The 69071-nt window shown below is 35.8% G+C and overlaps 4 protein-coding genes across 4 annotated transcripts; all 4 read left to right on the top strand.

The window, feature by feature from the left end:
- Positions 1–8714: 8714 nt before the first annotated feature.
- On the top strand, positions 8715–28573 carry LOC131975105 (target of Myb1 membrane trafficking protein-like). The gene is made up of 15 exons (XM_059337646.1): positions 8715–8882; positions 12694–12778; positions 14715–14793; positions 15054–15203; positions 18571–18705; positions 18803–18952; positions 20103–20219; positions 21769–21902; positions 23189–23231; positions 23319–23451; positions 25718–25784; positions 26467–26542; positions 26658–26717; positions 26806–26848; positions 28009–28573. Exons 1-15 carry the CDS (start codon positions 8810–8812, stop codon positions 28149–28151), a joined length of 1488 nt encoding a protein of 495 aa, XP_059193629.1. The 5' UTR covers positions 8715–8809; the 3' UTR covers positions 28152–28573.
- A 138-nt stretch (positions 28574–28711) lies between these two features.
- Positions 28712–30022, top strand: LOC131975114 (noggin-like). The gene has a single exon (XM_059337658.1). It carries the CDS (start codon positions 29135–29137, stop codon positions 29957–29959), a length of 825 nt encoding a protein of 274 aa, XP_059193641.1. The 5' UTR covers positions 28712–29134; the 3' UTR covers positions 29960–30022.
- A 1952-nt stretch (positions 30023–31974) lies between these two features.
- On the top strand, positions 31975–41456 carry get3 (guided entry of tail-anchored proteins factor 3, ATPase). The gene is made up of 7 exons (XM_059341032.1): positions 31975–32139; positions 34427–34574; positions 35463–35611; positions 36473–36623; positions 37767–37874; positions 39722–39919; positions 41006–41456. The coding sequence occupies exons 1-7, from the start codon at positions 31997–31999 to the stop codon at positions 41132–41134; spliced, it is 1026 nt and encodes a 341-aa protein (XP_059197015.1). The 5' UTR covers positions 31975–31996; the 3' UTR covers positions 41135–41456.
- A 6298-nt stretch (positions 41457–47754) lies between these two features.
- LOC131971088 (bestrophin-2-like) lies at positions 47755–62143 on the top strand. Its single transcript, XM_059332391.1, has 9 exons — positions 47755–47906; positions 49565–49659; positions 51036–51269; positions 54647–54801; positions 54953–55030; positions 56397–56549; positions 56649–56729; positions 59626–59780; positions 61321–62143. The coding sequence occupies exons 1-9, from the start codon at positions 47755–47757 to the stop codon at positions 62141–62143; spliced, it is 1926 nt and encodes a 641-aa protein (XP_059188374.1).
- The last annotated feature ends 6928 nt before the right edge of the window (positions 62144–69071 follow it).

The following is a 69071-nucleotide window of genomic DNA, read 5'->3' as shown; positions in this document are numbered from 1 at the left end:
TCACAGTAAGTGGTTATTTTTTACTTGCTTCAAACCTTTTGTATTCCTATTTATACTATTAAATGTGCATTTTAGCATGAAATATGTTAAGTTACTGCACTGTAAACATATTTAAAATTGCAGTTTCATCATATCTGGTTAAGTGCACGGTCCTATATGAGGCCCTGTGGTAGTGTCCATGAAAAATGTGGCCCCCTCTAGCATTGAAGTTGCCCATCCCTGTATTAGACTTTGTGTATCCTTCTTTCCTCAATGTATAAATCTGTAATCTTGTTTCTTTTGTCAGAGATATGAACAGTTGAGATTTAAAATCTTCTCAAATCTTCTCAACCCTAAAACTTCTTTTCTTTTGTTAACATTTATTCAGCAATAGTCTGGTAACATCAATCTATACCTAAAGGTAAATTGAGGAAAATGGTTCAATTGAATGAAAGTAAAGTATCATCATGTAGTAAACACATCCAAAAATCCAAAGAATCCATACTGGTTTTTAATAAAGCTTTAAGTTGCTTCCAAACTTTTGGCCTGTAGTGTAAGTGTGTGATTTAAACAAGTTCCCCTCAGTAATAATACTTGTCTCCTCTACTACAGGAGCCTAATACATCCCTGAATTGCTTTTCATGCAAACATGAATACAATTTAAACTTTTCCTGCTGCACAGCCGTTTCATGTGCTTCTGGCTAATGTATTGTCAGGAAACATGAATGCCTTCGTCCTGAATGAGCCCTCTTATTGTGTGAACAATGGTGCCAGGGTTTTTAAGTTGTTACATTAAACCGGGTCCTACAGCCTGGAGAAAAGAGATAACACACCTCCTCCTCATGGCCACACTGTGACCTATCCCTCTGGGCTTTCTAATCTGACTTTTGGATCTACTGAGCTCCCACAAAGCTTTGAGAAGAGCCGCTTGACTACAAAAAGAGAGGAGAGAAGTCGTGTGCCTCTTAAGACAATGTGGGAGTTGTAAAGTGATGCATGACGTTTGCTTTTGAAAAGATTTAGAGGGCCAATAAATGTGGTAATTGACAATAAACAATAATTAGTAGTTTCACTTTTCATGTTACTACTGAGGTCATAAAGTAATTACAGGGAGGCCAGAGGGTTATCTGTGAAACAGAGCATTTAGGATCCAAAAGGTCAAAGGTCACAGTTTTTAGCTAAACATCTTCACTGGTTTTATCAACACAGACTGTGTCGAGTTACTGGATCAATCCAAACATGTTCTATCTCTTTTCATGTTTGGCTGTTGGGCGTGTGTTTTTAAAGCAGAAAGAATTCAATTAAAATGACAAAGAGCCTTTGTTGAACATGTGTATTGCTTAAATATGTAATCAATGATTGCTGGTAATTTATTCTCACACCACACAATATCACCATTCCCAGTCCCCAGAGAAACAGAGTGCTGGCTATTGAACACATACAATTTAGGTTCCCATTGACAAAATTAGTTATTATTACATGGGAGAGGAAAGAAGATCTAATCTCAGATTATTTACTATTTAACTGAGAGCCACGGAGGCCATTATACCACGTGATTAAATTAGTGGGATCTCCTGAAGAAACATACTGTGTATCAATTTTATATAAATAAACTCTTTTTATTGATTTTCCTCATTTTGAACTTAAAACATATCAGACACTATACAATATATATATATATATAAATATATATATATATATATATATATATATATATATATATATATTCATATATATGTGTATACATATATAGGAATATATAAGTGTATATATATATATATATATATATATATATACACACGTTATCATTTTGAACATAAAACATATCAGACACTACAGACACCATACACATTTACAAGTACACATTAACATAAAAAGGTCATTTAAATTGTATTAATTTATATATATCAAAATAAAAAGTAAAAGTAGTTAAAAGTAGACAGATGTAGGAGATTAATAATAATAATAATAATAATAATAATATATATTATATATATATATATATATATAATATATATATATATATATATATATATATATATATATATATATATATATATATATATATATATATATATATATATATATATATATATATATACATAATAAAAATAAACAGAGACAGGAATAAAAATAAATAAATAAAAGTTCTTTCCTTCTATTAAGAGCACTTCTATAACTTGCCCTCAGACTATGTGTTCTGGTTAAAATAATCAATAAATGGTTGCCAAATTCTATAGAACTTTGTTTCCTGATTTTTCAGTAAGAATCTGATTTTCTCCAGCTCTAAATGTCTCATAACATCTTTCATAAGATTTGAATAAGTTGGGACTGCCTTTTGTTTCCAATTAAGTAATATCAATCTTAGCGCAAGTAGGCTGACAAACGAAACAGTCTGTTTATCAACTTAACTGCAATTATTGACCCATAACAAACCAACCTGTCCATGGTTTACCAATGCTGGGTTGCTTGCCTGGTACAACATAAACAACACCAGAGACAGATAGTATCACAGATGGTTCATGTAGATTAAATGCTGCCACCTAGTGGTGAGAATGCAGAAATACAAAAAAGGACATGAACTAGCCATGTAGAATTAAAATAAAAAGTCTTACAGTATGTTACATAGACTCCAATTTGCACGATATTTTTTTTTAAAAGTCAAATTTTTATTGTATTTTTCTTGGAGATTCTTTTATAAAAGACATATGCCAAGAGAAGCAGAACAATTGAAAACGATATGTATATAATACTGCCCTACAAAGCCTGACTGCAGTAACTACACAAAGTGTAGAACTGAGAAAACTGCTTTAACCCTTAATAGGGCACTCATTGAAATACTTGCAAATTCCAAATTTCAACCCTTGAGAATATTGGAGGATATTACATACTGCCAGAATGTGTAAAAAAAAACCATACGAAAATAATATTTTGAGTAAAAAGTTTACAAGATTTAAGTGGCAAATCTACGCGAAAAAAATGCGTAGATTTATGAGATTTAAAGTGGTGAATCTGGGAGAAAAAAGTTGCTTTTTTCCCACTTTTTTCTCGTGAATCTGCAACTTTTTTTGCACAGATTTGCCACTTTAAATCTCTTAAATCTGCAACTTTTTTTCTTGTAGATTTGCCACTTTAATCTAGTAAATTTGAAACTTTTTTCTCTAAATATTACCTGAAGTTACCAAATATAGTTCTTTGCCTGATAAAGGTTTAAAGATTTTTTTTTACTTTTTTTACTGGCCAGCCAAATTATAGGTAGGTAAGTGATATGACACTTATTTACAGAGTGAAGTAACTACAATCTTGTTGTCTTCTTTCAGCTTGGTTAACAACTCTATTCAAAGATTGGTGTATTTTAGACTTAATATTATAAAGAAATGTTATATTTTAGTCTTAATATAATTTTATCTCACTTTTTACTTAATGACTATAAACGTAATAATAATTATAATATTAATTTATATTATTCTACTCTTCACTTTTCAACACAATGAAGAAATACAAGGCTACACTGTATCACAGTCAAAGCAGACCGCCCGCTTTGGTTTTATGCTTTAATTAGTAACGCTTTATAATAAGGTCCTTAATAACCATTAAGTAACAAGTAATAAGGCATTGGCCTCGCTTTAGATCCGGTAGTTGCAAAAAGCATAGTTAATTTATAGTTAACTTATAATAGATGAGCAATAAAGTATATTTTAATATCAATAAGCAAACAAAATAAGATGAATAAAGGCATGGCAAAGACATAATGGGTGGGTCATGGGTGTTTGTAATGCCATTATTAACACTTATATAATCTTATAAACACAATAATGTTAATAAGCATCTTGTAAGGACTTACAAGGGCCTTATTAGTTGTTAATTAATGGTTATTACAAGGACCTTAATATAAAGCGTTACCCTTTAATTTGTATATATATCTAAAGCAGACTGTGATAAGTGCAATTACTGCGGTCTGCTTTGGTTTTGAGTTGGATTTTGTAGTTACTGCAATTTTTACATCAAGATAAAACAGACATCATGGGTTCATTTTTAGTTATAACTCAATTTCGACCAAAAATGTAGTTACTGCAGTTAGACTTTGTAGGAATAGTATGGATAAAACATTTATTACCGCAGCTAACTGTGTGTTAATCATTTATTTACATTTATTCTCATGTCAGTCATGTGGTGTTAACATAAAACTATAATGTGTCTGCATTAATAAACATGGTCAACCTGGGTGCAGTGGTGGCATGTAACTAAGATTTACTGAAGTACACTGTAAAAAAAAAATCTGTTGCTTTTACAGAAAAAAATGTCAGCTGTGGTTACCAGAATAATTCTGCAAACTTGTAAATTTTACTGGTATTCAGTGTACAATAAATAATAACTGAATGTTAATTTACTGGTATTCAATGCACAATAAGCAAAATCTGCATGTAAATTTTGCATAAGTGCAACTCAATTTCAACCAAAAATGTAGTTACTGCAGTTAGTCTTTGATATGGCAGAGTAAATGGCTCCTTTTTTCTTTCTCATCTCTCATACGCCCGAAATATGATGTTATTCTGATTTTCACCTTAAATAATGCTAGAGGAGACTGTTTTCTCTTGACATGTTCTGTAAGAATCTGATAAAAATAGACTAGAACAGGGGCCTCAAACTCAAAATACCTGGGGCCGCTGGAGGCAGTATCAAAATGACCAAAAAAAGACACAAAATTACTAAAAAAAGACACAAAATTATTTTAAAAAGACACAAAATTACACAAAAACACCCCAAAATGACAGAAAAAAATTAATTACCAAAAAAAAACACAAAATGACCAAAAAAGATACAAAATAACTAAAAAAGACACAAAGTTATAAAAAAGACACATTATTAAAAAAGACACCAAATTATTTAAAAAAAGACACAAAATGACCAAAAAACACACAAATTGACAGAAAAAAACTAAAATACTTAAAAAAGACACAAAATTATAAAAAAAAAGACACAAAATTATTTTTAAAAAGACAAAAAATGACCTAGAATGACCTTAAAAGACACAAAATGATTATAAAAAGACCAATAGTTATTTAAAAAAGACAACACTATTTAAAAAAGAAACAAAATGACCAAAGAAAAGTAATTAAAGGGACCTTCCACAAACAACACGGTAAAGTGCCATTCATATAAAACTCACATTAAACTTTCATATCAAGGTGGGGGCTACAAAATATCGCCATATGTAAGTATAAGTATATGAAACAATCAGCAGATAAGAGCCCTAAACCACGAGTCAGTAGCTTGTAACATATGATTGCTATTTTCAGTAAACAACTGTTCTTTTGATACAACAACAACAACAACTCAACAACAGGTTTACTCTCTTTCACTAAGAGTTGTGTTTCACAGCTTCTATCCTGCTGAAATGCAGAACACCTTAAGGACACTAGATGGTACTGTTGACATAAAAGTGTCTAACTACACCTACAAATCACTTATAAGTTTGTTTGTTTTTTACCACTACAAACTACTACACTGCAAAAAAAGCAGTGTTCAATAGAATTTTAAGTTGGACAATTAAACTAAATATTTTAAATTTTGTTTTTGACTCTGAATTCAGATTTTTGTCAACTCAACTGTAAGTTGTACTAACTTATAATTTTACATTGTCAGCTAATGTTGCAACCACAATTTTGAGTTAGCATTGACATTAGCATTACGCTAATGGCTGCTCTTGTAGCTGTAACCATAGACATATATATATATATATATGTCTATGGCTGTAACAAGCAGCGTCGCTAGCATCAGTTAGCTGCTAGCATCAGCGATTAAGAGATTAAATTATATAAATCAAATGAAACAATAGAAAAGAATAAATATTTAATCAGATTATTAATTTAAAAAAAATATATATATATAATTATTATAATTAGTAGTAGTAGTAGTAGTAATAAAAACAATATAATACCAATAAATATGAGTATTATTTTATAGTATTATTATTCTTATTCTTATTATTAATAAGAATAATAATCATAATAATCATAATAATAATTATAAAAACAATATAATAACAATAAATATTATTATTATTATGAAATCCAATTAAAAACTACACAAAAAAGTAGAATACAGTAAATTATTACACAGATATACAAATAAATAATGCTCTATTAAAAGCCAGACAGTAAAAGAGATAAAACAGGACAGAATTAATCTTTTCATGAATTATACACCGCAATATACTGTATTAAAAAAAATCTTCACATATGTATCGGGTTGCTGCATGTTGGTGTCCGTCCTGGATTCTAAAGTTCTAGCTTTGTTCACAAAAACAGGACCTGCACAGATTATCTGTGACAAGGTGTTCGATTTCACATTAGTCAAAGAAATGTAATATACCAGCTCTCCAGGATGCGGGCTAGTTGTGACCTTTGAAAATAATCATTTCAAACTGAAAGAGCAAATCGGCACATTAACGTTTTCATTACAATTTTTCAAAACTGGTTTTCTTGTTGGTGGTTGCTCAGTTGCTTTGTCTCATTTGTGCTGCAGGGAATTAAATCCCTCATACAGGTAAATCAATAAACTCAATAAATTAGAATATCATAGAAAAGTTTATTTATGTCAGTAATTCAATTCAAAAAGTGGAAATAACACATTATATAGATCCATTACACACAGAATGAAACATTTGATGTCTTTAAATGTATTTAAAATGTATTTATTTATTTAAAACTAAAAAAATATATATTATAAAAGACCAATTTTTAAAAAATAAGATCCCTTACTTAAGTAAAAGTACTAATACCACTCTATGAAATTACTCTACTACAAATAAAAATCCTGCATTCAAAACTTACTGAAGTAAAAGTACAAAAGTATCAGCATCAAAATGTACTTAAAGTATCAAAAGTAAAAGTACTCTTTATGCAGAATGGCCCCACTCAGATTGTTTTATATATTCTAAATATATTATTGTATTATTATTATAGATATTGATTATGTTAGCAGCATTTTAGTATTGTCAAGGTACAGTTTATTGAAACTTAGTATACTTTTGTGTGGTTTTATTTATAAACCGTCCACCTATGGTAAAATCCCCTACATCCTCAGTCATAAACATGACATGGGTTGTGTCATGAACATTAATGACACTTTGAAGTAACATTAATGCTCATGATACTTGTCATGTCATGTTTCTGACAGGCTTGTGTGACTCTTATGCAGACACCTTCAAAATAAAGTCTTACCATATCTTGCTTAACAAAGGCATGTTAAAAAAATTGCCTAAGTCATTAAGTTTAGTTGTAGTTTAGCTTTTTTATTTAGAACATGTGCGAGTAACACAACAAAGTAAACTGAAAAACAAACAAATCCAATGAGAATAATCAAAACAAAAATAGCGATAGTCAAAACAAAAGCTATAATGTTAACGCAACATGTCCGAAAAGGAGTAGGATGAAGCATATGATTATTTAAATCTACCCCTTCTCCACTACTCAATTAACATTTTTTTCCCTAAACATACATATTTACATAATACATATTTACAAAAAAATAGAAAATAAATAGATTAAAAAAACAAATACATAAATCATGTCATCTTGTCATGTCATGTTTGTGACAGGCTTGTGTGACTCTTGTGTAGACACCTTCAAAATAAAGTGTTACCATATCTTGCTTAAGTCACAAAATTAATATATTTCAATGTTAAATCTCGACCTGAAATGTAACTAGTAACTAAAGCTGTAAATGTAGTTGAGTAAAAAGTACCTCTAAATGTAGTGAAGTAGAAGTATAAAGTTACATACATTGAAATACTCAAGTAAAGTACAAGTACACAGTGGTGGTTCTACACAGGGGCCTACAGGGGCCACTTCCCCTGTGAATAAGCCCTTGGCCCCTGCTGTGGCCCCTGTGTCAAATTAATAATAAAATTATCAATTCATAACGATGAACGACGGAACAATTCTCACCTATTTTTTGTTCAAACAATATCTCATTGTACACAAAAGGAACCCAGAATGTGTACATTGTATAAAAGTTTAATTGTGCAATAAAAGCTAAATATAAAGATAATTCTCACTGTGCTGCACTTTCAAAATCAAAAAAAGTAATTGTTCACAAAAATGAGAAATGTCATTGTCGTACAAAAATAACTGTTAATGTTGCTTAGTCTCATTGCTTCAATCAATGTCGTTCTTCCAAATATGAGACTTTTAGCAAAAATAAAGGTTTTGAATAAATATCATTTTTGACGATTTTATTGTGCCCCTCTGATTAAACACTGACCCCTCCTTGGCCCCCACAGTAAAATGGGTCTAGAACCGCCACTGCAAGTACGTCAAAATTATACTTAAGTACAGTACTTGAGTAAATGTACTGTAAAAAGGCATGTTCCAAAAAAATTGCGTAAGTCATTTATTTCTCTTAAGTTACATAATTTACACACAGTGTTATTACTATGCCAATAGCCATCCTTTGTTACATCCTTTTTGAGTGAAATGATCAATAAATGTCATATGTTACACTTTAAGTGAAGTTTTTTTGTGTTTCCTGCAAAACTTGAAAAAAAAATGAGCTAGGTGATTATTTCAACAGGGTGACGATATGATCAGATTTTCTGCCGAGGACAGTGTAAATGTGGTGAAAGCAGCGGCTGTGTTGATGTTGCTGTTTCCTGCTCTCTGGGTGTTTTCACGTGACCTCTCGGAGCCGTGCGCCTCTCTGCAGCTCTGATCAGCCGCAGACAGAAAGCGAAGAGAAACATTGAAGGGAAACATCGCACTTTTCAGCTCAGTAGTCGGCAAGTTACTTTCAGTCCAGTTAGAGTTTCCGTTTGTCAGTTTCCAGGATGTTTTCATTCGGGGAGAAGATGGAGTTTTTCATTGCAAACCCCTTTTCAACGCCCGTCGGTCAGAGAATCGGTAAGTCGTAGTTGATTTTGAAAGTCTACCTTTAGGCTATGCTACGAGTTCACCGTTTGATTACAATTAATTTAGTTTAATTAATATAATCAATAACACGTGTTGGAATGTTATAACCACGTTGACAGGAATATGAAACTACTTCATAACTCAATTACCGTTTTACTGTTATAAAAGTGCTTAAAAATTAACTCAAAAAACTGACAGAAACATGAAAAGAAGTCTAGAGCCAATGACGCGACGGAGGCGGGACTTATTTACCTCTATCTTTCGTGTGATTGGCCGCTGCAGGTTGAGTGACAACTGATTCGGCGAATCAAGGAGGCACCTTGTGTGTCCTCTTACTTCCTCAATCACAGATGTTTTGTCAAGATACAGTTTCACACCTTGTTCACAAGTGTTACTGATGCTGTCATTTAATAAAAATATCTCATGTTAGACAACTTTTAAAGCTGCAGTATTTTCTCATCACGGCAACAGGTTACTTCTTTATGTAAGAGCAATAATAATAATACTAATAATAATAATAAAGACCTGTAAGCATCCACATACAGACTTCAGATCAACAGCTGACGCCTGGAAAAGAAAGATGTGTAATGATGAGGACAGCCATGAGTAGTGACCTTATGTTACACACTCATCTCAAGCCTTCCTTCCTCTTACCTCATCCACTCACTTTCTCACACATAAATGTCAGAGAGGCTTCAGCAGCTACTTCTGAGAGGAATGAGAACAGAAGCAGCTGACAGTCACATGAAGTGGAGGGAGTCGGAGAAGGAGAGAGGAGGGAGGGAGGGAGGGAGGGAGGGAGTGGATGCAAGGAGGAGAATGAGTAAAATGGGATTGAGAAAGAGCAAGGGTGAGGGTTCTGAGTGTGTGTGTGTGTGTGTGTGGGGGTGCTGGTGGAAAGGAATGAAGGAGATTTAGAGACTTATGAGGAGCCTGTGAAAGGCGGAGTGCAAAAAAAAAGCTGGCTTTGATTGCTTAATAGTTTAAAGGGAACTACATGTTTGAGCTGGAAACCCATTTTCTCAATCAGCTTATTATTATTATATTCAATGAGTCCCTATAAAAACGATATTTTCCTACTTTGAGGCCTGTTATGATAATTACTATATCGACTTATCGTTCAATATATATAAAATGGACATGATTTTTTTTTTCTAGACTCAATATATCGTCGTTTACATACTTTTTTGTGTTGTGTTTAAAGTACTAGTATTCATATAATGGGAGATTAAGTAGATTTTTCAATTCTGGACGAATGAGGTTGTGTGTGAAAGTGAGATGTACAATGAGGTGTAATACTCTTAATGCGTAGTGTTAATATACAAGTGTATATTGGGTAATAAATGGATGTACATTGAGATATAAAGAGACACAAATAGTTATTTTAAGAAAAAGAAACTTAATCATTCAACATGGTTAGACATATATACAGACACAGATATAGGAGGGAAGAAGTTTACATGCAGCACAAACAGATGGATGTGAATAATGTGAGTAAGGGTTATTAGGTGTCATTAATGTGGAATGTGTAGATTGATAACTATTGTGTTTCATATATTGTGGCTATGCAGACCACTACAACGTCTGCAACTCCATAAAACCCTTACTTTTCATAAGGTACCACACCATCCAGCACATACACATTGAACATTGATATTAACTGGAAACTATTAGAATATTATTGGAAAATCGAACCTTGTAGTGCACTTTAAAACTCCGAAAGAGTTTAGTTTTTTTCTGTCATTTTTTTTGTCTTTTTCTGATCATTTTTGTCTTTTTTGGGTCATTTTGTGTCTTTTTTGGGTCATTTTGTGCCTTTTTTTTAGTAATTTTGTGTCTTTTTTTGATCATTTTGTGTCTTTTTTAAGTAATTAATTTTATTCCCGTCATTTTGTGTCTTTTTTTTTTAGTAATTTTATGTCTTTTTTTGGTCATTTTGATACTGTCTCCAGCGGCCCCCAGGTAATTTGAGTTTGAGACACCTGCCCTAGACACACATACAAACGCACGCACGCACGCACGCACGCACACACACACACACACACACACACACACACACAAACGACGCGTCTTGCTTTTATAGATAGATAATGTGCAAATGTTTGACAGGCAGTGCAAATTACCAAAAAAAACCTAAATTTCCCAAGCAGCAATTCAAGCTGTTTATATGTTATTTGTAGTCTATTTGAGTCTATTTTATTTGTTTTGATTGTAGTTTAATTATTTATGTTTTACTTAGCCAGGATATTTTAATGTTTCTTTTCGTCAATTCATTTCCAATGTTTGATATGTTCCTGAGATTTAAAAATAATTGCTGTTGAAAAGGATGTACTTGGATTTTTATGCTCTGATTTCATTATATCAGTGGCATAAAATGGTCCTAAAACGACGTTTATCGTGATGGTTTCTGGGAAAATATATCGTCTTAAAAAATGTGTTATTGTGACAGGCCTACATACTTTACAATAGAGATTTCAGTACTTGTTTTTTTTTTTTTTACTGTGATCTTTTTGCTGGTTTAAAGTGGATGGGGCCTTGTTGGATAAAGGAGATGGCTGTCCGGCTTTTTTCAGGCAAATGTGATTCAAGTGCATCCACACAGTCATCAAGAAACAGACTTGATTGTTAGAGGGGCTCTCAATGCAATTTAACATATGCAGATTCTGGTTTAAAAGTATCACTCAGCCTGTTAAAAACTGTTGTATAATGTATTCTGTGGCTCTGGAGGAAGCTCTCTAAAGTCTAAGAACACGATTTAATCAGACTTGCACACGAACCAACTGTCTGCTTTAAGCCGTATGAATAATGGATTAAATGACTAAAGGTGTGATATGGAAACTGTCTCTGTCTGTAGTGAACCCACGCAGAATTATCACCAAGACTCTTCTCAGGTCTAAGCAGCATTTTAGCGTCTTTCAGCTCATTGTTTTGGTTTTCCATCCCACGGCTTTACCGTTTTGGTTCACCCACGGCTTTCATGGCTTTGTTTTTCGGTCGGGCAGGCTGCTGTTTTCTGCAAAAAAACCTTTAAAAACTGACACTGTTTGCTACTTTGTTACATTATCACATTTAGCGATTAGCTGCTAAGTGGAGCATTTAGTACATGCGTTTCAAACTTGCGGCCTGCGGGCCAATTGCGGCCCTCGTGGCAATATTTTGTGGCCCCCACCTTGATATGAAAGTTTAATGTGAGTTTTATATCAATGGCACTTTACCGTGTTGTGTAAGGAAGGTCCCTTTAAAAACTTTTTTTGGTAATTTTATGTCTTTTTTAAATAATTTTGTGTCTTTTTTTAGTAATTTTGTGCCTTTTGTGGTCATTTTGTCTTTTTTGGGTAATTTTGTGTCTTTAATTAATTCTGTGTCTTTTTTGGTAATTCTGTGTCTTTTTTGGTCACTTTGTTTCTTTGTTAAGTAATATAGTTTTTTTAATGTAATTTTGTTTCTTTTTTGGTCATTTTGTGTCTTTTTTAAAATAATTTTGTGTCTTTTTTGGTAATTCTGTGTATTTTTTGGTCATTTTGTGTATTATTTCTGTGGTCATTTTGCGTCTTTTTAAAGTAATTTAGTTTTTTTCTGTCATTTTGTGTCTTTTTTAGTAATTTTGTGTCTTTTTTTGGTAATTTTGATACTGCCTCCAGCGGCCCCCAGGTAATTTGAGTTTGAGACCCCTGATTTAGTAGCTAAAGCGCCATAAACTAGCCATTAACTGAGGATCTCAATTTTTTTATATATATATGCACCTGCCTATATTGCTACTGCTTATAACTGTAACTTCACCTGATTTGATCTCTGCTGACAGAGCGAGCGACCAGCGGCTCTCTGCAGTCGGAGGACTGGGGACTCAACATGGAGATCTGTGACATCATCAACGAAACAGACGAGGGGTAATGGCGTCACACAGTAGACACAAACTGTCACTATCTCACGCTTTATGCCAAGTCTCAAGGGTGATTCTCATGAAGATGGTACAGCTCATAGCAATCAATCAATCAATCAGACTTTATTTGTACAGCACTTTTTATACAAGAGAGATGCAACACAAAGCTCTTTACATAAAAAAGGAGAAAATAATAATAATAAAAAGATAACGACACATAGAAACAAGCGAACACACTCCGCCCGTCCCACCTCCACCCCACAGGCAGGTTAGAAATAAATTAGATAAAAAATAAAGTAAGATAAGATAAAATAAAATAAGATAAAAAGATATATATAATAATAAAAAATAAATAAAATAAAAAGCTAGGTAAAAAGATAAAACAATAAATAAATAATTAAGAAATAGAGCATGATAATATATATATATATATATATATATATAGAGAGAGAGAGAGAGAGAGAGAGAGATAGTAGCAAATAAATACATAAATAAAAGAGAAGATTTAATAACACTAAGATGCATGAGCAGAAAAATCTCTAAAAATGGTTCAGGTAGTCTTCAGTTTGCTCTTAAAAATATGAACAGTAACAGCAAAAATCCAAGATCATTGGATACATATTTTCTTTGACCCTTTATAACATATACAATCTAAAGTCACTGTTTAATATGAGTTTATAATGTATTTGAAAAATGTTCATGTATTTTCTGACATTTTTAGAGACACTGTGAGCAACAAAATTCATTACTGTAGCACATTTTTAAATAGAAATAAAAAAAAAAACAACAAAAGTTTTTTTTTTTCTTTGGCAAGCATTTGGTATCACCAAAATGTATTTTATTAAAATTGACACATATTTTAATGCAAACAATTCTATCATTATCGTAGCATTCAACCATTTTTTATCATCAATTTTCATTCAGATTTTGTTCTTTATACATTGTTAAAAACATTATGTTTGATTATATTATATATTCTCTCTATAACTATACATTTTTAAACAAATGTATATTTATTTTTATAAAGTTTATTAAATATTTATTGTATATAAGTGTGGGGAAACCATAACATTTTATATCTGGACGCATTACGGTAATGAATTTGTGAATCAAAAATATGTTTAAAAATATAGAACATTTTATTTTAGCACAAAACAATGAACTGTGCCCCATATGGCTATAGTGTTAATTCATATAAAAGTGAAATATATTTAGTTTAATAAAGTACGTCCTTGTAATCTTCACAGACAGAACTTAGACTGGCTTCATGAGAATCCCTCTACTGTACGAATGAGCACACTGTACTGTTTGTCGGTCTCCCTGTTTTATTTTTGCATGACTTTTTACTGTGTCACTTCCTTTATGATATGGTCCAGTTTCTATGCAGCTGCTCGTGGCTTAATGACCTACTTGTTGTACTTGTTGTTTCAGGCCAATCTCACAGTTTGTCATGCAGAGTGATTTTTGATACCGTAAAAAGATCAGAAGTTTAGATTGTATTACTTTATTTCTTGTTATTATAGAGATCTTCTTTGTAGGGTTGTCACAATACAAAAATGTTCAAATATTTAATACTCGATACCATTTTCGATACCACAAGGATAAAAACAAAGACCCCAAAATTAAACAGAAATATTTTTATTAACAAGAAAAATGCAACATGTAAAAATTAACAGAACCACAGGTTAAATATTTATAATAAAAAACAGTTGTGCAAAAAGGAACTGCAACTATGATAACAAGCTTCAGGTCTGAAGTAGTGCAAAAAATAAATAAATACAATAAACAATAACAATTAGAACAATATTTTGAGGTTGTATGCTGTGCATGGGGGGGTATCGATACTTTTGAAAATGAGTATCGATACTTTTGACAACCCTACTTCTTTGTGAATACATTTTACGTATTTTCATTCATAAATCTGTTGGTTTTTTTCCTCTCAGGCCCAGAGATGCAGTCAAAGCTATAAAGAAGAGAATTATTGGAAACAAGAACTTCAGAGAGATCATGTTAGGCCTCACTGTGAGTAACTTAAAGTTGTATTCATTCTTTCACCAGTTGAGGTTTGAATTGTGCAAGAGTGTAATTTGAAGGCCAGAATGACCCTTGTCCTGATTGGCTGGTGGCCTGGAGGCGATGATGTCACTGAGTATGCTTACACAAGAGGCTAAATCAACATTCAAGTCTTAGTGTATGTGAGAATGTTTTATTTTGGAGCAACTTGATTCAATCGACTTCATTACATTTATTGATTTATTTTTACATTTCTCGCTGTCACACAGGTTCTTGAGGCCTGTGTGAAGAACTGTGGCCATCGTTTCCACCTTCTTGTGGCATCGCAGGATTTTATTGAAGGAGTTTTGGTTCGTTCCATTCTGCCCAAATATAATCCTCCCACTGCCCTCCATGACAGGGTGCTCAGCCTCATCCAGGTATGTGGAGGCTCCCACAGACGAATATGATGGAAACTGCAAGAGGGATGCACATAATGACTATTTCTAGTTTTGATTAATCAAGATGGTTATTTTCAATCAATCAATCAATCAATCAATCAATCAATCAATCAATCAATCAATCAATCAATCAATCAATCAATCAATCAATCAATATTTGTGTAGCACTTTACATAAAAGAGAAATGTAACACAAAGTGCTTCACATAAAAAAGGAGAAATTAATAATAATAATAATAAAACATAGAAACAAGCAAACACCCTCCATCCAACCATCCTATTAAAAAACAAAGCACAAACTGAGGAAACTCCATCTCAACATGGAGCAGTGAGGAAACACTGGAGGCAGGTTAGAAATTAATTAGATAAAATAAATAAAAATAAAGTAAGGTAGGATAAAATAATATAAAAACAGAAGTAAATAATAACAATAAAAAGTAAAAAAAAGCTAGATAGAAAGATGAAAACAATAAATAAACAATTAATTTGGTAACTTCAGGTAATATTTCCAGAAAAAAGTTGCAAATTTACTAGATTTAAGTGGCAAATCTACAAGAAAAAAAGTTGCAGATTTAAGAGATTTAAAGTGGCAAATCTGCGCGAAAAAAGTCGCAGATTTACGAGAAAAAAAATGGGATTTTTTCTCCCAGATTCACCACTTTAATAACCCTTAATAGGGCACTCACTGAAATATCTACAAATTCCAAATTTCAACCCTAGAGAATATTGGAGGATATTACCAGAATGTGTAAAAAAAAACAACATATGAAAATAATATTTTGAGAAAAAAGTTTACGAGATTAAAGTGGCAAATCTACGAGAAAAAAATGTGAAGATTTATAAGATTTAAAATGGTGAATCTGCGAGAAAAAAGTAGCTTTTTTCCCACTTTTTTCTCGTAAATCTGCAACTTTTTTCACGCAGATTTGCCACTTTAAATCTGCGACTTTTTTTCTTGTAGATTTGCCACTTTAATCTAGTAAATTTGCAGCTGTTCTCTCAAAATATTACCTGAAGTTACCAAATATAGTTCTTTGCCTGATAAAGGGTTAAAGGTCTGACTGTCTGTGTTTAGGCTACACAGTTTATTATGTACTTATTTTAGGAGCCAAGGTTATTCTTCCAAAAGTAAAAAAACAAACAAAATGTAGGCCACAGAGATATGTTTAAAACACAGAAAGAAAGAAAAAAAGCATAAAATGTCCCCAGTGAGGCCCAAGGATCAGGTGGTTTGTCTTCACCTGTATTGTGAGACATTTCAGTGGTTTGTTGACATCCCGCAGCTTCTACAGTTTACTTAAATTAGACTCTATTATGGCTACACACATGTTCAATAGTGTTATCTTTATGCTCTTTGTTATTTAAATAACTTCACACATTCCTGTGCCACACGGTCAAAGCCTGAAACCAGCAGGAATGATAAATTAAATATAGCTGGACTTCAGTGGTGGAATGTAACTAAGTACATTTACTCAAGTACTGTACTTAAGTACAATTTTGAGGTATGTGTACTTTATTTAATGAGTATTTCCATTTTATGTAACTTTATACTTCTACTTCACTACATTTTGAGTCAGATGTTGTACTTTTTACTCCACTACATTTAGCTGACAGCTTTAGTTACTTTACAGGTCCAGATTTAACATGAAAAACATCATACATTTTAAATTGTCATCCATATTAACACAAACAATTTCGTTTATTTTTCATTTTGTTAGTTTTATGTTATTTAATTCTGTTGACTTTTATTTGTTTTTAAAAAAAAATGTTTTACTGTATTTTTAGAGTTTATATGTATATATATATATATATATATATATATATATATATATATATATAATTAAAATGAGCCCTACCTTGACAACAGTGAAATGCATCAATAATAATAATAATAAAATAATATATTAAGAATATATAAATATGAATATTGAACTTTTTACTTCACTAAATTTAACTGACAGTTTTCGTTACTTTTCAGGTTGAGATTTAACATAAAACCAGAAGTGATCAGACATTTTATTAAGTTAAGCCACATAACAGTATATTTAGTGGTTAAAATGAGCTCTGGCTTGAGAAAATAAACATTTGATTACATTAATGCATCAATGATAATAATATACAATAATCTATTAGGAATATATAAGAAATTACTCCACAACAAGTAAAAGCCCTGCTTTTAAAACATTACGTAAATTAAAGTACAAAAGTATCAGGATTAAAATGGACCCACTCGGATTTATATTCCAAATATTATTATTATTGATTCATTTATGCAAGCAACATTTTTACTGTTGTAAAGGTAGGGCTCATTTTTAAATAGTTAATATACTGTTATGTGGTTTAACTTATAAAAAATACATAATTTTACATTGATCATATGTTTTTTTTAATGTTAAATCACCAATGATAATAATACAATAATATGTACTGTACAACATCAGCACAATCTGAACATTTTTGCATATAATTTGCACTCTGCACATTCTCCACTTATTTTGCACTAAGTTGTATATAGTATATTATTATTGTATATTTTGTATATTGTTAAATGTCTTTTCTTAGATTGATTTTTTTATTATTATTTTTTTTTATCTTATCTTAAAAATTGTGCGAAATTTTGCGGCTGTAACAGAAATTTCCCCGCTGTGGGATTAATAAAGTCAAATCTAAATCTAAATCTATATTTAGAATACAAAAACAATCTGAGTGGGTTCATTCTGCATAACAAGTACTTTTACTTTTGATACTTTAAGTACATTTTGATGCTGATACTTTTGTACTTTTACTTCAGTAAGTTTTGAATGCAGGACTTTTACTTGTAGTGGAGTAATTTCACAGTGTGGTATTAGTACTTTTACTGTAGTAATGGATCTGAATACTTCTTCCATCACTGTTGGACTTGTAAATACTGTTGGACTTTTTTATTTTTTCTGTCACTTCTCTTGTCTTCACCCAGTAAACAGTTTTATTTATTTTTTTAAACTTTATTTTTTTCAAGTTTTCACATACATACCATACATTGAACTCAAAAGTAGGTGACTAAAATGGCATTACAAAAGTTACACCCGTTGCCAATAGCAGTATGCAAAACAGATCTTAAAAATAACAAAAAAAATAAATAAAAGAAAGAACAAGAACAGGGGGGTACGAATAGATTAATACAGGCTATGATAGCGTTGTTGCTACAATCATTTAACAAAGTGTTTCAAATAAAAGACAGGTTGTTTCCTCTTTGCATGTAATTGTCCCACTTTCTCCAGAAAGCATCTCCAGTTTTATTGAACACTGATGTAGCAGTCAGTCATTCTCATTATATTTTCTCATATCTTCCCCCGTCACATCACCAGTCGTGGGCCGATGCGTTCCGTAGCTCTCCCTCCCTGTCGGGGGTGGTGTACGTATATGACGACCTGAGGAGACGCGGTCTGGAGTTCCCCATGACGGATCTGGATGCCCTGTCCCCCATCCACACTCCCAATAGGGTGAGGCTGTCTACAAAGTGAAACAATAAAACACCAAATCAACTGCAGGTAGAGGTATGGACAGTATCTCTACATTGTGCCTCTTGTGGTCCTGCAGAGTATCCCAGAGAACGGGACTCCTGAAGCGACTCCTGCTGCTCCACCGACCACTGAGTCACAGCCACAAGCTCCTCCCACTGCTCCCACTCACAGTACTTCACCAGCCGTTCAGACCGGAGAGGAACCAGCCTCCCTCTCTGCACAACAGGTACAGCTGCTTAACCCATTTAAGCCGGGAAAACATTACTGTGTTTCTACCATTAAAACTGGGGGCGCTGTTGCGATGGATGCATGGACAGATAGATAGATGTGTGTATGTGTGTGTGTGTATATATATATATATATATATTTATATTTTAGGGCCGGGACTCGATTAAAAAAAAATCTAATTAATTAGAGGCTTTGTAATTAATTAATCAAAATGTATCGCATTTTAATCGCATATAAATATTTGACCTGAGAACAGTGAGAAGTAATTTTTTTCACATGGATTTTTAGTATACCATTGAAAAATGACTGAATACATAAGCTTAAGTAACAAAAATATTGTTTATTTTTGTTCAAGCCCAACAGACCAGTGCAATTTTTGCCATTAAGTGCAGCAATAGCATATTTAGAAATATAGTACATTTCATAAATCCAGGTAGCCTATAGGTAGGTAGACCTTCTGTAAACTAGAATACTTTGTTTTTTTAAGTAAAACACAATCCACGCTAGCTACCACACCAGCCGCTAGCTGCTATATGTTTAGCATTGAGGTGATACTTGAGGCTGGATGTGCTGCGGTGATATGTGAATTCCTTGTTGCATAGCAACACAACCATGCTCTTATCGACGCTTCCATCCGTTGGTTTTTAGTAACTAAATGTCCCATCATCCACGGGGCCAACCAAAGGTCTCATCAGCTTCTTCCTTCATGTTCACTGTGGTTTGTTGTTGTCTGAACTCATGAACGCTAGTTGGTGCTCCAGTATAATCGGTCCGCCTGAAACTCATCCAGTGAGAAACGTTCCGCCGTGCAAAAATAAGTGCGATTAAAATGCGTACATTTTTTAACGCGTTAATTTTTGTGTAATTAATTAATCTTCATTAACGCGTTAAAGTCCTGGCTCTAATATATTTATATATATATTATATATGTATACACAAATACACACACATAAGTGAAAAATAGCTTACAAGTATATAAATATACGTATATATATACACACACACACACATACAAATATATACTTTTAAGCTACTTTTTGCTTGTCTGTGTGTGTATTTATCTATAATACAGACGAAATTATTAAAAATTATCAAATAAAGTAGGGAAAACTAGTCATAAGGGGTAAAAATATGTGTTTGTTATTCAGGAACAGAAGTTGAGGACTGAGCTGTCACTGGTGAAGGGAAATCTCACTGTGATGTCAGAAATGCTGAATGAACTAACACCTGGACAGTGTAAACAAGATGACACAGAGCTGCTACAGGTGAGTGTGTTTGTGTATCATCAATGATCTGTGTGCATTTTAAGTGCTACAAAGCTCCTGAAACTTATCTTTAAAATCTTGAAATCTGACCATATAATCGGCTAAAAAAAGGCTAAATTTCTGTATCGGTACAGATTGTTAAGTGATTTTAAAAGTATTAAATTAGATTAGATTCGACTTTATTAATCCTACAGCGGGGAAATTACAGCCGACCACAAAAATAGCACACAAAATTATTCCCCTTTTAGATAAAGATAAAAAATAAACAATCTAATAGAAAAAGACATTTAACAATATACAATATACTATATACAACCTGGTGCAAATTAAGTGAAGAATGTGCAAAATATCTGCAAAATGTGCAAAAAAGAAAGAAACTACAACACGTTCAGGTTGTGCTGGTGTACAGTCTTATGGCATTATGCCTTGTGTATCTATGTAAATTGATGGGAAAATAAACAGACAGATACTAGTTTTCACTTTATTACACTTTCTCTCTTTGGTCTCTGTTTTTCCATGCTGCCTGTACAACTGACACTCTACTCCATGTGCTCAATGCAAGTTGAGGTAGCAAAATTCTGGGAAATGTACTAAACCAGTGATGGGTGTAAAAGCAATCTCAGAACCTTTTAGTTATCGGTTTGATTATGATTTAGCCTCTAGGGGCAACAGCCAACATGTCTGGGTGTAGTGTAGCCAACAGACAAGAAAATTGTATATAGAGACTTTGCAGTGCCGCACTTTCCAATGTTTGCAAAGTCATTCTGATCATGAGTCATTTAGTTTATGTACATGGAGATAGGGCTGCACGATTATGGCCAAAATGATAATTACGATTATTTTGATCAATATTGTAATCACGATTATTAATCATGATTATTCATCATGTTAGGGAAAACATCTGTATTTTTATTGCACTACTTTTAAACAAACAATAGGCACAGTTTTTAGTGTCTGGTGCTTGTTGTAAACAAACAGAGATCGCAAAGTGAACACCTCCTGCAGCAGCAGCACATACACACTGTACTGCTACAGAGCTAACTGTTAGCCTGTTAGCAATTTGCAGACTGGACGCTAAGGGGTTAACATCCCTTCTGGCTGTGTTGTTTATTTGGCTTACCCAGAAACATCCAATTTCCCCCGAAAAACTCAGCAGCCCCCATTGTTTTACAGCGAGGAGATCCAAGTGTCTGATTTGGGATACAGTTAGCTCATCGGCGTTAGCGTCCTTTAGCCGACTCTGGTAAACCCGAGGCTAATGTACACGGTTAAAACAATATATGGTTTGAAAGATAAGAAGCTAGACTTTAGTTTCACACCATTTTAAATCATCGAAGCATAACATGATCATTTATAATGGTAGTTAATGTGAAATTTTGATAGAATTTTAGCCGAATGGTGTCCGATTTGGGATACAGTTACGTTGCACCAAAAGAGTAAATTTCTTCTAACCTTAATATAACTTGTAAACTAGATCTACATTAAAGATTCATGATTTTACTGTACTTTATGTAATTAGTGATGTGAATCTTGTCCTCTGTCCAAGCAGCAGCTGTACTCAGTGTGTAAAAAGATGCAGAGTCGAGTGGTGGAGCTCATCCCCCAGCTGATGGATGAAGGATTTATTGAAGAGCTGCTCGTGGTCAACGATGACCTCAACAACGCCTTCATCCGATATGAGAGGTACGCTGCCGCCCAGCTTTGTGTTTTGAGTTATGTTTGTAGGTAGGCCTGTCATGATAATCAATATATCGACTTATCGTTCGATAAATAAAAATGGACACGATAGTTTTTCTGGACTCTGGGTCTGGTATGTGTTGTGTGTGTTGTCTCCTCTATTTGTATCTTATGTATTATGTACTTGCTGTCTTTTATACTTGTATTTATTTTTATTTTTTTAGGGACTACAGATGCAAACTAGCAGCTTTGCTATAATCCGGTATATTTACAAAGATGTTTATCGATTTTCATTAATGTGCACTGTCCCTATCCAAAAATAAAGTATTCATTATTCATTCATTATTCGATAAATTGTCGTTTACGTTCGTGTTTGTTTACATCAGTCATCAACATTCAGTCGCGCTGTTCTTTCCCTCTCCTGTCAGTCAACCTGCGGGGAGGTGGGACTCACACACACACACACACACACACACACACACAAGCACAGACAGACGGTGTGGACAGCATTGAAGCAGGTGAAGCAGAGAGAAAGAAAGCATTAGCGTACTCGAAGCGAAGTTTTCTGGCGGCCATAGCTGAACAATTACAGAAAGTGTTATAAATGGCTGTTATAAATGGAATAAATTCCAGCTTAATGCCACAGTGACTATGTGGGAACATTTTGGATTCAAGCCAGATGAACAAAGAGAGTCCGCTAACATCAACCAGCTGGTATGTCTAATATGTATGAAGATAGTCGCAACAAAAAGTAGCAACACAACAAACCTCAAAGTCCATTTAAAACATAAATCCTTTAAGCTGGGAACAGAAAACATGGCGGAGCCCTCCACTAACCGACAACTTGGAATCAAGGATATCTTTGCCAAAAAATGCAAATATAAACGTGACAGCAGAAGATGGCGCACGCTCACAGATAGCGTTACTCACTTTATAGTGAAAGAGATGCAGCCATTCAACCCTGTGGAGAAACCAGCATTTAGAGAAATGCTGCAGATTTTTGATAGGCAGGACGAATTACCTCAAAAAAAAGCATTTCAATGCCGATGTTCAATATTCTTGAGAATTAAAGTTAATTGCTCTTAAAAAAGGATGTACTTGAATTATTATGCTCTAATATTATATCCGCGGCATAAAAAACCCCAAACATCAACAATACTATTGTTTATCGTCGTAGTTTCTGGGAAAATATATCGTCCTAAAAATGTATTATCGTGACAGGCCTATTTGTAGGTTTTATAAGTGCAGTATATATCTCTTTATATGCTCATTGTATTGTAATTCGGTTTTAGGTTCGACAGACTGAACAAGGCACAAATTCCGAATACTCATCAGGTAAGAAAATCACTTGCTGTGTTTCTGCTGTAAGGATAAACTCACACACTAGGTGGCGCTCACTGCGTTGTGTCCTCACTCTAACAGAGCTCTGCCACAAGCCCGAGCCTCATCGACCTCAGCGCCGAGCCTTCAGCTGTCAGCCAACCTGCTGTCATCACAACAACCAGCGAACCAGCAGTCAGCACCCAGACCAGTCAGCAGCAACCAGCCAAGCACAGTGAGTCCACTTTGAGGAACCTCTGCTTCATACAGTAGTGTTCAAAAATAATAGCAGTCCAGTGTGACTAACCAGATTAATCTGCTTGAACACACCCCTTTCAACTAATTGCCCAATAGCACAGCCTTAAGAGCATGCATATCACAAATGCTGGGTCTTGTTGGTTTTCTGAGAATCTACTGCACCTACTGGTACCTTGTTTGCCATGTAGCAATAAAAACTAGAAAATTTCCTCTGAGGAAATTCTGAAAGGGCCACGGGGGCTACTGCCGGTGTGTGTACACTATGATGAGATTCTTCAGAGATTTCAAACTATGCCCTTTAACCTCAAAATGTGTGTGTGTGTGTGTGTGTGTGTGTGTGTGTGTGTGTGTGTGTGTGTGTGTGTGTGTGTGTGTGTGTGTGTGTGTGTGTGAGAGTGTGTGTGAGAGAGTGTGTGTGAGAGAGTGTGTGTGAGAGAGTGTGTGAAACGTGTATCTGGAGGAGTGTGCACGCTTATGCGCGCATTTGTGTGTGTGTGTGTGTAGCGAAAATCGCATAAAGTTACCTGTGTGTGTGTGTGTGTGTGTGTGTGTGTGTGTGTGTGTGTGTGTGTGTGTGTGTGTGTGTGTGTGTGTGTGTGTGTGTGTGTAATTAAAATCACATAAAGTTACCTGTGTGTGTGTGTACGCGCGCGTGTTTGAAGCATGTGTATGCATGTGTGAGCGCTTACGCGCATGTGTGTGTGTGTGTATCTGTAACTGTAATCACATCAAAGATCAAAGGCAATCAGATCAAAGCAATCAACAGAATTAACTGACACCTGAATGTTCTGGCTCAGTGACAGCAGAGGTAGACAGACTGGAATTTCTGGCCTCGAACAGAAAGCATTTTTGGCAAAACCATAATACCTATCATTGATCCGACTTCACTTTGAGCGTCCTGAGTTCTTCCTGAACGTCTACATATGTTGTTTTTTGTCAGAAAAATGAAAAAAATAGCTTTGTTAGAGCAATCTAAAAAAACTGTTGCATCTCCCTTTTTCAGAAATCTTCCTGCGTTTTTAATATGGGAGCCAATGAGGCTGTTGGTGGTGTTGGTGGCACACCTGTGCGTCGTACGCCCAAACTATAACTCTGACAGCTTTACCAGAGGATTGTGAGGGAGAAGACAAATTTTCCTACATTTCTATGTATAAATTATTTCTGTAGAGTGGAACTTGCGGCCTGGAGCGCAGTTTTATTTTTTGACAATTTTTTCTCTCCCTCTACACTCTGGCGATGATGTCACACACTGTGACACGAACATTCGAGCATTTCTGGTAGAAAACAGGAAGTTGTGGCTTGACGTCACATGGGTACGGGTTGCTACAACAATAAACATCACCATGGCAACAAACATGACAACTTAGGAATAGGGAGGAAATAAGGAAATGCACTGCTGCAGCATAAGACGTGCAGAGTTGCAGGTTGCTATGTCTGTGGGTTATATTCAGAATTACAAAAAATATGCTATTCATATACAGGTGCTTCTCAATAAATTAGAATATGATGGAAAAGTCCATTTCCAGTAGTTCAAGTCAGATAGCCCCAACCAAGTATTGACAATTCCATATTAAACATACTTTTTTGGTCTTTTGTAATATTACATTTTATTGAGACACTGAATTTTAATCACTATCATTAGAAAAATAAAATAAAATAAAGACTTGAAATGTTTCATTCTTTGTGTAATGGATCTATATACTGTGTTATTTCCACTTTTTTAATTGTATTACTGACATAAATCAACTTTTTTATAATATTCAAATTTATTGAGATGCACCTGTATTACATTTTTGCATAACAGTGATGAAAAGAAGTATTTTAATCATGTTTGTGTAATTTAAAATTAAAGGTATATTATGTAACATGTCTGCATTAGAGTGGGTAAGAAAGACTAGACTTATGTCTATATATCTATATATATATATCGTATATATTAACATTATCTCAAATGTTTCTAGCAATGTTAAAATAAAAAATGGTGCATCTTATTTAGTCGCCTATCAGTGGTGTCATACTGTATAACCTTTAACCCGTCTTGTTAAGGGGAAGCACGGTAAACACCAGATGATAAGTCAGTGAGTAATTATAAATCATACAGTATCCCAGAATTACACTCAGCAACAGTCAGTCCGGGAAGTTGGCACTTGGTTGCTACAGAAATATAGATACTAACATGGCTGACGTAGTTTATCATTCAGTTTTGACTCATAACTTTGAACCGTCTTTGAACTGTCTTGCAGAAGAGGAGGAGGAGTTCGACATGTTTGCCCAGACGAGAGGCAGCTCTCTGGCTGAGCAGAGGAAAAGGTGAGTCGGCCTCACTGGTGACATCATAACATGACGTACGTGCTCTCACTATATGTGTTGTGTTTATATTTTTCATAACTTTCAAATGAAAGATATCTACAGTTTAGTTTTGGCCTACAGTAAATGGCACCACATAAGGAACACAAAGTCATTGCAATTACATATTTTTGTCAGACTTTTATTATATATTCTCAGGTTTCAACATATATTCTCAGGTTTGAATATATATTGTCAGACTTTTAATATATATTCTCAGGTTTCAATTTATATTCTCAGGTTTCAACATATATTTTAAGACTTTTAATATATATTCTCAGGTTTTTTATTTATATATATATATATATATATATATATATATACATACATATATGTATATATATGGTATATATACCATATATTCTATATATATATGCACCGTATATATATATATATGCACCGTATATATATGCACCTTATATATATATATATATTTTTTTTTTAAATTTTATTTTTTATATTATATATTTTATTTTTTTATTTTTAACTGCATTACAAACAAAAATGTCCTTTCTCAATAAGAAATGCCACAAGATTGCAACATCCAATATTCAACCACAGATCTGTTGAAATAAACATGTTGAAAAAATATTAGGTAATATCGGCCTTGGCTGCATCACAACATTAACCTCCATCCTTTCCCCAGTGTCAGGTATGAGGACCCGGGAGCGGTGGAGGGCCTCGCTGGAGCTCTGGATACCAGGTTGCAGGTCACAGGAGGGGTGTGTATACCACAAATTAAATAAAAATATCCAGTGAAATAAAAGTACAAAACATAGTACTTAATGTGTAGATAAAGATAAAACTTTCCCCTCTCTTGATTACTTTTCCTCTTAGATGCCACCAGCGAAAAACTCTCTGCAGAACAATGTTGACAAGTGGTTGTCTTGTGATATGGTAAGAAAAGTCTCTGTACGAACGTTGTTCCCTGATATAGGAGGATATGATCTTTACCCTCTGTGTTTTATTGTGTTTGGAAATGCAGGAGGAAGTCCAGTCTTCAGTTAGTGAGGGAGTGACCAGTGAAGGTATGTTTTTCTCTACTGATCATTACTGCCGTTTTTATTTTATTTTATTTTTTTTAATTATCTTTTTTATTGATTCCACATATCAACATTCCATCGACATTTTACATGTGCTGTACAATTTTCCAACAGTAGTAGAATATTCGCATACTTCTCCACCACGGAGCAGAGACATAGTTTGACACAAATTATCAAGTAAAGTTACAGTAGAAGTAAAATGTAACCTTTTTCCACTACTCTCCTTATTTTCATAACTCTCTTGCATTGTCCCTTTTTCTCCCGTTGGAGGGTAAACATATCAAATAAACATATGAACAATGAACAAGTTTGTAGCCTGAACCAAGGGGGTCAATAATCTACAATACACAGTGCCCTTACTGTACAAAGTCTGCTCTCAATGGAGACACAAAATCAACCCAGTTTTTCCAGTATATTATAAAAGTATATGTTTTTCGTCTAGTTGAGAAAGTCCATTACTGCCATTTTATGCAACCTATACATCAGAAGACTTTGAAAAGATTTAGAAAAGACTCCCAGAAAACTATCAGCTCACACCTAAAGACAAGTGTTTAGAGTTTTGAGTCTCACACTGAGATTTTAGACAGACTGTGAATCTTGCAGGGAAACTATTTACAAGACTACAACTAGATTCTTTTAGCATTTTTTTCCTACCATGCAATTTTTTCCCATCATGCTCTTAGTAAAAACTTACTAAACTGAGGAGAAGCAGCTTTAGGCTCCAGCTGCTCAGTGTGTGCAGTGGTTTGTGTTGAAAAAAAAAAAAAACGACAAAAAGAAGAGAAGAATACGCCACAAAATGCCCCTCACAAAGCTGAAAAAGGGTTTCTCTTTCTCTGACTTGAAAAGTTGACTATTTTACAGTAAAAATAGATATGAGGAAGAATAAAGGAAAAGAACATTTAGAAATGAATTCATGATATACATTTATGTCCTATTTAATTAATGTAATATAATAATATAATGTGTTTAATTGAATAATTATATTTATCAGCTCTATCAACTTTCACTTAGTTAATCATACATTAATCATCGATTATTTATTACTTATTCATGTATACATTTATTTATTAATATATTAATTTTGTATTAATATATGAATAATTAATTAATATATTAATTTATTTATTAACTGCTCCTTTCAGACTTTGATAAGTTTCTGGAGGATCGGGCGATGGCGTCACACAGCAGCGGCCAGACGATTCGAAACGTGCCCTCCACATCCAGACCGCCGCCACAATCTACCCGGCAACAGGACAAATCACATGACCAGCTTTTTTCACTCTGAGTTTAAGGAGCAAAATGGAGAAACGGGTGGATATGAAGGTCCACTGACACACGCCATCATATTTAAATGTACCCACAATCAGACACACAGCTGTGTTAAGTCAGGTATTCTCTTCCAGCACACACACAATAAAACCTGCTGCCACTACAGACCTGCTGCCTAATCAACTCATTGCATTAATGCAATATTTCTTCGTTAATTCCTGCTGTTTGTTTTCTTTATGTAAGTATAAACAACTTTATATGACTGTATTTATGAAATCTTTTATTATAATGTTCATGGAAACAGAAACATCAATTAGAGTGTTTACAGTTAAATATAATGTTGGAAATATATTTGATATTACGCCATTATGTGCCTTTGACCCAGACATGATGATGATTTTGTCTAGATGAGAATAAATGGGTTTATTGTTCTGCAAACATGTTGCTTTTCTGCTGGAATGTACCCCGAGGCTTGTTTTATAACTAATCTAAGTGTCGTCTTTGTGTGTTCAAGATCTTGTGTCTGAGGTTTCTGACACAGTTTTTCCACCAAATCAAGGTCAAATAATTCTTATTTTTCTAGAGCCATGCATGCTGTTAAATATTTAGAACTACTTTTTTCATCTCTACAAAAGACGACAGTTCAGTTGTCTTTACTTGCATGTAGAATCACACAGATAGTGTTAGATTCTGGTAATCGACGCATAAAAACACAAACAAAAGCTTCTCAGATTTGTCCTGTATGTTTTGCTATGAAGTTAGCCAAAACATCAGAGCCTCCAATAAGAAGTTGGCGCTTAGGTGTGTTATTGCCATACTCAATAATAAGTCTGCTGTTTGTCTTATAAGGCGCTGAGTTCAGTATGTTATTGTCCACAAGCTCAAGGATGTCTGGTGGAGGGTACACAGAGTCCCTGAAGCACCCGTAGGAGAATCAGAACTGAAGGAAATCAAGGAACAATTTCTCATCCTGCAGTTGAACCATCCACACCTCAAACCATGCTGAGACTGTTCAACTGTGCTGTCTATCTCTGCTGGATTTCTGTGCTTCTACATGGATCTGCATCTTTTACTTCTAACATTTCAGCCCACATCCAGCCTCTAAATGTGACTGTTGTTCAAGATGAGCAGGACACAGGCTGGGATTCACCATTTCTCCAGCTGAGAGCCAGTCTACCGTCCTACTCGCAGCCGGTCCGCCCGTACACCCTGCTGACCGCCGCTGAAGACCGCCACCACCTGCCCAAACCCAGACATCGCCGCCCTTCTCGCCTCCTGCGTCTTCTGGGATCTTTTGACCTGTTTTGGATGTCCACGGAGCAGCCGTCTGAAGCCTCTGGGGGCCACATTGAAGGTGAACTTTTGGGTAAATCCTCACTGAGAGAGGCTGCAGCCAAGCATCGCCAGAAGCTGGTAGAGGAAGCTGCAGATCTGGACCTCGGCTCTCTGTCCTCACATGTTGCCGGTTCAGTCAGAGACTGGTTGGTGCGTTCTGCCACTTGTGGATTGAGCTACCAATGGGTGGATCTGGGTCCGGCTTTCTGGCCACGCTGGCTGCGGCAGACTGACTGTGACAGATCAGATGGAGTGCGAAGCTGCTCCTTTCCCGGTGGGATGGAGTGTGTGCGAGCTCAGACAGCTCAGATAAAGATTCTGGCGTGGCACTGCTTAGAAATCAGAGATGGAGGAGATGGGTCCAGAAGCTTTAAAGCTAACGGGTCTGATGGCAGCACTGACATGGTGACAGGTGAAGTCATGAAAAGGTGTATGTGGAGGCAAGTGCCTTATCCTGTGGTCACTGCATGTACATGTTCATGTAAATGAATGTTTTTCAATTCACATTCAGATGTCAATACTCATCTTCAGATTGTTTTTTATATGCATATGTATTTTACACGTTCATTTAGTTGTTATTGATGAAAAACAAAATTGTATTAATTGATTTCCTTGATCATCACTGCTTTTAACCACTCAATAAGACACTACATGTACCTGACTAGTTTAAGGAGAATTAAATAAAAATGTTTTCTTCTGATAAATGATTTATCTGTCAACTTTTATCTCAACCAAACCTCTGCCCTCTATTATTGCTTTATGGAAGCAGCTTTTAAGTTAAATGTGTATGTGTTCTTTGACTTTCTCCATTCTGTGATAATTGGTGGGTAATTATAAAATTAGCTCTACAGTAGACTTTAGAGGTCAGTGAGTTCAGTTCATACAGCTTTAAAGTCCCATTTTCCTGGTGGGCTGTGCTACATTCAAGTCATGTGGGAAATACTTGTATCAGTGGTTCCAATTTCTTTTTTTTTGCAGTGGAGTCACTAAATTGCATTTTTTAAACAAGCATGGGAATACTCATGTGACATACATTTGTTTGTTTTACAGTTAAGTTTAAAATGACATCATAAAAATATCCTATTTTAAAACAGAAAAAAATCCATGAGAAATTGGTATCCTGTTATGTTAGTATGGTGACAAAATCTTATATGTTTCATGTGAATTTATGATAATCGCATACAAATGATTAAAGATGTTTCACTGCAGAAAATGGGATGCTAAAGAAACTAGGGCTCATGACAGGTAGAAAATCCTGCACTGTAAAAAAAATTAATTTACGGTAAAATACCGGCAGCTATGGTTACCAGAACTTCACCGCAAAAAATACAGTATATGCATATGCATAAGCATATGTAAATATCAGCAAAAACTGTATTTTTTTCCTGAATAACCCCATTACTTTTAGGATAATTGTGTCATCATAGTATTTCTCCATTCATTTTACATTAAGATATTATATTTTTACAGCAAAACTGTGTTTTCTCCAGTTTACCAGACAGTAGAATTTAAAGTTTTGTGCTATTTTTTGATTTATGTTAATTAAAAGTATCTACTACGGTGGTACGGATACAATGTCTAATTTAACAACGTATTTCTGATGCAAAAATTTTATTTTGCAGTGTGGGCTTATTACACAAAAAGGTTGGTGTGAATAAAAGAGTTTTAAGCGTGCCGGCCCTATATCTTCTGTCTTTCTCATATGACTTAAATAAATAAAGTCACAGGTTAAGATGTTTAAAATAACTTCTTGTGTTTACCTTTCAGTTGTGTTTGCAATAAAAGGAAACACCACTTCATTAAAAAAAAGTTTACAGTTCAGTTATAACCCTCTTGTATGTTATATTTGCAGCCTTTGTTTACATTTGAAACATTTAAAATTCTTCATTGAGCTTGATCATGTTTTGGAAGCACAAAATCCCATTTATGTTGGTTTTTCTTTGTTTCTTTTGGGTTCAAAGTGTTGATCCAGTAAGTCAGGATGAAAAAAATATAATCAGGTCATACAGATGAGGTTGTGTTGGGAAAAAAAACAACAACATGGCATTTAAACATTTTTAAGTGGTGTTTATAGGCAGGCAGGATGAAAAGGATTTAAAAAATGGACAAAATAGCCGAAGACGCCATAGTGTTAAATGTTTCCAAATTTAATTATTATGGTGGTAATCTGACATCACTTTGAAACCAAACACAGTCCTCCATACCAAAAATTGACTAATTTGTCAACATTTTATTATGTTATTATTTTATTTTATTGTATTTTTATTGTATTTTTATATTTTATTGCTTGAAGTATGCCTAGGTTGTTCTTTTTACTTAATTGTGTTGTTATTGTCTCTGTGTGTAATGCTGCTGCTACACTGTAATTTCCCAGCTTGGGATAAATAAAGTATATCTATCTATCTATCTTCAGTTTCACACCATTTGCACAAACATACAGCTGGACTTTGTCCGAGGGGCCGTGAAGGCAGCAGCGTCGCTACATCCACCTGAGCTACGTTACAGTCTTCAGTGTACACAGACAAGATGGCAGCATCAGCGGAAGACGAGTTTGAAGATGCGCCTGATGTGGAGCCGTTAGAGCCAACACTGAAGAATATCATCGAGCAGAAGTCTTTGAAATGGATATTTGTCGGTGGGAAGGGTGGTGTTGGTAAAACGACGTGTAGGTAAGTAGAAGGGAAATAATCACTAGCCGGCTGATATCGACTCATGCTACGTCGCAAGCTAACATAGCTAACTAGCTAACATAGCTAACTAGCTACAGCTAGCCGCCACGGTAACTTGACGTGGTCATTCCTAGTTAACGAAAAATATGTTTTTCCACAACAATAATCTAATGAGCGGCATCTTACTAGCCTGAGCTGTGCTAGCATTAAAATGTTATTACAATTACATGTTATGCCAGTTAGGCTAAGCTAGCTGTCATGTTGCCAGTTAACGCTACTTAAACCCCGTCTAGCCCTGTCATGAGCTAACGCTAGCCGGCTGCCACATTAACCTTATTAATTATTTTCTACTAATTAAGTGGATTGACCGTCAGGGTGCAGGATGACCCTGACAGCCTGTTTGATCCCTTCTAGCTTGTGTGACCGGGTAACTATGTGTTAGCTTGTAACTAAGCTAATGGACCCGTGTGTAAAGAGTACATTAGCATTGGAAAGGTGGAAAAGATTTATTGAAGGGGAAGGCTGGCATTTAATTTAACTTAACCCTTTTTTATTTATTTTTTCTTAGGTTATCAAGTTTACTGATATACTGTGTGTTTTATGTGGTAATTATGTTTGATGTATGTTTTGTGTCTTGTTTTAGTTTTGATGTGTTAAGGTTCTTGTTTATTATTGTGGTTTTATTTATTTATTTGGGTTGGTTTTGTGATTTTGTTGTTGTTGTGTTTTTTGTTTTGTTCTTGGGTGCCAAGGGTGCTAATGCTGATAAATCACGCCTACTTTAACTGTCGTTGGAACCACTAAATGATCTTTAATTTCTAAAATAATATACAGTATCGAAGGCAGAAATATGCAACGCAAGTTAGTGCTACGCAATGTCCACAAAGTCAAATAACATACACTCACTGACCACTTTATTATGTACACCTGTTTACCTGCTCATTTTTTTTCAACAATATATTTATTAAGTTTTGTTTTACAAAATTGACACATGTGTCACAAGAAAATACAAAACAAACAAACATACAAGAACATGGCGGCCAAAGGTAGCATAACTTAAAAACAAGAGTCCTTGAGGATCCAATCAAAAAAAGAGTACAGAGCAAATGAACATAAGTATAAATATGCAGAGGGTGAAATTATTCTGCTCCAGGTTCATTTATTAAATGAGCCAGATTTTTGTTCTTAATATGATGTATATAACCTCCCCATACTCTTTGAAACACCTCTTTTTTTTTCTTTCTTTTATTCACAAAAATGTTCTTAAGATAAAACTTAAAGAGAGTTCTTAAAAATTTAAAAATAGAATGTTCTTAAGTCCTATTCACCATTTGTTCTTAAGAATTGTTGTATGTCTTCTTAGTTTTCTCACTTAGGACGTTCTTAGATTTTTAACTTAAGATCACTTGCATGATTCCTAGTGATTAATTAAGTATAATCAAATACAACAACTGCCTCTGTGATTTACTAACAGTACATTGTAGTGTAATGAATGAATAGGCCGACATGTCACACAGACTGAAAGGACATTTACATTATATGTCAACTGCCAAAATAACCTTTTATGTGATACATTCACACAAAAAACTACTAAACTAAATAGTAAAGAAATCAAATACAAATTTGTTCAAGTAAATACAAATCAAACTTATCTTTTCACTGCAGCTGTTTTAAGACTGGTGAGCGCTTCTCTTAAAGTTGTGAAGAAATATGTTGAACTTTGTTTTCAAGAATCTCTTTTGTTCTCAAGTTCTATCTTAGGAAAAAACTTAAGAAGAAAGTTAAGAAAGAAACTAAAGAAAAAATAAGATTTTTTTCATGAATACCAAATCTTCTTAAATTTTCTCTTAAGAGCAAGGTTAAGAAAAAAGTGGCATTTAAGAAGTATTTTTTTTTCTTAAGAATGCTTTGTGAATCTGGCCCCAGTTCTTTAACACAAATACCTTATCAGCTAATCACATGGCAGCAACTCAGTGCATTAATGCATGTAGACATGGTGAAGACGAGCTGCTGAAGTTCAAAGTGAGCATCAGAATGGGGAAGAAAGGTGACTTAACTGACTTTGAACGTGGTTGTTAGTGCCAGAAGCAGCAGAAGACCACACCGGCCACTTTATTAGGTACACCTTGCTAGCAAATAAAGTGGCCAGTGAGTGTATATTATAAAAGCAAAGAATAATCCAGAGTCCAGAGAGATTAGATATTTGTTATTGCACGCTGCAGTTTGCTTAAATCGACTTTTGAGATCAGGAAAAGATCAAATACAGACTCTTCTCTTATTTTTTTAGTTGCAGTTTGGCTGTCCAGCTCGCTGCTGTAAGGGAGAGTGTCCTCATCATCTCCACCGATCCCGCACATAACATCTCCGATGCTTTTGACCAGAAGTTCTCAAAGGTGCCTACTAAGGTCAAGGGCTATGACAACCTCTTTGCAATGGTAAGTCGCACCGTTACATCAGGTCGCTGCAGGCAGAGATTAAAGTGCTTTATCCACCTGTTCCAAAACAGCAGACATTTTGACTTGTAGTAAAAAAAAATGTACATGTGTAGAAATTTTGAGTTGTAAGGAAAAAAAAGCACAGGTTTAACTATTAATGTTAAATTGTGTCTCTGTTCCATTTAACTGTCTTAGTAAACCATGCCAATGTGCCATTATATACATTTGAGGACATTCACTTGTATTGTACACATTAGAGTAAATGAGAACAACTTTTCGATTGTTGCATTTATATAATCAAATAGAATGCCAGCAATTTAAACAATACAGACAATGGAGTGGCAACATCAGAATTAAATACAAATGAGTGTTTGTAAAACCAAAATTAATGAGTGACAGGCACTAATTAATTAGACACAGATTAGACACAGACACAGATTAGACGCAGACTAACCACATTTACATGTGCTCCGTTCTGTTCAGACGTCATACACACTACCGGGAGCTTGAAACTGAACCAGCCAAAATAAATTCAGCCATCATTCATTTTATTTACTTTTCTGGTTGTGATATGTTAAAAAATATCATCTTATTCACATTTGAATTTTTGCAGCTTTTCAAAATCCCTATAATATTCAGTCAGACAAGTGGTTAGAAACATGACTACTTCTGTTAACAAAGAGGTTTATTTATGCTGTTTACGTAAAGTGAAATTTAGTGCATAAGATCAGTATCTCTTTAGTGTCATGAGGATAATCTGTTCCACGTCTGAGTCTCAACCACAAACCGTCATCGAGAAACAAACTGAATTGCTGGAGGCCCTGAAATAATTATCCTAGCTACACAGGCCCTCAGTTTGTAATGTTCTTCTTATTTGTGTGTGTATAGGAGATTGACCCGAGCCTGGGTGTGGCAGAGCTGCCTGATGAGTTCTTCGAGGAGGACAACATGCTCAGCATGGGTAAGAAGATGATGCAGGAGGCCATGAGCGCCTTCCCTGGCATCGACGAGGCCATGAGCTACGCTGAGGTCATGAGGTAAGAGCACGCTCACCGGAAAGCCTCAGCACACTTTCTCAGTAGTTTGATGACCCAGAGTTGCATTTACTTTTCACAGTAGATATGACTGAGGCCCCGTTTACACGAGGACGCTCGCGGGTAAAAACGACAAAATATTTTATCGGAAGTGCCTTTCGTTTAGATGGTGACGGTGTTTTTGGGGCTTAAAGACGCAAAAATCTGAAACCACCCTCCAGAGTGGAAAAGTTTAATCCGCTCCGCCGTAGCGTGTCGTCTACACTGACAAGACACAAAACTCTGATCTGATCTGCTCACGTCACGTATGTGTTTACGTCACATACATGCTCCAGTACAGGAAAATAAACAAACGTGGGATTATTTCCATGCATCGGACCTTCAAGCTGCTCTGGCAGCTCTAATAAACTTACAGGAGTCTTTCTACCAAATGTACAGGATATGTACAGATAGGATTAGTGAACAGAGAAGGATCTGGAATTACCTCTATCACATTTTGGATGCAGCAATTGGTGGGAGGCGAGCCAGACGGCTGTGAACGAGACCTGGAAGATCTAGTGATGGTGGAGAACTTTGTGGAAGGAGTAGCTGATGAAAATGCGTGGCGTGAAAACTTCTGCATGCCCAAAGATGCTCTTATCGCTTTAAGTGATGCCGCCTGACTGCATACAATCGAATTTCACACACTTTTGCGTCACCGTATGCAGCAGATTTCCTCCCAAAAATGCTCGTCTAAACGAGGAATAAAAAGTGAAGACGCTACGCCACTTTTGCGTCTCCTGTTCAGACCGTCCTCGTGTAAACGTAGCCTGAGATAATAAATAAATGTCAGTGTTCTACTAACTCAGCACTACTGTACCTCAGGTTAGTGAAAGGAATGAACTTCTCAGTGGTGGTCTTTGACACTGCCCCTACCGGCCACACACTGCGACTGCTCAACTTTCCGACCATCGTGGAGCGTGGTCTGGGCCGCCTCATGCAGATAAAGAACCAGATCAGCCCTTTCATCTCTCAGGTGAGGAGGGACGAGCAGATCCACTGATTGTAGTCATTTATCAATATTTTATGTGGGTTTAGATCAGTGATGGGCAACTTAAATGCTGGAGGGGCCATCATTTTTCATGGACACTACCACAGGGCCACATATAGGACTGTGCACTTAACTAGATATGATGAAACTGCTATTGTAAATATGTTTACAGTGCAGTAACTTAACATATTTCATGCTCAAATGCATGTGTAACAGTATAAATAGGAATACAAAAGGTTTGAAGAAAATAAAAAATAACCACTTACTGTGATTTCTTTTTTTTCTATGCAAGAACAGCAGACCAACATTAATTGCTCAAATGCATGTAGTAGATGGGCCTCCAATAGCCCATCCCTGGTTTAGATAATCTATAAAAGCTCAGATCTGTAAAAGCTCAGCAAAGCTACTGTTAAAAATTAAGTATGGATAATGCACATTTTATCTGTAAAAAAAAAAACAGGAAAATAAAGTTCATGTTTTGCATTCAAAGTAGTTTTTAACCCTCTGAATCCCAAGCAGTTTCAGGGAGTTTTGCTCATTGTACTCACTGTGACATTGTTTTTCACTGCAATATGCAAGTGACTACACCTCCTATGGAAACAGCAAAATTATGGCTTAAATTAAGGAGCGAACTTAAGTATCTTTTGTGCAGTATAATATCATCTCTGCTCTGTGTGGACAGCCCACAATTCTGTACCAGTTTCACCTAATTTTTGTTACTTGACTGTTGGGCTCAGCCTTCCTTGCCGTGTGGAAGTGCTGAAGTTAATGTTTTTATAAGATCTGGTTAGTGCAAATGGTTTGCTTTGGGCAAATATATATATATATATATATATATATATATATATATATATATATAGAATAGTCATTTTGATGAAATGTCACCGTTTTATGCTTTGAATTTTTTTTTAAATTTGTTTAGATACTGGTGGGAAATTGAAAAGACTACAGTTTCTTTTTACAGTTTCTGCCTATGAATTAGTTTTCTTACTCATTCTCTTTTTTAAAAAAAAACATGCATTTCAGTGAGTTCAGAGGATGGATTTATTTTATACATTGAATATTACCTATGATTTAACCCCTTTTATATATGTCTTCTATTCCCTTTCTCTCTCTCTCTGTTGGTAGATGTGTAACATGCTCGGTCTGGGTGACATGAACGCAGACCAGCTGGCCTCTAAGCTGGAGGAAACCCTGCCAGTCATCCGCTCAGTCAGTGAGCAGTTCAAAGATCCTGTAAGTCTCTCTGTTTGCAGTGATAACCCAAGAACTTTACTGTTACTACATGATCAAAATTGTTACTGCGATTGCTTTTATGTTGACTGAGCTTGCTTCATGCAGTTCATGCTTTTCAGATGGCTTGTCAAACCGTTTCTGTATCTGCATGTAAAGGCCCTGTTGCAGTTTTTAGGTGGAACAAAGGATACATTAATCCACGTCAGAACTGTAGGACAAATTTAGTAAAAACACTTCCACTGCAAACTTTCTCCTCGCTGTGTCTGTTACTATGTCCTCCAGACATCGCTACGCTGTATGCATCTATACAACGTGACTGTGTTGCACGTGCGCATACATGAGCTGTGCTGAAGCAGCGTCCTGGCTGCTTCACCACTTTACACTGTGTGAGGGACAGGGTGTCAACAGCACAGTTTGAAATCTCATTGCGCTGTTAAATGTTGAGATTATTTGAAAACTACACTCTTACTGAACCCTAAACCTGAGTAAAAGTAATGGTTTTCTTCAATAACGGCTGGTCTTTTTTAGAAGACTGCTCCGTTTTACTGTATTTTCCAATGTTGATTTTACTTACAGATTTAGTTTGTAATGAAGTCATAAATAATTTAGCATTTATAGTAATAATAATAATAACTTTATTTATATAGCACCTTTTAAAAACAGTAATTTACAAAGTGCTTGGACAGAAAGCAGTTAATCACAACGAGAATGATGCCATAAGGCTAAAAACAATTATACGTTAAAAGAAAAACAATAAGAGACAGACAAGAACAATCACAAGACATTCTCAGATACACAGAGAATAAAAGGTAAAAGGAGTAAAAAAGTGAAGAAGTAAAAAGGAGTGGTGAGGTAGAAAGCATTACATAAAAGCAAATGTATAAAAGTGGGTTTTAAGAAGTGATTTAAAAGAATCTTCTGACTATGAGCACCTTATCTCCACGGGCAGCTCGTTCCAGAGCCGGGACGCTCGGGTGGAGAAAACCCAGACACCTTTGGTTTTTAGTTTTGGTTAGAAGGACCCGAGGATCTGAGGACGCGGGTCGGCTCGTATATAGTTAATAAGTCTGTTAAATAGCTAGGAGCCAGAGCTAAAACAGCTTTAAAAGTGATCAGTACAATTTTAAAATCAATCATAAAACGAACAGGGAGCCAGTGCAAAGAAGCTGAAAGAAAGGGATTTCTGGGAGATGCTGGAGGAGAGGAGGAGTTACAGCAATCTAAACAGGAGACTATGAGAGTATAAATGACTTTTTCCAGGTCAGAGGGGAACAACATCGGTTTAATTTCGAGATGGAGCGTACATAGAAAAAACAGTGTTAGTGTGGTTCCGTCTAGTTTTACTTGAAACGCACACTTCAATTATGGAGCGTCAGGATGTAGCTGACGGGTGTCTTAAGCCGAAAAAATCCCACAGTTTCTTTCTTATGGTTTATTGAAAACCTTTCGTTTGAGCATTACAAATAATAAACTGCAGCAATCCAAAAAATAACAATTATGAGCACGGTCAAAAACTAGTGTGCTCTCCTCGTCTCCATAATCCTAATTAAAGCAAAGTAAGCAATTATGACGTTACACACATCTCAGCCAATAAGAAGAGTGCAATTCCTACGAACCAATAGGCATTCCTACAACCTCAATAAAGAACTATAAACTTATGAAATACAAATCTGAATTATTTATCAGCTTCTCTACAATGTACAAAATGGCTCTAACAAACAGGACTGGACAACTTTTCTGATGTGATGGGTCAATTAGAGCAACTCAACACTTGAACAAGTCCTATTGAAGCTTTCTGTAACTGTTGTAACTATTCTTTCTCCCCCACTTTTCCTCACATCCATCAGGAACAAACCACCTTCATCTGTGTGTGCATCGCTGAGTTCCTCTCCCTGTACGAGACGGAGCGGCTGATCCAGGAGCTGGCCAAGTGCCGCATCGACACACACAACATCATCGTCAACCAACTTGTTTTCCCCGAATCAGAGAGGCCGTGCAAAATGTGTGAAGCCCGCCATAAAATTCAGTCCAAGTATTTAGACCAGGTACGAGTCATTGTTTTGTTTTTCTGAGTGGTCGCGACAATACAGCTGCACATGTCGTGTCGTCGTCCTCATAACGGGGTTAATAGTGCCTGAAATCCTTGAAAATGCTTGAATTTAAATGTTGTATTTTCAAGGTTTAAAAAGTGCTTTGATTTTGGATAAAGTGCTTGTAAATGCTTGAAATTCTTACACTGCAAAAAAAAGAAAAGTTGGGTGAACTCAAAATTTCAAGGCAACAAACTTCGATAAAATTTTAAGTTGGACAATTAAACTAAATATTTTAAGTTTTGTTTTTGAGTTTGCTCAACTCTGAATTCAGATTTTTGTCAACTCAACTGTAAGTTGTACTAACTTATAATGTTATATTGTAATAACTTTTAATCCTTACTTCTGCTAACTTCTGCAATGTGCTGAATTGGCACGATTGTAACGCCGATATGAAATGTCAGCTAATGTTGCGACCACAATTTTGAGTTAGCATTGATACGCTAACGGCTACTCTACGCAGTACCAACTGGGAAAGTTGGCTTTCCCGCATTTCACAACATAGAAATAAGAGTTAGCAGAACTATTGTCCCTTGTTGTGAACCCCAACTTAAAGATATAAGTAACAACAACTCACCAACTTGTTTTTCAGCAGACAACTGGCTTGCTTTGTTGTGCTAACTTACATTATTACCCTAAATGTCAGTAATTTATATTTCCAAGTTTTACCAACTTAAATCACTGTTTTAGGCCAAAAAATACAAGTTGACTTTTTTGCAGTGTACTGTATTTCTCTTTCAATCTGACTATATCCATCTATAGACTATAGATAATCACATGTTCAATGTAAAAAATAATGAGTAGCCTATCTGAAATGAAGACCGTTCCTCCTAAAAGTGTAACACCATCACTGTTGGTATGGTTCAGTGAAATCTCCCCCTTTTAGTATGTAAGTACTCATCTAAAACATGCAACTTACAACATGTGTAAGATACTGGAAAAGCTTGAAAATTTCCCTTGAAAGTCCATGACAAATGCTTGAATTTGACCACTGCTGAAGTGTACCAACCCTGTCATTAATGGTCGGTCTCCTCCCTACAGATGGAGGACCTTTATGAAGATTTCCACATAGTCAAGTTACCACTGCTGCCCCATGAAGTTCGAGGTGCCGACAAGGTCAACACGTTCTCTAAGCAACTTCTGGAACCCTACAAACCTCCAAATAAGTGATCTCCCTCCCCTCCCTACAGGAGCTCCCCTCTCCCTCCTACAGACCACACCTTTACAGTCTGAACTACAGTCTGAGTCCCCCGCCCCCCCAAACAGCCTCAAACTGATCCACTCCTCAGTCCTCAGTCCGTCATCCAAAGCAGAGCACTGCTTCAGCAGGACACGCAGCCCTTGTTGAAGGCTATCTGATGAAATCACACACCTACATAACCTGCTTTATTGTTACAGAGATAGAGTAAAGATTTGTGCTGCCCTACTCTCGGTTCACCTTCTCCTTCCTTCTGAGTAGCAGTCCTACTATTCCTTCTCAAAGCATTTAACTTTCTCTCTACAAAAAAAAAACTTCCCTTCCTCCATCCTGCGCTGTGTCCAGCCTCAGTCGTGAAAGCAAAGTATTCCCGGTGACGGTGCTGTGTATTCCAGGAAAAAAACGGCTTTCAGATGGTCAATGTTTTATGCCTTGTGTATTCTGTGTGGTTTGGTGGCTGTGTCTCTTCTCCAGTTTGACTTGACTGAAATGTCATGCAAATTCATCTCTCACACAGCTGGTACTTACACCAACATTTCTCTAGATTCCAGCTACACTTTAATTTAATTATTGTCATTAGGAACCAGAGCAGTGCAGAGTGTCTTTTACCACGTGTCACATCATGAGACCTCACCATGTGATCCTGGTGTTAATGCAGTAACGTCAATGAGATTCAGAACCAAGTCAAGTTGTTCACTTTACATCCCTATATGGCTATGTCATTGTTTAAATCGGGTCTTAATTGAGTCTTAACCCTTTAACCAGGCAAAGAACTATATTTGGTAACTTCAGGTAATGTTTTGAGAGAAAAGTTGCAAATTTACTAGATTAAAGTGGCAAATCTACAAGAAAAAATGTCGCAGATTTAAGAGATTTAAAGTGGAAAATCTGTGTGAAAAAAGTCGCAGGTTTACGAGAAAAAAAGTGGGAAACTTTTTTCTCCCAGATTCACCACTTTAAATCTCATAAATCTGCACATTTTTTTCTTGTAGATTTGCCACTTTAATCTCGTAAACTTTTGTCTCAAAATATTATTTTCGTATGTTTTTTTTTTTTTTTTTTTTACACATTCTGGCAGTACGTAATATCCTCCAATATTCTCTAGGGTTGAAATTTGGAATTTGCAAGTATTTCAATGAGTGCCCTATTAAGGGTTAATAGCCTCTGGTAAATATTTTAAGTCGCTGTGGTTTTATGAGATTCAAAGGCAAAATGTGTGATGAGACGCTAAAAGAATTTGTTGTCTTGGCTGAAGTCCCAGTTCCAGGTTCCCACATAGTCCTCATCATAAAACCTCAAGAAACACAAACATTTTGCCCCTCCCTATTTACCGAGAACTATATGGGAACACTATTGAAATACATTAGTAGCCTTATTAATGCATTGTTAATACAAATATATTGAATGTTGCTTGATCCTTTGTGGAACAAATGAAGGGCAAGTTGAAGTAGAATGAGAGCTGCCCCTTGTGACAGAATCCTGGACTCTGATACATCCAACAGGAAGCTAGAGAGAGAAAAAGCTTAATTACCCCCATTTCTGTCACTGAATGCTTTTGAGTTAATCTGTTTTCTAAAGAGTTTCTTTAAATTATGTTGCGAGTGTTAATAAAACAAACTTGCCTCAGATGAGAGCCTTTTGTCATCCTTTCCTATTCTTATTTAACACGTTGGGTAATTGAAGCACATTTTCATAAGAGCTTCAACTGAGCATGAAGCCTCAGTTAACCTTTAACACCACAGTTCAGGAGAGATTGACTTATGAAACTAGTGCAGTGCCCATAGGAAGTATATATTTATATAGTGGGAGATTAAGTAGATTTTTCAATTCTGGCCAAATGAGGTTGTGTGTGAAAGTGGGATGTACAATGAGGTGTAATACTCTTTAATAGTGTTAATATACAAAGTGTATATTGGGTAATACATGGATGTACATTGAGATATAAAGAGACACAGAAATAGTTATTTTAAGAAAAAGAAACTTAATCATTCAACATGGTTAGACATATATACAGACACAGATATAGGAGGGAAGAAGTTTACATGCAGCACAAACAGATGGATGTGAATAATGTGAGTAAGGGTTATTAGGTGTGTTGTGGAATGTGTAGATTGATTGATAACTATTGTGTTTCATATATTGTGTCTATGCAGACCACTACAACGTCTGCAACTCCATAAAACACTTACTGTTCATAAGGTACCACACCATCCAGCACATACACATTGAACATTGATAGTGGCTGGAAACTATTTGAATATTATTGGAAAATCGAACCTTGTAGCCACTTTAAAACTCCTAAAGATAGGTAGGCTAAATAGACTTCCAGATGAGATGAGTCAGGGTGGAAATCCAGAGTGAACTGTGTTACTGACCAGCTGTAGGCCTATCACACAATGGGGCGGAGCAGTCCAGTGTAACCTTTAAATTTTGCCAACTTCAAGTCTAGTTTTCAATTCCCCTAGCTCGGATAGCTTTCGATTCAAATCTCCTGAGATATTTCTTCGGTGTCCAGCCTTATTTGCATTTGTTTTTGTTTTTCAATATTAGAATAACATATAAATAAATGCTCATTATGATCTATTAGTAATGTTGTTAGGCTCATTTAGACTCAGTTTTAGTCTGTTTCATCTCTCTTGTAAGGCTCAAAATAAGGTTTGTGGCTCCATACTGAAAGTTTTCGGAAATTTTGGCCAACAATGGCTAGACACACACACACACACACACACACACACACACACACACACACACACTTTTATAGATGGATGGATGGATGGACAGACAGATAGATAGATAGATAGATAGATAGATAGATAGATAGATAGATAGATAGATAGAAAAGAGAGAAAAGAAAGAAAGAAAGAAAGAAGGATGGATGGATAGATAGGTAGATAGATAGATATATAGATAGAAAAGAGAGAAAAGAAAGAAAGAAAGAAAGAAGGATGGAAGGATGGATGGATAGATAGGTAGATAGATAGATAGATAGATAGATAGATAGATAGATAGATAGATAGATAGATAGAAAAGAGAGAAAAGAAAGAAAGAAAGAAAGAAGGATGGATGGATGGATGGATGGATAGATAGATAGATAGATAAATAGAAAAGAGAGGAAAAAAGAAAAAAGAAAGAACGAAGGATGGATGGATGGATCCAACATTTTGGAGCGTCACAGACTCAGCAAGTGTCACTGCTTAAAATACCCAAAGTGATTACGTGTTGAGTCCTAATAAATGATTTCCTCCTCAAAAATATGTCCTGGTGGGAAACTGCATCGGGAACAAGTGGGATTATTACACCCCACTGTTGTTTTCTAACTTGGGAACAAAATAAGTTTGGAGTGATGGACGCTCTTGTAACCACTCCATTACAGGATATATATGTGTACTGTGATTGTTATTCAACGAGCATAATGAGAAACCTGTAAGCGTTCAAAGTGGTTGTTGTTTTCATATCAGTTAACACGACACTTAGCCATGGTCCACTTGCTGCTGTTTCATAATGCCCTGCTGTACTGTACGGTCCTGTGCGCTCCTTGTGCCCCGGCGCTGCGGCCTGTCGCTTGTGGTCCATCACCGAGCCGCGCTCTCCCGGTCGGGGGCCGCGCTAACGAGCTCCTCCTCCTCGTTTTGGGGATTTACCCCGGGGCGCACTGACCACTGGACGCACCGAGGAGGCTCCGAGGATTACTGCCATGCATCCGAGCGAGCCTCGAGTTAACGGAGCTGACGCCAGGGGATATCAGGGTTATGAGCTCTTCTGAAGAAACACCAGCGGTGAGCGCACAGAAGACGATGCTGTTAAGAAGTTAAAATGTGAAGTCACTCCTCCAGCGGTGCCAATTACGCACAGAGATGCGCTGAGCAATTGGCACATTCATCAAGAAAAACACTACAAAAAGGTAAGAGGAAATTATTTTAAGACTGGATACATTAACAAATGACAAAGTCTGTTATCCCTCTGAAATCTTTGGCGATTATGTCCGTTAAAAAATCGGTTAAAAGATCTTTACCATGCTTTTATATAAGAAGTGCTTCAATATTTTTTTTTAATTTATTAATTACATTTTATTATTTCATATTCATTTTATTTTACTTATTTTATTAATTATTTATTTCGGCCTTGTGAGGGTTGGGTGGTGGGATTGATTTGTTGTTTAATGTTACTGTTCTGTAACTTGAAAAATCTATTAAAAAAAAGTGCTTAAAAAAATATGTCCTCACAATTAATTTTTAACTTTGATTTACTTCATCAAAATTTTGAACCCAAAAGAAACAAAGGAAAACATCAAATCTGATCTTGAAAATTATATTTCAATACACAGAATTTTAAATGTTGCAAATATGAAAACAGGATGCAAATATAACATATAACAGGTAAAATGAGGATAATCTCTAGTTCTATATTTTTTATACTAAATATATTTGACATTATCTCCAGTTTTACTTGGCCGAATATCATTAAAAAAATCTGGTATGTCTTCACATCATGAAGAAGTAATGTGCAGGTGGTTTCATGGACTCCAGAAGGTTAATTTAGTGTAATTTCATTACTAGAATTGGGTTGTTTAGGTTTTTAGGTGAATTTTGTCAGTTATAGGACACAAGTTTGATCTGTTTATGGCCTTTGACTCGCTGTAAAGTCACTGAGTATTGTGAGTCAGTTTCTTTCAGTTTGTTAGTTTTTAAAAAAAAATCAAAATGTCAATATTTTTGCGGTTATTAAAGTAGACAAAAACATGAGAAAACACGACAAAACACAACAAAAGATGAACATTTTTGACAAATTTGATACAGATTTATTGACAAAGCATCAGTAGTGGAAGATGCATTCAGATGCCTTACTTCAGTAAAAGTACTAATACCACACTGTGAAATTACTCCACTACATTTTAAAGTCCTGCTTTAAAGAACTTACTGAAGTAAAAGTACAAAAGTATCAGCATCAAAATGTACTTAAAGTATCAAAAGTAAAAGTAAAAGATGGTTTCATATATTCTAAATATATTATTGGATAATTTGTGTTGATGCATTCATGGAAGCAGCATTTTTATGTTGTAAACACAGGCTTCGTTTTAACTACTTAATATACTGTCATGAAGTTTAATTAAAATAAATAATTGTCTAATCACTTTAAATGTATCATGTTTTTCATGAGTGACTTAAGCTGTCAGCTAAATGTAGTGGAGTAAAAAGTACAATATTTACCTCAAAATGTAGTGGAGTAGAAGTATAAAGTTACATAAAATGGAAATACTCAAGTAAAGTACAATTACCTTAAATTTGTACTTAAGTACAGTACTTGAGTAAATGTACTTAGTTACATTCCACCACTGCAAAGCATGTAGTAATAAAGGACTGCAAGGGTAAACAAAGCGAGCGTGAAAAATAGCCTTGTGGTGAGATACTGTTTGAATTAAGGAGCAAAAGGTCCCATCTCCACTCTGTCTGTTACATCTGTGGAGGATCTCTTACTCTGGGATCCACATGAGATGTCTGATTGGTGGAATCTCAGCCAAGTGCAACCAAAATCACAGCAGCTGCTATTAATATACTGACCACTTCCCCAACAGTCGCTTCTTTTGGTAGCTTAAACCTTTGAAGTCCAGGAGATTTTGGTTCGAATTTGTCAACTTCCTATGCATTAATTTCTGTCTCTGTTTAGCGTCTTTCAGTCTGTCCTTACATCACATGCATGGCTCCTTTTTCTCCACACAAACTTGGCTATCAGTCAGATTTTTCATTTTATTTTAATTAACAAAGTATAAAGCTGCCAGGAACCGAAAATACAAACAAAAGACACAGGTGTCTATGGAAATGTACCATTTTAAAAAAACAAAAACATTTTTAAACAGCAGAAAAAAAGAATAAATAATAAAACTATAAAACAGTCTATTTGCATGTAAATTAAAAATAGTAATAGTTTTCATTGTAGAAAGAAAATTCACATTTTAAAAATGGTCTAGAAACATAAATGGCACACTGTGAAAACTCCTATGATGCACTTTCAACTGGCTTTCTCAGCTTGTCTACATATCATATGTAAATGAAGTTATTACTGTAAATAAAACATGTATTTTCAATAAATAGATGGACTCCAGAGGGTTTAGAGGGTGAACAAGAAAAAATAAATAATTTCATTAAATTCAAACCTGATGCAGTCATTTATTTTAACTTATATATTTTTAATTAAATGATACTATTTTGTAAAAAAAACTGTTTTCACTCTGATATTATAGAGGTTTCTTTTGCAAATTCTTTTTAAAAAGGCTGGATACTTTTGATAGGCAGTATAATGCATTTCACGTCACTTTTAGGCGCCGCACAAAATGTTTCTGAGGCTTTTGGGCTGCAATTTGACCAACTGACAGAAATAAACCATTTGATTTAAGACAATTTTCAACATTTGAGATAACTGCTGTTATTCAGCATAGATTTGTATGTAATTACAAAAAAAAGTTCAAATATTTGACTGTTTTTACTGTGAAAATAGGATTTCTTTTGTAATCGTTCCCACTGCAGGTGTAATCACAGATTGGTTGTTTCTTCCACACAGCTCTTTTTATTGAGGACCTATAATCTGGCCGTCACCAATGACTGTCACCTACACAGCCAGAGTTGCAAACGCCCGTTTCTGTGGCTTCTCCAAGCTGCTCCTGGCCTGGAAAGGCAGCATCTACAAGGTGTTGTATAAAGAGTTCCTGGCTTTCTTCGCCATGTATACCGCCATCAGCATCACTTACAGGTAAGACAGGAGTTTTTGAGTGGCGACCCCCAATTTAACATGCATGTTGTCCGCGACCCCCGCTCACTGAACACAATCTCACACGCACAGTTCAGATCAGACAAACTCAGTTGATACGACGAATTTTGGACAAATAATGAAGCAGACAACAACTAAAACACCTCTCTGTCTGTGCATTTATATATATTTTTTAGATTTTATGACACAAAATGATCAGAAAAAGACACAAAATGACCAAAAAAGGCACAAAATGACAAAACAAAACACAAAATGACCAAATAAAGACATCAAATTACCAAAAAGACTAAAACACATTAACACACGAACACTTTAACACAGTGGAGACAGAGCTGACTTCCAAAATGATTTGGCGACCCCCAGAAATCATCTCGCGACCCCAATTGGGGTCCCGACCCCAAGGTTGAGAATAGCTGAGGTAAGATACAAGGACAGCTGCAGAAAAAACACATTGACATGCCGTGGCAGAATGTACCTACCTAAAGTCTATTTACTCAATTACTGTACTTAAGTATAATTTGAGGTACTTTTTGTTGAGTATTTCCATTTTATGTAAATTTATACTTCTACTCAATTACATTTTGAGGCAAATACTGGACTTTTTACTCCACTACATTTAGCCGACAGCTTAAGTTACCAGCTACCTTTTGGGTCAAGATTTAACTCTATGGAGTCTTGGGCTATTTTGTCCATTTTTTAATCCAAAATGTCTTTATTGTGTCTTTTTTAGTCATTTTGTGTCTTCTGTGTTTTTTGGTCATTCTGTCTTCTCATTTTGTCATTTTAGTCATTTTGTGTTTTAAAATAATTTTGTATCTTTTTTTAGTCATTTTGTGTCTTTTTTTTGTCCCTTTGTGTCTTTTTTTAGTCATTTTGTGCTTTTTTGGTCATTTTGTGTCTTTTTTTGGTCATTTTGTGTCTTTTTTAGTCCTTTAGTCCAACATAAAATGTGATTTTGAATCTTTTTTTTACTTTCAAAACACTATCATGCTCAATAAAGAATTTTAAATGTTTCAAATGTGAACAAAGGTGTCAAATATAACATATAAGAGGGTTCCTTCCAGTTCTATCATTTTATACTAAATCTATTTGAGCTTGTCCCCAGTTTTACTTGGTATATCATCATCAAACTGAAACTGGCCTCATGGAGTTTACAGCCAGAACTTTAGAGGTAAATTTACAGTAGGGCTCCACGCTGCTTTGTTTTCTAGTCTGGATGGAGTCAACAAGTCTGGATTTGGTGCTTTTGGAGACTCCAGAGGGTTTTTAAATGATACCTCATAACAGTATATTATATAGTTAAATGAGCTCTGTCTTTAAAAAAATAAAATGCTGCTTACATAAATGCATCAGTACAAATAGTGTAATAATATATTTTGAAAATATAAAACAATCTGAGAGCTTCCGTTCTGCATAACGAGTACTTTTACTTTTGATACTTTAAGTACATTTTGATGCCGATACTTTTGTACTTTTACTTCAGTAAGTTTTGAATGCAGGACTTTTACTTTAGTGGAGTCATTTCACAGTGTGGTATTAGTACTTTTACTTAAGTAAAGGATCTGAATACTTCTTCCACCACTTTTCACATGATACTTTCATCAACGCTTTGTTTTCAAATGACTATGTATCCCTTTTAGATTTTTCCTGTACGATGATCAGAAGAGGTATTTTGAAAAGCTGGCAATTTATTGCAATCACTACGCCAGCCTCATCCCGATGTCCTTTGTTCTGGGTAAGCACTAATCTTGTTCTTGTCAACTTTGGGATAACATAAGAGGGACAGAGTTTTAGTTACAGTATGTACCAGCTCTTTGTTCAGTGTTCATAACCAAAATCATTATCAAGAAAACCATGGAAAATGTCTAGATATCATCTCTTAAATTAAACTCTTATGAGGTATTTTTGTTGTTATCATTATATTTGTCCAAACAAATGTACATTTAGTTGTACCAGGCATTAAAATAAACAAGAAATTGAAGAAAACAAGGGTGGTCTAATAAATTAAAAATAAAATAAAATAAAAAAACACACAAAATTACAAAAAACACATACAAACACACTCAAAACACACCAAAAACACAAAAATAACAAAAAAAACCCCACATAAAAACAAAGAAATTACAAAAAACAAAGATAAAAAAAACAAGAAAGTGGAAATTGCAAAGAAATTACACAAAACAACAACAAAAAACCAGTAAACACAAAAGATTGCATTACAAATGCTAAATGCACAAAGCTAAATTAGAAAAATATCTGCAAAAGAAAAAAAGTAAAATCATGTTTCTACACTTGGTCGAGGTGTTTTTTTTAATTTTATTTACCTTTGTTAAAAAAGGGTTGACGCATTAAATTGGACATGGAAACTTGTGGAAAAGCCAAAACTTTAGAGTTGAGCTGACAGCAGAGCTCCATGCTGCACAGTTTTTACTCATGACGTCATGAAGAAGTCGTGCTCCAGAGGGTTAAAGGTCAGATTTGGATCAGCAGATGTTTTCCCGTACACTGCAAAAAAAGCAAAGTTGTGTGAATTCAAAATTTCAAGGCAACAAACTTCGATAAAATTTTAAGTTGGACAACTAAACTAAATATTTTAAGTTTTGTTTTTGACTTTGCTCAACTCTGAATTTCTCTGGCACGATTGTAACGCCGCTATGAAATGTCAGCTAATGTTGCGACCACAATTTTGAGTTAGCTTTGATACGCTAATGGCTACTCTTGTAGCTGTAACAAGCAGCGCCGCTAGCATCAGTTAGCCGCTAGCATCAGTTAACAGCTAGCTTTCTCTAATGACAACAAATTCACAACAAAGAAATAAGAGTTAGCAGAACTGTTGTCCCTTGTTTTGAACCCCAACTTAAAGATATAAGTAACAACAACTCACCAACTTGTTTTTGAGCAGACAACTGGCTTGCTTTGTTGTGCTAACTTACATTATTGCCCTAAATGTCAGTAATTTATATGTCCAAGTTTTACCAACTTAAATCACTGTTTTAGGCCAAAAAATACAAGTCAGCTTTTTTGCAGTGTCTGTTAAATCAGCTAAAACAGAAAAGCTAAAACATTTTCTTATTTTGCTGAGTCCTCCCGTGTGTCCTCTGCTGTCTGTAGGTTTCTATGTGACCCTGGTGGTGAACCGCTGGTGGAGCCAGTACACCAGCATCCCGCTCCCCGACAGGCTCATGTGCGTCCTGTCGGGGGGCCTCCAGGGGAGCGATGAGCGAGGCCGTCTGCTGAGACGGACCATGATGCGTTACGCCAGCCTGTCGGCCCTGCTCATCCTCCGCTCTGTCAGCACGGCCGTCTTCAAACGGTTCCCCACCGTTGACCACGTGGTGGAGGCTGGTGAGTCCGACAGGGATCCACCTGCTGTCACTTACATATGATCTGATACGATGATCCAAACAAGCTTTCAATCAGCAAAACCTGAAATAGTGCACCGATGGGTCAGTCATGAGACAACAGGCCCCTGAGCACCAAGATGTATAAGGCCCCACTGCCTCCCACACAGAGTACACAACTGTTTAGCCAGTTTTTGTAGTTGTTTTGTGTCTCTTTGTGGTCATTTTGTGTCTTCGTGGCTGTTATATATCTCTCTTCGACTTTCTTTTCTCAACTTTAACTTCTTTTGTCATTTTGAGTTTTTTGTCGTGACTTCAACTTTTTTCTCATTATTTTGACTATTTTCTCGTTACGTTGACTTTTTTCGTGATTTCGACTTTTTTTGTCATTTTGAATAATGTCTCGAGTCTCTTTGAAGTTGTTTTGTGTATCTTTGAAGTTGTTTTCTGTCTCTTTGTAGTTGTTTTGTGTCTCTTTGAAGTTGTTTTGTGTCTCTTTGTAGTTGTTTGTGTATCTTTGAAGTTGTTTTCTGTCTCTTTGTAGTTGTTTTGTGTCTCTTTGTAGTTATTTTGTGTCTCTTTGTGGTAATTTTGTCTCACTTTGTAATTGTTTTGCTCATTTCTTTTGTCTGTGGTTGTTTTGGCCTTTTTTGTAGTTGTTTTGTGTCTCTTTGTGGTAATTTTGTGTCTTTGTGGCTGTCTCTGTGGCTTTGTGTTTCTGACTGTTCATTTTGTGTCACTTTTATGAGTAATGTTTTAGTCAGTGGTTGTTTTGTGTCTCTTTGTAGTTGTTTTGTGTCTCTCTGTGGTAATTATGTGTCACTTTGAAGTTGTTTTGTGTCTATCTGTGATAATTATGTATAATTTGGAAGTTGTTTTGTGTGTCTTTGTAGTTGTTTTGTGCGTCTTTGTGGTAATTATGTGTAACTTTGAAGTTGTTGTGTGTCTCTTTGTAGTTGTTTTGTGTCTCTTTGTGGTAATTATGTGTAACTTTGTTGTTCTGTGTCACTTTGTAATTGTTTTGGCCTTTTCCATTTTTATAGTCTGTGTTTTTGCCTCCTTTTGTAGTTGTTTGCATCTTCTTGTAGTTTTGTAGGACATTTTGCCCCTTTTCATAGTTGTTGTTTGTCTCTTTATGTCTCTTTGCAGCTTTCATGCATCTCTTTTTAGTTGTTTTGATATTTTTGCAGTTGTGATACAACTCTTATGTTTCCTTGTGGTCATTGTGGAGTCTTTCCTGGTTGGTGCATGTGTCTTTGATTGACATTTTGCAGGTGAAGGCAAGGGGAGGTGGCCTGTGAATTCAGTGATCCGTCAATGACTGCACCTCTCGCTCAGCAGTTATTATTTACACTGAGCCTTATCATACAGACGTTCTCACGCTGTACTAGAGAGTGACAGGAAGTGCTGTAGATGGAGTGATCCGTCACACACTGACGTCTTCAGTGTGTGTTGCGTGTTGTTTCCTTTCATGTACGTTCTCTCCACCAGTGAGCAAATCACAAGGACAGGCACATCTTGACATTCACTGGTGATAAGAAAAGTTATCTTCTAACTCTCTAAGTTTATCTTCTATGAGTAGGAAGAGACGCAGTGGAGAAACTGTTTCCTCACTGTTTTCTACATGCACCGTGTTCAAACTTTTGGTGGCATCAAAGTTTGATTTACACGTGACAGTATCTTAACCCTCTAGAGTCCATCTATTTATTGAAAATACACGTTTTATTTACAGTAATAACTTTATTTATATATGATATGTAGACAAGCTGAGAAAGCCAGTTAAAGTTCAATCACAGAAGCTTTCACAGTGTGACAAGGCCATTTATTACAATACAATACAATACAATACAATACAATACAATACAATAAATCTTTATTATTCACCATGGTGGAAATTTGCCTTCGGCTCACCGTAAAGTTACAGAATTTCATTAAAAACATACAGCAGTTGAGAATGCAGTTAAAACATAGAATAAGAAATAAAAAGACAATTAAGAGCAGTTCAAAGTTCGTGCATCACTTATGTTGATATTAGTTAGAGTTCGCTGTAGCTGGGTGTGAACGCTTCATTGTCACTAACTATTAGGCTATATGTTGCTGTCTTAACTGCCGCTTTCAGTGCCTTCTACTAATCTGCGTGTTGGATATATATATGGTGTGATTTTGTTACCTTGTATCAGCATGAAAGATATGGGAGGCCTCAGGGGGCCTCTCAGTGTCGAACACTTCACTTTTACCACCAAATGTCCCTGTATTGCAGCGTCATGTGCGTTACGTAGGGTGGCCATTTCCTTCACATCAAAAAGGAGGACACTTTGCATACATGGAAGCAGATATTTGTTTGGTATGATCCGGTTTTAAGCAGAGTTGTTCTCCGATTAGCTCGATGCTAGTCAGTGCTAGCATGTCTCTGATAGCTGCTTTGCCTTTGCTGCTCACATCTACATTGCTTCGACATAATGTACAAAAAAATGAAACTCATCCCTCTTACTTTTTGTAACAAACCCGTGTTTTCTTGCCCCTTCTGGGTTAAAAGAGGTCTTTCACTTTGGTATTTTCAGACTTTCAGTAGCTGAGAGCTTGATTGACAGCCTGGTGGTAGCAACTGGCATGTTGTGGTGAATCAACACATGGATCATTTGAATATTCAAATGAGCCATGTGTTGACAGGTCAACACACGAAAATAGAACCATTTAAATTACTTATTTTGACACACATTTTTAGCCAATAAGTATTCAACTAACAAGGTAACGTGTCAAAAGGTGGACCTTTTTGTTATTTTCTCAACAGGAGGACAAATGAGTGTCCAGACAGGACATTTAAAAGCCGGACGAATGGCCACCCTCGCGTTACGGTCGAGTGTTCATTAGCCGACATTATTATTCTCAATTCTTAGAGGGCCCAGCCATGGTGGAGGCCCTGGGGCTGTAGCCCAGGTTAACCCGTTTATTAATGCGCCCCTGTCTGTACATAATGTTGATCCCTAACTGTGAGTTACATTTACACTATGGATAAATGGATGTGAGCAGCTCTTTCAGCAACAGACTATTACACCCACGGTGTAAAAAGGAACGCTTCCGCAGGTCATTCTTTCCAGCTGCCATAAGACTGTACAACACCAACACAGCCTGAACATTTTTGCATATAAATCTGCACTCTGCACATTTCTCCACTTAAATTTGCACTAAGTTGTATATAGTATATTATTATTGTATATTTGTATATTGTTAAATGTCTTTTTCTTAGATTGTTTATTTTTTATCTTTATCTTAAAAATTGTGTGAAACTTTGCGGCTGTAACAAAGAAATTTCCCCACTGTGGGATTAATAAAGTCAAATCTGAATCTGAATCTGAATGTTTTGGTCTGGTGTCTGTGCAGGATTCATGTCAAGAGAGGAACGAAAGAAGTTCGAGGGTCTCCACTCTCCTTACAACAAATACTGGATCCCGTGTGTTTGGTTCACCAACCTAGCGGCCGTGGCGCGCTGCGAGGGACGCATCAAAGACGACCACACACTCAAGCTCCTGCTGGAGGTACAGCATTACATACACACACACACACACACACCATAACAGAACTACAGTTCTTATGTTTAGGCAAAGATTCAGTTTTAGAAATATATTCACACAGACAGAAAGTTTGGATAAATGCAGTAAAGTGAACTGTGTATTTGTGTGTGAGCAGGAGCTGAATGCGTTCAGGGGAAAGTGCAGCATGCTGTTTCATTACGACATGATCAGCGTTCCTCTCGTCTACACTCAGGTAAGAGCTCTGCTGCTCTGGATGCTGCAGTGATATGATTATGTGTCACTTTGAAGTTGTTTTGTGTCTCTTTATAGTTTTTTTAAGGTGTCTTTGTGGTAATTATGTGTAACTAAGAAGTTGTTTTGTGTCTCTTTGTGGTAATTATGTGTAACTTTGTTATTCTGTGTCAGTTTGTAATTGTTTTGGCCTTTTCCATCTTTTATCGTCTGTGTTTTTGCCTCCTTTTGGAGTTGTTTGCATCTTCTTGTAGTTTTGTAGGACATTTTGCCCCTTTTCATAGTTGTTTGTCTCTTTATGTCTCTTTGCAGCTTTCATGCATCTCTTTTTAGTTGTTTTGATATTTTTGCAGTTGTGATACAACTCTTATGTTTCCTTGTGGTCATTGTGGAGTCTTTCCTGGTTGGTGCATGTATCTTTGATTGACATTTGCAGGTGAAGGCAAGGGGAGGTGGCCTGTGAATTCAGTGATTCATCAATGACTGCACCTCTCGCTCAGCAGTTATTATTTACAATGCTAAATGCTATCTATCTATCTATCTATCTATCTATCTATCTATCTATCTATCTATCTATCTATCTATCTATCTATCTATCTATCTAAGTGTATCTAAGTGTTGTTTTATTTTTTAGGAATCTTTATTTTTTATTTTATACTTTTTTCCAGTTGAAATGGCACACTTGCAAGTGATACACTGCAAATAAGGTGTGTCTAAAAACAAGATAAAAACACTAAATCTGAGGGAAATTATCTTGCTGCATGGACAGATAATTTCACTTGACAAGATTTCTTTAATTAAGATTGTTAAATCTAGAAATAAGCATGTTGAACACTTAAAAATGAAATTTACTCTTTAAACAAAATAAATTATCTAACACTTCTAAATCTAAGTTGTTGGTTTTTTTTTTAAATCTTGGTAAGAGCCAAATAATTTGCAGTGTAGAGAGCATTTCATGTGTGAATCTAGAGCGATAATACTCAGAATATGATGGTAAAGTCCATTTCCAGTAGTTGAAGTTGAATAGTATTGAGTCATATAGATGGACATACTTTTCAGAGGCCAACATTTCCATATTAAACATACTTTTTAAAATTGGTCTTTTGTAATATTACATTTTTCTGAGACATTGAATTTTAGGTTTTCATTAAATGTAAGCCATAATCATTATAATGAGAAGAAATGAAACAAATCAAGACATGAAATGTTTCATTCTGTGTGTAATGGATCTATATAATGTGTTATTTCCACTTTTTTAAATTGAATTACTGACATAAATACATTTTTCTATGATATTCTAATTTATTGAGATGCGCCTCTATATTTGTAGGAAGAATTAAAAGGAACAACCTCCATCTTTCCCACAGGTGGTGACTTTGGCAGTGTACAGTTTTTTCCTGGTGTGTCTGATTGGTCGCCAGTTCCTGGACCCCAGTCAAGGCTATCCGGGTCACGACCTGGACCTGTACGTGCCCATCTTCACCCTGCTGCAGTTCTTCTTTTATGCTGGGTGGCTCAAGGTCAGAGAGAGAGAGAGAGTGACGTATCACATGCTTTAATACCTGAGCACTATTGAAAAAAATAAAATCACTAATTCATGTTTCTGTTGTGTCCTGAAGGTTGCAGAGCAGCTGATCAACCCTTTTGGAGAAGATGATGATGACTTTGAGACCAACTGGCTGATAGACAGAAATTTCCAGGTTTGTTTTATGTTATACTGTCTCCTTTACATTTATTTTGATTTAACACTTGATTATTCTGTTACAGTAAAACAAATAGCCCAAAAATATCTGTTCTGACTGACAATTTGCAGTCCAACATGGGAAATCTGATGCGATATTACTATCACTGCTAAACCTTAGTTTCCCATTTTAGCTTTACCATCATGTCTTAATTTATATGTACTACTAGTATTTTCAACAGGTTATGAAACAGACTCATTAGGGGTGTTTCCATTACAGTCTAATACCCGGAATGAGGCGGATCTCACTCGCCGAAACGCCCCTAATTTGAATATGAGCCGTCTTTATACTGGCTGTTTTTTGGCTCCCTCGAAGAGCAGGGCCGTTTTTCTCCCCTGAAAAAAATCCTGATTGCTGATTGGATAGAACGCTAAGCAGGATGTGACGTAGTACTCGACGCCACAACAACATGCGCCTTTTGTAAAAGCCGGCGAAGCAGTGTTGCTAACTTAGCGAATTTGACGCTATATTTAGCGAGATTTCAGACCCCCCTTGTGACCACTTTTCAAAATAGCAACTAGCGACAAATCCAGCGATTTTACTTTTTCTGGTGTTATTGGAGACTTTTGGAGACTTGGCGGCTCATTAAGAAGAGTAAGAACAAGTTGAAGCGACACAGTCCTCCTGCAGCAGTCTCTCCCAGCTGCAGTCACAGAGCTGGAGGGGATATTAACCCCTTAGCGTCCAGTCTGCAAGTTGCTAACAGGCTAACAGTTAGCTCTGTAGCAGTACAGTGTGTATGTGCTGCTGCTGCAGGAGGTGTTCACTTAGCATCTCTGTTTGTTTACAACAAGCAATTTGGAGAAGCAGGTAGGGATACGAACACGGTTTCATCAGTTTTTAACTTTAAATGTGCACAGTTAACAGCGATGCCGGTTAATTCACGATCACAATGTTTATGATCAGGGGAGATGGTGTGCATAATTAGCCATGCTGCTTTGTTTATGATCAGCGGTCGAAACTGTCACTAAGTGATTACGCGATGAATGAAAACCATACGTCACCTCCAGAGTCTCTAAATCCCTCTGGGGCCTTTTATTGTAATGGAGACACGCTGAGTGAGCGGACATTTGAGAGGGCGTGGCCTGTGTGGCCTTTCCCAGCGACCACTCTTCCCCCGATCCCCAACCTTTTTCTTGAGGGACCTACATTTTTATAATTGTAAACTTTGGCGATCCCCCATTCTTTGGGGGCTAGCTCGCCAAGTTTTCGCTGCACAGTGATGTGATACACATATCTTTGCAATCAGTGTAGTTTCTGCTTTCACAGGACACCAAGTTTGTGTGGACCTTCAGGTTTAAGAGGTTAAATTTACACTTATATGCTAAATTACTTTTGAAAAAAGCAGTCATTCAAACTTGCATGAAGCCTTGCCATGTGTTGTGAGCTTGTAGATTGGCCTTTTTCAAATGTATAGGCATAGATGTATATATTTAACCCATTATATTTATTTCACCCCTTAAAATTAAGAGGGCTTCGCAACCCCCACGTGGATCTTTGGCGCCCCCCGGGGGGGTCAGGCCCCCCCAGTTGGGAATCCCTGCCCTAAAGGAAACAAGGGAGGCAGTCACTAAAATGAGAGATTTTCTAATGGCAGTCTGTTGCTCATGGAAACACTCACTTTTGTCCACAGGGGCCGCCAAACTCAACACAAAATGAAAGTTCCCTGCTTTTAGATCAATATGACTCTAATAAAACTTGTCCTTTGCTCTTTACTGTCAACTGTATTCATGTGTTCTGGTCTTGCTCATAACTGTCCAACTACTGGGAAACAATACTTAAAACCATATCCAAGGTAACTAAAATAAATTTACCATCCGAACCAAGGTTAGCTCTGCCAGTGGACACTTCAATGCTACCTGGGGAGGGCAGCAAAGTCAGGTTTATAAGAATAGCTTTGACAATAGCCAATAAATGCAAAGCTCTCAAAGAAGAGCGAAGACGCACCTCTGCCCTCTCTTTGGCTTAGACAACTTACCTCCTGCATCCCCATCGAGAAAATAATGTATAATATAAAACAATGACCGGACAAATTTAAGGGAGTATGGGGTAAAATGATTGAGCATTTGATTACAGCAGATATGGATAATTCAAGATGTGACACCAATAAGACATAGTTGCTGAGGAGCAAAATGTAATTATAATTATTATTATTTATTTATTTATTTTCATTCGTGGCTTCACCTTTGGACTTTTATATACCTTGACTTATTTCCATTTATATATAGGTTTATTTATCTATGTTATTGTATTCTATTTTATTTATCAATTTGCTTTTGAAGCTTTGATTGTCTTGCTATATGTATATGTATGTATAGGTGTCTGTATGTGGATGTAGGCTTATTGTTTATTGTTTATTGGATCCCCATTAGTTGTCACCATGGTGACAACTATTCTTCCTGGGGTCCCTAAAAAGCAAGACACATAACAGTAACATTCACATGCATCATGCATACACAGTAAAAGTATATACATACATAGTACAAGCACCTACACATACATACTCACACATATACACAGACACATTCAGAGATCAGTTCATTAAGAGCTGTCTCTGTACAAGTTTAAACACAGCTTTACAGATATCAGTCAACTGAATTTAACCTAATTTCTTTACTCAAAACAGCTTTTTTCAATTCCCTTCTAAATCCTGATTTCTTACACTTAAGAATGAAGCAGGTATATATATATATATATACATGGGCATAAATATATATACATATCATTATAAATATATGTACCAGTAAGGGGAATTCAATGGTCAATGTATGACATTTACATGACAAAATTCAATAAACACAATGTTAAAAAATAAAAACTTAAACTGTTCGTCTCTCTGTGTTTCCCACTGCAGGTGTCCATGATGGCGGTGGATGAGATGTATGGAGATCTGCCGATGATGGAAAGAGATCGTTACTGGAATGACTCCAACCCCAGACCCCCCTACACCGCCGCCACGCAGTTTGTCCTCCGCAAACCCTCCTTCCAGGGCTCCACCTTTGATATGGCGTGAGTGTCTGGGTTTAACCTTCTTGTGTTACGTGTGCTTGCCTTGTGACTGTAATACTTTCACTTTGAATCCCCCCAAAATTTTTTTCCCCCTGAAAATCTGGGTGATGAAAGTGAAAGTATTCTACCTTCATTCAAGAAGTAAGTGACGTGACTGTATGGGCTGAAATATGTGCCACCAGAAACTGAATTTGAATCATTTATATTTGAATTTGTATCGTTCAGTTTGACCCGGAGGCTGCCGCTTAGTGGCAACAAATTGTAAAAAAAAGTAGATGCTGATTGGTTGAAGAGGCGTTCTGTGTATCTGGGATCGATTGCTCTGCCTCAACTGCCGGATGTTTGTCATTTCATTGAAATTGAATTGTGAGAACTGAAATTGAACTCTGTAAACTGAATGTTCAGTTCCAAAGTAATAAATTCAATTTCAAATTACAATTCAGATTCAGTTTTTCAATGCAATGATTCAAATTGAACAATACAAATAGAAATTATGTGATTCAAATTAAGGTTTTTAATGCAATTACTCAAGTTAAGCAATTCAAATTCAAATATGAATGATTCAAATTCAGTTTCGGCAGGCACATATTTCAGCCCATATGATTGGGGCTGACAAAGAGCTGCAAATGGAGTCCACTTATATAGCGATTTTATCCAAAGCGCTTTACACCATTGGGAATTCATTGGGGTTCAGTATCTTGCACAAGGATACTTCGACATGTAGGCCGCCATGGTGAGAGATCGAACCACCGTGTATACACGTGTGTATGTGTGTATGGTCAATCAATCAATCAGACTTTATTTGTATAGCACTTTTCATACAAGAGAGATGCAACACAAAGCACTTTACATAAAATAGGAGAAAATAATAATAATAAAAAGATAACGAAACATAGAAACAAGCAAACACCCTCCACCCATCCCCAACCCTCCACCCCACCCACCTTCATCCCACCCATCCTATTTAAAAACAAAGCACAAACTGAGGAAGCTCCATCTCAACACGGAGCAGTGAGGAAACATTGGAGGCAGGTTAGATATAAATTAGATAAAGAATAAAGTAAGATAAGATAAAATAAAATAAGATTAAAAGATATATATAATAATAATAATACAAAAATAATAATAATTAAAAAATACATATATATATATATAAAAAAATAAAAATAAAATAAAATAAAAAGCTAGATAATAAAGATAAAACAACAAATTATGAAACAAATTAAGAAATAGAGCATGATAATACATACATACATACATATATATAAATATATATATATATATGTATATATATATATATATATATACATATATGTATATATATATACTAAAAATAGCAAATAAATAAATAAATAAAAGAGAAGATGTAATAACACTAAGATGCATGAGGAGAAAAATCTCTAAAAATGGTTCAGGTAAAAGCCAAGTTAAAAGGATAAGTCTTCAATTTGCTCTTAAAGATATGACCAGTCTCTGCTGCCCTCAGGTCATGGTGTTTGGTATTTTCAGGAAAATAAACAATCTTGACGTCTCTTGACAGGATCCCCAAAGAGGAGATGCACTTCCAGCCTCTTGCGGACATCGCTGAGAACCTGGAGGAGCCAGGCAGCCGTCACCCCAACATGGCGCTCTTCAACCGCCTGCTCAATGCCGCCCCGTCCCCCACCGGCTTCATGGGAGGAGCTCTCCGCCGCACCTCAGCGCAGCTCCACAGGTTGCGCCACTCCCCCAGCATCGACCAGTGCACCAGCGACGACGACGATGACGAGAGCGGTAAAATAGGTAAAGGAGGGTCTCTGCCGTCGGGGCTGGGACAGGACACCCAGAGCACCGTGTGCAGCTTCAGGGAGGACAAGAGCTCCAATACGCCTCTGCTGGAGATTCAGTTTGGGGCGGAGCAGGAGAGGCGAGGAGGAGGAGGAGGAGGAGGAGGAGGAGGAGGAGGAGGAGGAGGAGGAGGAGGAGGAGGAGGCAATGAGAAGAAGGAGGTGGAGTGGAAGGGCGATGATGAGTGGCAGATCAGGGAGGAAGGATGGACTGAAGAGAGGAAGGAGACCCAAGCTCCTGTGTCTCTGCTTCCTCCTCCTCCTCCTCCTCAGTCCTCAAGAGACTCATTTATTCAGTCAGCCTCCGCCGTTCCCTTCACCTCCCATCACCCCTCTGCCTTCCAGTTCCACCCGGCTGCCCACTCCAGTCTGGAGCACTGCAGCTCCCAGCCGGCCATCAACCAGAACAGAGCTGTGCCTGCCATCCCCAAACCTCCCTTTGGAGGGAACAAAATGTCTCTCCTCACTGTGCCGTCTTACAACGAACCTCAGCGTTTCCGCAGCGTGAGCATGGGATCAGAGCTGACCGGCTCTTAGGTGGACAGTGTTGATTGGTTGTGATGTTCCCATGAACTTCTGGCTGTTTGAAAACCACAATGCTCGATGCAAAGCATGTTTTCACAAGCAAAATTAGTCATAGGTATGAAACTGGGCTTCCACTTTTGTTATGAATTTGCAACAGTTTTTGGAGCTGAGGTTTTGGAGATTAAAAGAAGAAGAAAAAAACTAGGGCCGGGACTTTAACGCGTTAATTAAGATTAATTAATTACACAAAAATTAACATGTTAAAAAAAAAAATTGACGCATTTTAATCGCACTTATTTTTGCACCGCGGAACGTTTCTCACTGGATGAGTTTCAGGCGGACCGATTATACTGGAACACCAACTAGAGTTCATGAGTTCAGACAACAACAAACCACAGTGAACATGAAGGAAGAAGCTGATGAGACCTTTGGTTGGCCCCGTGGATGATGGGACATTTTGTTACAAAAAACGAGTATTATATAAGTATTCTAATTAACAGAAGGTCTACCTACCTATAGGCTCCCTGAATTTCTGAAATGTACTATATTTCTAAATATGCTATTGCTACACTTAATGGCAAAAATTGCACTGGTCTGTTGGACTTGAACAAAAATAAACAATATTTTTGTTGCTTAATCTTATGTATTCAGTCATTATTCAATGGTATACTAAAAATCCATATGAAAAAAATTACTTCTCACTGTTCTCAGGTCAAATATTTATGTGCGATTAAAATGCGATTAATTTCGATTAATTAATTACAAAGCCTCTAATTAATTAGATTAAGTCTTTTAATCGAGTCCCGGCCCTAAAAAACCCCATTTACTACCAGATTTTTTTATACAGTGCAATAGGGTGATTCTCATGAACATGGTACAGCTCATAGCAAAAAATCCAAGAGCATTTAATACATATTTTCTTTGACCCTTTATAACATTACAATCTAAAGTCACTGTTTTATATGAATTTATAATCTATAATCTTGAAAAATTTTCATGTATTTTCTGACATTTTTAGAGACACTGTGAGCAACAAAATTCAGTACTGTAACACATTTTTAAATAGAAATTTAAAAAAAACAACGAAAGGGTTTTTTTTTTTTTTCCTTTGGCAAGCACTTAAATATGCTCAAGAAAGCTGGTATCACCAAAATGTATTTTATTAAAATGTACACATATTTTAATTCAAACAATTCTATCATTATCGTAACATCTAACCATTTTTTTCTCATCAATTTTCATTCAGATTTTGTTCTTTATACATTGTTAAAAACCATTATGTTTGATTATATTCTGTTAAATTATACATTTTTAGACAAATGTATATTTATTTTTATAAAGTTTATTAAATATTTATTGTATATAAGTGTAGGGAAAGCATGACATTTTTATCTGGACGCATTACGGTAATGAATTTGTGAATAAAAAATATGTTAAAAAATATTATTTTAACACAAAACAATGAATTGTGCCTCATTATGGCTATATTGTTCATTCATATAAAAGTGAAATATGTTCAGTTTAATAAAGTATGTCCTTATATTCTTCACAGACATAACTTAGTCTGGCTTCATGAGAATCACCCAACAGCTCCACATATTTTCAAAATGTCCTGTTAGTCACCTAACTGGAAGGAAAGTTTGGTATTTAAAGACATTATTGGGACCTTAAATAAATACTCAGGATTTATTATCTTACTGAATCTGTGAGAAGAAAAAAGTCAGTTTTATCTTCCGTATAGACACAAGAATGACTTCACAGTTTTGCACTTCTGGTTCACTCAAAGTCAATGGGTTTTTTGGTTAGCTGCCTGAAATTAAGTCTGCGGTTAACACAAGCTGAAGACACTGTCAGGTTGTTCTAAGACATAAAATATGTCAGTAAATAGCCCAGTCATTAGGTCTGAAGCATGTGTTACGTGTCTAACGGAAGGTGGTTGCTACCAAGTGGCTAAATGAGACGTCAGTGGTGTTGGGGATTTTAAACATCATTGTCTGTTTAGTGTTGGTGACGTTAAAGTCATGCAGCCGTTAGTTTACTCTTATGTTATGCTATGTAACTGCACTGCAAAAAAGCCAATTTGTATTTTTTGGCCTAAAACAGTGATTTAAGTTGGTAAAACTTGGAAGTATAAATTACTGACATTTAGGGCAATAATGTAAGTTAGCACAACAAAGCTCAAAAACAAGTTTGTGAGTTCTTGTTACTTATATCTTTAAGTTGGGGTTCAAAACAAGGGACAATAGTTCTGTTAACTCTTATTTCTTTCTTGTGAAATGCGGGAAATCGGTGAAATTTGGTCATTAGCGAAAGCTAGCGGCTAACTCATGCTAGCGGCGCTGCTTGTTACAGCTACAAGAGTAGCCATTAGCGTATCAATGCTAACTGTACAATCGTGCCAATTCAGCACATTGCAGAAGTTAGCAGAAGTAAGGATTAAAAGTTATTACAATGTAAAATTGTAAGTTAGTACAACTTACAGTTGAGTTGACAAAAATCGGAATTCAGAGTTGAGCAAACTCAAAAACAAAACTTAAAATATTTAGTTTAATTGTCCAACTTAAAATTTTATCGAAGTTTGTTGCCTTGAAATTTTGAGTTCACCCAACTTTTCTTTTTTTGCAGTGTGGCGACAACATTTACACTTCATACATGATAAAAAAGTGGTGTTATTTTATGAAGATGATCCTGTAGAACAAAAGATGTACATATTTTATTTGTTTGCCACTGAATGTGTTTTCTGCAATAATCCAAAATCCAATGGAAAAATCCCATTGGCTCTTTGTTGAGGGAACTAAGGCAATGCCAACAAAATATGTCTTCCCAACAAAACTCTATTCAGTACAGACATTGCATGTATATGCTAAATCTAGCTTAGCACTGGGTGTTTCCTTAGGCAGCGCGAGATTGACCTCCATCAAAAAAGAAGGAAATTACTCCAGAAATGTTTTTAACATACGACAACAGCTAGCAAACTACTCAACCACTGCATCTATCTATTCTGCCCTACAAAGCCTAACATTAACTAAATTTTTGGTTAAAATTGAGTTCTAACATTATATTGTAGCATATATTGCCTGTTTCCACTAAAGTTTGTACTAGTATGTTAGCATTAACCAAAGTTGATAAAAATGGTGCTGAAATGAAGACAATATAGGTGCAAGTTTTCTTTCTTGACTTTATTATTTTTTTTATTACTATAAATATCCCTGTAAATAAAATGATTTGTAATGCAACATCTGATGTATTTTAAAACTTAATTTAAACTTAATGAAATGAATTTTACATCTTGGCAAAATAAATAATCATTGTTTTTGCAATGTTTCTAAAGAAAATTGTATCTTACCTGCAAAAATAAATACATTAACATTATACAACAAGGAATGGAGCAGACAATCTGGTGATTACTGACACATTTAGGTATAAAACAGATAAAAAAAAACAGTCATTAATAACACTATTAGGCTATTTAGTTGCATGAAGTTTTAAATAACACTCCAGTTCCAACATTGACCAGCAGGGGGCGATAGCAGCAAACCAAACAGAGCACAGAGAGTGACTCAATGAGAGAAATGTCAGTAAATTCACACCTTCTTCCACAGTCCTTCTCTCCATCCATGAGTGGGCTGCACTCCTCCATTTTCTCCCTGTGGACGGAGGCTCCTACCTGGGCTGCAGCCGGGGGGAGAGTGCCCTCCTGGCCTGGGTGGACTGCCTCTGCCTGGCCAGGAAAGACTGAGCCGGGCCTGGAGCTCTGGAGTCCTTACACAAGCTGAGCTGCCGCAGAGCTGAGGACTGAACGAGGCGAAAACAAGCTCTGAGTGGAAACACTGTAAATAGGCATGGTAATCAGACCTGCTATCATTAATAATAGTATTACTGTTCCTGCTACTATTCTACCAGCATAAAAGGAACATTTAGACCGTGCCAACGCTTGCCTCAGAGCCATATGAGCTCCACAAGTAAACAATAAAAAAAAATGTGGACGTGCAAACAAGAAGGCTAAATCTCCATGAGGGACAATGTGATCCTCTGTGTACTTACCAGCCTCTTGATGAAGCATCTGCCTTTGAGGTTGACAGAAAATACTTTGTGTATCAGATATTTTCACATTATCCCCATAACCACCAGTGACAAAAACAGCAATACAAGAGAAATAGCCAGAACATCTCAAATTGGAGAGTAGAAAGGCGTGCAAAATGCTAACAAAAAGCATATTGTTTCACCTACGCAACCACGTGTGGACTGCAGGGATGATTGATTATGTGATTTATTATGTTCATGTAAGCATTGTGCATTATTATGCACATGAAAGATACAACACAGGGTATTGTCGCACCCCTCAATCTATTTAACTTTTACATGCTTCTGATTAGCAGCACTTAATTGTCACAGATTGAAAGTCTTAAGGCAGTGATACTCAGCTTTCTTTGTCCAGGGGTCATGTCTCACAATGACAGGAGGCCAGGGCTTAATAAACAAACATTAATCATATTTATTAGATATGACGAATATATATCTATCTTTAAAAGCAAGAAGCGTGTGTGTGTGTGTGTGTGTGTGTGTGTGTGTTCTTGTACTTCCTACATAGTGAGGACCAGAACACGTTTTTAACCAACATTGTGAGGACATTTTTGCAAAGTGAGGACATTTCGGCCGGTCCTCACTTCTTTAAAGGCTTTTTTGAGATTTCAGACTTTGTTTTAAGGGTTAAAGGTTACATGAGAATGATAATTAACTGAAACTGTATTGTGTGGTTACAAAACGAACTAAAATTATAGTGAAAATGTCCTTCATTTTCCTCTTTATCAACTTTTTTCATACATAATGAAGATGGATCAGGCAAAGTAAATAAAATAAATTTGCTGTGACCTCTTTTAATCTCCCACCTGACAAATACCCCATTACAAAAAACTAAAACTAATAAAAAAAACGTAACTAAAACTAAAGCATTTCAAAAAATAAATACTAAACTAAAACTAGCAAACTCACTCTAAAAACTAACTGAAATTGAAAACAAAAAATCACAACAAAACTAAAACTAATGAAAAATCCAAAACTATTATAACCTTGCAAGGAAATTCACTATTCCAATGAAGGCCCTCACTAAGATAGAAGTACAAGAATGTGTGTCTCTGTGTGTCTGTGTGTGTGTGTGTGTGTGTGTGTGTGTGTGTGTGTCTAGGGCATATCCGCTGACTGTTAGTCAGACTGACCTCAGATTTCGTATCTGTGGCTTGCGCATGGCACAAAGGTGTGCATCCTCTATTTTGAAGATTTTTTAATTCATTTTTCAAAATATCAGAATTTACGTAGGATGTGTTGCAGCATTGCACTGTTTCTGATCAGACGCATTTTAGGGGAGCTCCGCCCCATTGTGTGATAGGCCTACACCTGGTCAGTAACACAGTTCACTCTGGATTTCCACCCTGACTCATCTCATCTGGAAGTCTATTTAGCCTACCTATCTTTAGGAGTTTTAAAGTGGCTACAAGCTTCAATTTTCCAATAATATTCAAATAGTTTCCAGCGAATATCAATGTTTAATGTGTATGTGCTGGATGGTGTGGTACCTTATGAAAAGTAAGTGTTTTATGGAGTTGCAGACGTTGTAGTGGTCTGCATAGCCACAATATATGAAACACAATAGTTATTAATCAATCTACACATTCCACAACACACCAAATAACCCTGACTCACATTATTCACATCCATCTGTTTGTGCTGCATGTAAACTTCTTCCCTCCTATATCTGTGTCTGTATGAATGATGAAGTTTCTTTTTCTTAAAGTAACTATTTCAGTGTCTCTTTATATCTCAATGTACATCCATGTATTACCCAATATACACCTTGTATATTAACACTACGCATTAAGAGTATTACACCTCATTGTACATCCCACTTTCACACACAACCTCATTTGGCCATAATTGAAAAATCTACTTAATCTCCCACTATATGAATACATACTTGCTATGTGCACTGCATTAACTCAACTAAATGAACATGGCACTTTTTCTAGATATAAAAAAAATCTATTTTGATGCACTATGGCACTTTATTTACATTCAGAATACAAAAAAATAATCCTAGTGGGAATTTATTTTATTTGTAAATTAGAAAATCATCAGCAGGCCACCCTGCACCCTATAGCTGGCTGTAAGTTAATCATCACTTTCTTCAGGGAAACAGTTATAAGGATTTTCTTCCTCGTATACTCACCATACTTTGCCAGGCTGTCAGGATCAGTTTCTCCTCTTGTTCCCGTCTGGAGCTCATATCATCACCCAGAGTGTCCTGCAGTCACATTTAAAGTCATTTCACCAAATCACTTAAATTAAATACACGAAGCAGTTCACAGAAGCCTGGACACTAATGCTACCTATACATCAGAAGACTTTGAAAAGATTTGGAAAAGACTCCCAGAAAACTATCAGCTCACACCTAAAGACAAGTGTTTAGAGTTTTTAGTCTCACACTGAGATTTTAGACGGACTGTGAATCTTGCAGGGAAACTATTTACAAGACTACAACTAGATTCTTTTAGCATTTTTTCCATCATGCTCTTAGTAAAAACTTACAAAACGGAGGAGAAGCAGCTTTTGGCTCCAGTTGCTCTAAAAATAGTGACAGTAAAAATAGATATAAGGAAGAATAAAGGAAAAGAACATTTAGAAATGAATTCATGATATACATTTATGTCCTATTTAATTATAATGCCTTTAATTGAATAATTATATTTATCAGCTCTATCAACTTAAATTTCATACAATCATACATTAATCATCGATTAGTTATTATTTATTTATGTATACATTTATTTATCAATTTTAACTGGGTCTCCTTACTGTTCTCTTCACTAAGAAACAGCGTCCCCAAAAATCTAAATATATGACATCACTATATTTTTATTTATGACTGACCTTACTATCATTATTA

Source organism: Centropristis striata, chromosome 1, assembly GCF_030273125.1.
Source record: "Centropristis striata isolate RG_2023a ecotype Rhode Island chromosome 1, C.striata_1.0, whole genome shotgun sequence".
Taxonomy (NCBI): domain Eukaryota; kingdom Metazoa; phylum Chordata; class Actinopteri; order Perciformes; family Serranidae; genus Centropristis; species Centropristis striata.
This window is presented reverse-complemented; position numbering and strand designations above follow the sequence as displayed.

Bases quoted from the DNA above. Each gene is read 5' to 3' on its own strand.
- LOC131975105 (XM_059337646.1), top strand. From the start codon at position 8,810: ATGTTTTCATTCGGGGAGAAGATGGAGTTTTTCATTGCAAACCCCTTT. The intron at 14,794-15,053 runs GTGAGTAACTTA...GCTGTCACACAG, and splicing joins AGATCATGTTAGGCCTCACT to GTTCTTGAGGCCTGTGTGAA. The intron at 26,718-26,805 runs GTAAGAAAAGTC...TTGGAAATGCAG, and splicing joins AGTGGTTGTCTTGTGATATG to GAGGAAGTCCAGTCTTCAGT.
- LOC131975114 (XM_059337658.1), top strand. From the start codon at position 29,135: ATGCTGAGACTGTTCAACTGTGCTGTCTATCTCTGCTGGATTTCTGTG.
- get3 (XM_059341032.1), top strand. From the start codon at position 31,997: ATGGCAGCATCAGCGGAAGACGAGTTTGAAGATGCGCCTGATGTGGAG. The intron at 32,140-34,426 runs GTAAGTAGAAGG...TTATTTTTTTAG, and splicing joins GTTGGTAAAACGACGTGTAG to TTGCAGTTTGGCTGTCCAGC. The intron at 36,624-37,766 runs GTGAGGAGGGAC...CTCTGTTGGTAG, and splicing joins TCAGCCCTTTCATCTCTCAG to ATGTGTAACATGCTCGGTCT.
- LOC131971088 (XM_059332391.1), top strand. From the start codon at position 47,755: ATGACTGTCACCTACACAGCCAGAGTTGCAAACGCCCGTTTCTGTGGC. The intron at 47,907-49,564 runs GTAAGACAGGAG...TATCCCTTTTAG, and splicing joins GCCATCAGCATCACTTACAG to ATTTTTCCTGTACGATGATC. The intron at 49,660-51,035 runs GTAAGCACTAAT...TGCTGTCTGTAG, and splicing joins CCCGATGTCCTTTGTTCTGG to GTTTCTATGTGACCCTGGTG.